Genomic DNA, 72,089 nt, shown 5'->3' with positions numbered 1-72,089 from the left:
ACAATAAAGAAGAAGCTCTTTCATTTGAATTAATTGTTTAGTTTTTCAAACAATTTGGATTTCAAGTTTTGGGATCTTAATTCCCTGTTTGGTTCTCATAAATATTGCAAACAATTTTTTGGGTTTATAATAAAATATTTTTTTCATTATATTGCAATTTATGAGTTGAGCTTCAGTTCTTTATTTTATCTATTACCGATTATTATATTTATTATGTTTGAATGTGTATGTGTTTTTATTATTGATGCAAATTCAAAAGGTATTTAAACTCCTTACAGAGTAATTACTGCATAAACACTAGAAATTATTTCTATGTTTATGAATAATTGTTAGTTCCAAAAACAATTATTTGAGAATTTTTTTAATAAAAAGATATTTTGATCTGATAGGGGTGGAGAAAAGTTAAGAATAATATGCAGTTCAAACGATTTTTTATATCTAATGAACTCTGAATTATATTCAACTCCACAGACTCTCTATCACACTTAGAGATTTACAACCTTTAGGGGTGGACCATAATCTCTATAAACTTAGGGGTGGACTTTATTCTACAGTACCCTTTGTGACACATAATTTTAAACATGGAAATAATATAATAAATTAGCTATTATCAGAATAAATCCTTGATCTTGATTATATGTTCCAGTTTAGATTTACTGTTGTAATAGTTATTGATACCATTAAAGTTCTTTGATAATGTTTCACATTACCTTGGTTGAGTGGGAGAATATTAAAATTCTTTACCCATCTTCGTTTGGTTGATAATTGTGATAGGAACTTAAGAACACCTCTGATAAAAACAAGTCTAACCATTCACATGGATAGAAACAACTTATCCGAATTATGAGAGTAAGATAGAAGAATTCTTGCACAGTCTATTCGAAAGACATGATTCAAGATGTCTATTTCTCATAACATTTTATGGTATCTTGATTTGATTGCTTAAATCTCTAGCAAGTATTTTACACTTCAAATACTAGACTGCTATGTTGTTGACCTAATCTTAAAGAAACTTACAGTTTCAGCTTAAGATAATAAGTCACAATGAGATGTTCCCATAAACAATAGTAAAAGGTTAAAAGTTTTTAACCAGACATCTGCTATTGAGTGGGAGCCATCTGAGATGTAATCAAATGGGGAACATTAGGGGACAATCAAGAAAGATTTACAAAAGTGACGTATATGTTATTAAGGAACTATGCATTAGTGATCCCTATATGCACACTGACTCATTAAAAATTGTGAGATGGTGGTTACTCTGGGGGTGGAGGAATCATTATAGAAGAGTGTTAAAACCCATCTATAATAATTCAAGCTTCATCAGAAAAGATATAACTTTGTAAATTCAAAATTACCAGAAAGTTATTTTACTGAAGAAAATTCTACACTGCATTATCTCAATTCCAAATTTTAAAATTTGAGAGATATGTCTTCTGGTTGTTCAGATGTACTTAATGGGCAGTAAGGATTTCAGTATCCCTTGATGAGTAAAGCATAAGTTAGGGAGGTTTCATGATTCTTATGAACCTGGTTCCAGACATATGGGTGGATTCAAATATACTACACTTGATCACAGGATCAAGACAAAAGATTGATTGTAATGCACAACTCGTTTTATGTTAGTGCAAGTGGGAGTTTGTTGAGTTTTATGCCCTAAATAAAACTCATTACAATCTGATTAGTTATCAATTTAATGAGTTAATAGTGTGTTAAAATTGTCAAGCTGATATTTAGAATTGTTTATAATTGAATTGTTTCTTTGTCAAAATTAATATTAAATATATTTATATGTTTATAGGTTTATCTATTTTCTCTTAGATCAATCATGCTCATATAGCAAAAAAATCATACTCATATAGACATGTTATTTTCATTTTGTAATTTAGATCTTCTTAGTCATTATTTAGATCACTTAAACCTTTTCCGATTATGGTAACTGAATTTTTGTTTCTTTTAGGTACTCCATTACAAAGATCTGTATTACATGTATTATTTATTTTTGACTATGAAGAGGTGGATTTCTTTATTGGGAAACATATAGCGTGACAAATTATTGTTCGTATATTGAATAATTATTTTTGAATAATGGAATTCATATATATAACTGTGTATATTGAATTCTTTATTCAAATAATTATTTTTTATTTTTACGTGATTATTTATTGTTCATATATCTAGAATCCTATTTGATTAAAGTTAAGATTATAAGATTAATTAATTTGTGATTTCTTCCTATACACATAAGAATAATCTCACCTAATAACTAATAATATTTTTTCTTTAATTTTTAATTGTATAACTTTCAAATAATATAAAAAAAAATTAGCATAAAATTTAGTATACGTGTCTCGCACGTAGTTTTTTGCTAGTATATATATATGCATGATTCTTTTTTTTAGGCATTTTTATGGATTTTTTTTTTACATATTTTGTTTTTATTTTTGTTTTTTTTTTTTAAAAAAAATAATGTTGTTTTTATGTTATTATTTCACGTTTTTTTTCATCTAGCAGCAACTTAAAAAAAAAAAACAATCGTTCATATTTTTTGTAAAAAAAATTAAAATTTGTAAAAATATTAAAAAACTATAAATTTGTAGTTTTGTAATTTTTTTTTTATTTAAGATATTTATGAAAAATATATATACTTTTTATTTTTATTATATTGACTGTGCGCTTGATCAACACTAGGAGTTCTTTTGGTACGCAAGACTAGATTGGATTAGACAGACTAATTTATCCAATCTAGTGTTTGGGCATATTAGAAGTCTAAAAAAATAAATAAATAAAATAGTCCAGTCTATTCTTAAACCAAACACAGGATTACTTTCAGCATAATCCAATCTTGTCCAGTTCAGTCCAATCATTTTCAGTCCAATCCTACGTACCAAATGGACCCTAAAAGTATTATGGAAAGGATCTCAAATGGAAAAGAGCTCAAAGTTTTTAAGATGAAATTTTATTTGTACCCCATAAAGTTAAAAGTACACTTTAATATTAAAAAAATTAAAATAAAATATACTTATCTCTCTTATATTAAATATGTCGATTTAACAGAGATTGTTAGTTTAATAATTTTTTTTCTATTAAAATTAATCATTAAAACTAACATCATTAAATCAAGGGTCTCGACACATTTGGTACCCTCTGTTTTATCTAAATACAAGTTTGGTACCCTGTATTTTTAATAATACTTATTTGGTACCTTGTATTTTACAATCATACCTATTTAGTACCTTAAATTCAAATTTTTTTGATAAAATTTAATCAATACAATCAATAGTCTAAAATTTTATGAATTCTGAATTCAAATTTATTTATTTGATTACATATGATTGAGAACTGTTTGGTTAAATTAACAAAATTGTATTGATTAAATTTTATTTTAGGGTACTAAATATGTACAATTTAAAAATATGAGGTACCAATTAAGTATTATTGAAAACATAAGGTACCAAATATGTTTTTTATAAAAACACAAGGTACTAAATGAATATATTCTCTTAAATCAATCAATTAAATATTTTTTATAAAAATAATTTTAAATATTTAAATTTAATTTATAAGTATCTGTTGGAAATTTATTTTACTAGGATCTTAGATCTACTCACAAGTATGTTGTTTAAACACCCTAAATATGAACTTTCTAAAACGATAAATTAAACACATATAAAGTTAAGAAAACCTTACATTGATGCAGCGAAATTAATGTCTCCTTCCACTCAGATCTCTAACCCTTGTATCCTTTTTGTAGCAGAGTATAATCAAGATCTGAGCCCGAATGTCCTTCTTCTTCAAGTTTGATCCTTCACAGTCTTCCAATCTATGATTGAGTTACTGCTTGCTGTGTGTGGGCACTTACTCTTTCACTAGGGTCGAAATTTATGAAGAGAGAAAAGAGGAGAGGGTTTCGGCCAGGTATAGAAACAAGGGAAGACTCAGTTTTTCTGAAGAGAGAAATTTCTGTCAGAAAACTTATTGAAAACTTGTATTTTGACTAAGCCATCACTTTCTATTTATAAGCAACTACTAGGTTTAGGTTAAGAATTATTTGACATTAAAATAATGAAAATATTAATTTGAAATCCCACAATAAGTGGCCAGCCATGGTGTGTTAGTGGGCCCCACTTGATTTTGCAGTTTTAACAAATTTTATCTCTATTTTCTCAAATACGCCAATTTTCTAATTCTAACCTTTTAAATGCCAAAACTATTATTTAATAACTAAAATAGATTATTAAATAATATTGTCATTTAATTTAATTATTAACAAGACATATAAAGTCCATTAATAAATAAATAAACCTAGAATCTCTTTTCTTTACAATTTCACCCCTGCTTAGTGAAAATTCACAAATTAGACATAGTCTAACTTTAGAATTATAATTGATCAATCACGAATCAATTAATGAGTCTTACAAGCAGAATGTTCTCAACTAGAATGGGGACCATGGATCTGTATGCTGAGCTTCCAATAAGTGAACCAAATTTACCAAGTAAATTCCTACTTATTAATTCTTCGTTGAATCCACTCTTAGAACTTAGAATTGCACTCTCAGACTTATATAGATCATATTATATGTTCCACGATATCAATATGCTATCTCATTTAACCATTGTTATAATCTTATTGTGATTTAAAGATCCTCTATATAGATGATCTACATCTAGATGGGATTTCTTTACCGTTCTCACCCCTCAATGTATTTTGCCCCTTAAAACACTTAGCTACCTGTAAATGGTATTTAGTGATCTAATAATTAGTCAGTTAAACAAGAGCTCATCCATTTACTTCTATTTGCTAAGCTCGAAGGGAATCATCACTTGACTTCTATACACCAGCAGAAGCTATAGATTCTATATTTATGTTCAACACTCCCACTCAATCATACTATCATGTTCCCAAAATATACGTATCACCCTGACCCAAAAGTAGGCTTAACTCATAAATTAAAGAACATGAATAGTACTCCTGAGTTGAGCCTAAGCATATCAGGATTTAGATTCTTTTAATCTTAAGATCAACTACTGATATTGACTTGGAAAGATATATATAACGGTAAGTTTGTAATATCTTAAGTTAGTTGCAATATCGGTCCAGTCCAATGTATACTCCATACATTCGAAACTAGTATACTTTACTAATGTCCTGGAAAGAACATAACACTTACTCCAAGTGTAAGTACACATCATCGCTGATTATCACATTAGTGTAAATCCAATAACACTGATGAAACAGGGACCAAGTCTTTTGATTCATATGATCACAATCACATTCCAATGTGTTGACGATACTGTAATTGTGAATAAACATATGATCTGGATTTAACTGATTCTGTGTGTAAACATAATAAACATATTAAACCATAAGCATGTAAAATTCATGCAAACATCAATCACTTCAAATTTCTTATATTGATAACTAATCAGATTGTAAAGAGTTTTATTTAGGGCATAAAACCCAACAATATCAACATTAGATAATTATTTTTTTATATAAATCGTAATTTAAATTTAAATTAGATGTTAATTTAATTAATTAATTATACTTTATGATAAATTTATTAGTTATATTACTTAAAATATTTAAACTTTTATACTTTGTTATTGTAATAAAATTAGTTATATATATTTTTTTATAAATAAATTTAAGGGGCTTTTTCATTTTTACACTTCAAAATATTTTTTTTTTGCATTTTTACGGAATTCTACATAGAAACCCCTATTGTAACTAGCGCTGCAACTTAAATTGTAACAAAAAATTGTATAGAAAGTCCTATTGTAACTAGCGTTGTAACCACTTTAGAAGTCCAAACCGTAAATTTAAAAAAAAATGTTAAAAAAATAGTATATAAGATAATATCTCTAAATTTAAAATTAAATCAAATTTTATATATTTAAGAAATATAATTAAATTGTATTAAATTTAATTTTATTATTACTATTTAAATTAATAATTAAGTAAATATTTTATAAGCTGCAAATGAAACTTTCCTATATTTAGTGAATGGAAAGCCTAGGGGTTGTGTGGTGCCTACAAGGGGATTGAGGCAAGGGTGTCCGCTCTCTCCTTATTTGTTTCTTTTTTGTGCGGAGGCTTTGTCTTCCCTGCTGCGTCAAGCGGAATTTAGTGGTGATTTGATGGGGTTTCGGTGTTCCCGTTCTGGGCCTCGGGTGTCTCATCTTTTCTTCGCTGATGACAGTTTGATATTTGGTAGAGCCAATGGAAGGGAGGCGGAATCTATCCGTCAGATTCTTCAGTGTTATGAGTATGCTTCTGGCCAACAAGTCAATTTCGATAAATCTGCTATCACATTCAGTCCGAATGTTCTACATGCGGATCGTGCAAGTGTATTGGGTATTTTAGGCTTAGGGTCAGTAGCCACTCATGATAAGTATTTGGGTTTACCAACAGTTATTGGAAGGAACAAGAAGCGGACTTTTGCTAGTATTTGTGATAAGGTTCAAAAGCGAGTGCGAGGATGGAAGCGGAGTTTCTTTTCTGCTGGTGGCCGTGAGATTCTAATTAAGGCTATTCTACAAGCTGTCCCAAATTATTTGATGAGTATGTTCCAGCTGCCTGTGGCGACGTGTGATAAGCTTCGTTCAATTATTCTTCAGTTTTGGTGGGGTACGAAGAATGATAAGCAGAAAATTACTTGAGTGAAATGGGAGAATGTGTGCTAGCCGAAATCCAAGGGGGCCTTAGGCTTCAAGGATCTTGTGCTCTTTAATCAAGCTATGGTTGCTAAACAAGTTTGGCGCTTGTTACAATCGCCAAACTCATTGCCTGGCCGTGTTTTGAAGCATAAGTACTTTCCCAACACGTCTATTTTGGAGGCGAAAGATCGACAAGGATCGTCTCACTTGTGGTCAAGTTTGATGTGGGGTTTGGAATTATTGCAAAAGGGAATGAGGAAGGTTGTGGGGGATGGCCTGAGTATTAATGCCTTTCGGGACCCTTGGCTTCCCAGGGCTATAACGTTTCGGCCTATTTCGCCTTCTCCTCCTGATAGTGTGATGGTTAATGATTTGATTGGCGTGGATGGGACGTGGGATGTCCACTCTTTGTCTCAATACTTTTTGGGGATGGATATCAATATTATACTTAGTATCCCGTTGCGGAGTGGTCTCTGTCAGGATCGATGGTGTTGGCATTATACTTCTAATGGTTGTTATACTGTCAAGAGTGGTTATGCAGTTGCTCTTGAAATGTCGAGTGAAAGGAATGGTAGTTCTTCTGTGAATCAAGCTCATTGGTGGAATGGGATGTAGAATTTGAGGGTGCCACAAAAAGTAAAGATTTTTCTTTGGAGAATGTATCATCGCGCTCTTCCGACTAATTCCCAGCTTATCAAGCGTAAGCTTCCTATTCAGCCGACTTGTCAAAGGTGTGGTGAGGAAGGGGAGACTCCGGATCATGCTTTAGTCTTTTGCTCTTCATTGCGACCTTTGTGGTCTAAGCTTCGGATTTGGAATAGGCTAACTCGTGGTAGCACTGGGTCTTTAGCGGAATTGCTGGTGTTTCTATTTGAGGTACTTGATCCGAATACTTTTGCTTTGTTGTCTATGGTTTGATAGGAACTCGGTGTTGTTTGGGAAAAAGCCATCTAGATTGGATGTGCTTGATGAATTAGCTCGGGAAGCTTTTGAGGAGTTTTAGGGGGTGGGTGTGGGGGTTGGAGGCCAGCCGTTGGGTGCTTCTATGGCTTGTGGAGTTTTGATGGGGGTCGGGTATGGTGAGGTGGGGCAGGGAGTGATGAGGAGGGGTAGGTGTGAGGAGAGGCGGGTCCATTGGTGCCCACCCGGGATAGGGGAGTTTGTGTTGTCTGTGGATGCGGCGGTCACCCTGGGGAGGGGGTTCGTGGGGTTTGGGGGAGTTGTTCGAGGTGGTGAGGGGGTGGTGTGGGCGGCCTGGGCTATGGGTGCCGTGGGGGATTTCCAAGTGGCGGTGGCCGAGCTTCTGGCTCTCCGAGCGGGTCTTGTGTGGGCTAACAGGTTGGGGTTCAATTTGGTGCATGTGGAGACGGATTCTTCAGTTGTTAGTTCTTGGATTAACTGTTCGGATAATATTCTTATGTTTAAGCCAATTGTTGAGGAGATTATTTCTCTTTTAGCGGCTGTTGGTGGTGGTTCTTGTTGTGCCATTTCGCGTGATGCGAATGGTGTGGCCCATGCACTAGCTAAGTCTGATACTAGTTCTTTAGGGGTTCATTTGTGGACAGATGCTTGTCCTAGATTTATTGGTCCTTCGGTAACAGCTGATTTACTTTGATTTAATGACATACTTTCTTTCAAAAAAAAAAAAAACTTTCCTATTTTTAAAACGTCATTTTTTCTTGTAGAAAATTTATTTCTTTTCAATTTTCTTTTAACATTGTGGGAGATTGTGAGAGCAAGAGATTAAGACTTAAAACATTTTAAAAATTAGAGCATTGCTATTGGATAAGAGTGTTGTCTAACATTTTTCTTTATAAGTAATACCTTTTGGTTATAATATTTTTTAAAAATTATTTTTTTAAATTCTCTAAAAATTAATGTCAAATTTTGTATTGACCCTCCAACTTGGCCACTTGAAGGGCTGTGACAGGCCACCTGGCTTTCCCTTGTTGGAGGTAGGTTAGGAAGGCTGGTGGTGCTGACTAAAAATCATGTGAGTCATTAGTATATGTTAGAATAGGTAATACTATAGTATATTGTAGGAAATTTAAGATAGAAATTTACTATCTTGTCCCTACACCAACAAAACAAACAAATCAGAATTTCAAGGTCAATTTCGACCTTTCCCTGTTCACTTTGACTTTTCAAAGTTAACCCCAAAACGACCCCGTTTTGTCTTTGAACAAAACCTAGGAATGGATCGAGAACCTTCTCATTTCCTTCCTTTCTCTCTGAAATGCTAGAAACCCTAGCAGAGAGATTCTCAAAGAGAAACTCGAATCCAAACCCTAGAAACCCAGAAATCCCAAACACAAACCCAGCAGAAAGATCAGATCTACAATGATCTGATCTTTATACCCATACACACACAAAAGCAAGAGAGATTTAAGTTAGAAAACACCAAATTTTTTCCCGAAGTTCACCAACGAGTTGGCTACGTCTCTGTTTGAGCTGCTCCTCAAATTTGAGAGCTCGATTCCACTATCAAGATGTTTCAAACATACAACTCTGAAGATTCCAAGTCACAGGTAACTTTTGACTGGGTAATCTTATGTTTAATACAAGTGTTTATGTGTTTATTCTGTGTTTAATCCCTCTCTCTCTCTCTAGATCTAACCCTCTGTTGTTTTCTTTGCATGTACGAGCTTCAATCTCTGGTTCTTCAAGCTTCAAAGTTCTGGATCTTGAAGAACACCCTCAACTTCCTTACTCTGGTTGTTTGCTTGAGGTATATTTATAGATCTAGGGTTTGTATATTTCTGCATGTGTTTTATTTGGTTAGTTACTGATATTAGTTAGGTATGGATTTTCCTAATCCATTCTAACTAATTTCAGTTAGGGAATTAGAGGCCGAAGGCCAACTTAGGGATTTTGTATGTATTTCCTTTTTTGTCCTTTGTATCTAGTTGTATTTAGTCTTAATATCAGTGTAAGTGGAGGTTTATTTTTAACAATTTCCACCTAAACCTTCACTGAGCTGATATTATAGTGGTCGAGTCATTTCTGAGGGTCATAGCTCTGTGATCCAAAGGATCACCTTATCCTTGATCCAACCCTATTAAGTTTAAACAATGTTTAAACTTAGATAGGGTGATCACTTTAGTTCCCATGTCTGCAGGATTCTCTTCAGTAGGCACCTTGTCAATGTTTATGAGTCCTTGTGTCACTTTGTCTCTGATGAAGTGATACTTTATCTCTATGTGTTTAGAGTCATGGAACATAGGGTTTCTGCATAGGTGTACACAACTCTGGCTATCAGAGTAAATTACTGGTTTTGTGTCTAGTAATCTTAGCTCTTCTAGGACTCCTTTAACCCATATGCTTTCTTTAATAGCTTCAGTAGTTGCAATGTATTCTGATTCAGTTGTGGACAATGCCACAACAGGTTGTAATTGGACTTTCCAACTTACACAATTCCCCCTAGTAATAGTATGTAGGCTGATGTAGATTTCCTGCTGTCCCTGTCTCCAGCATAGTCTGCATCACTGAAGCATTCTATTGCTGTGCTTCCTTGCTGCTTTTTGTACTTGAGTCCTAGTTTAGTTGTCCCAATTAAGTACCTTAGTAACCATTTCATAGCAAGCCAGTGTGTCTTACCAGGATTTGTCATGAATCTGCTAAGTACACTAATAGCATAAGCAAGGTCAGGTCTGGTGCTTACCATTAAGTACATAACAGATCCAATAGCATTAGCATAGGGAATTTTACTCATTTCCTCCTTCTCAGCTTTGCTCTCAGGGCATTGCTTCTTAGATAGTGTGAACTGTGTAGTTATAGGTTGGCTAGCAATTTTAGATCCCTTCATTGAGAATTTCTCAATAATCTTGTGTATGTAGTCTTCCTGATTTAGGATAAGTGTCCCTTCTGCTCTGTTTCTCTTAATTGAGATTCCCAAAATCTTAGTAGCTTCCCCTAGGTCTTTCATTTCAAACTCAGTCTTGAGTAGGCCCTTCATTGTGTTTACTCTTGCCCTTTCTTTACTGATTATAAGCATATCATCTACATACAGAAGTAGATATATGACTTTATTAATATCAGTACCTTTGTAGTACAAACAGTGATCATAGTAACTCCTAGAAAACCCCAGTTTTAGCATAAATCCATCAAACCTTTTATTCCATTGCCTAGGAGACTGTTTTAACCCATACAGTGACTTAACTAGCTTGCATACATAGGTTTCCTTCCCTTTTTCAATATATCCTTTAGGTTGTCTCATGTAGATCTCTTCTTCTAGTTCACCATGTAGGAAAGCAGTAGTAACATCCATTTGGTCAATTTCTAGGTTGAATTGAGTAGCTAGACTTAGCATTATCCTTATAGTCTTGTATTTTGCAACTGGTGCAAATACTTCATTAAAATCTATACCCTCTTTCTGTGTAAACCCTTTGGCCACTAACCTGGCCTTGTATCTTATAGGTTCATTCTTAGTTCTGCCTTCTTTCTCCTTGAATAGCCATTTACAGTCCACTATGCTCTTATCTTTAGGTTTAGGCACTACAATCCAGGTTCTGTTCTTCTTAAGAGATTCCATCTCTTCATCCATTGCACCTTTCCATTTCCTGGAATTTGGTCCTTTAATGGCCTCTTCATATGATTGAGGTTCATTATTGGCCATTTCCAATTCACTCATAAAGGCATATGCAATGTCTTCATCCCAAATATTAAAACTATACTTAGGATTAGGTCTTGGTACCCTTCTGCCCCTGTCCCTGACTAATTGATAATCCCCCAAGTCCTCTTGAGTGCCTTCATCAACAATGTCAGTGTTGTCCTCATCAGGTTCCACCTGAACCTGGTTTCCAGGTTCCACCTGAACCTGGTTTCCAGGTTCCACCTGAACCTGATCTCCCTGGTTCTGTTCAGGTGTGTTCACTGTTTGTTCCACCTGAATAGATCCAGTTCCTTCATTTGCAGTGTTACCTGCATTTTCAGTGTCTTTTGTACCTGCACTAGGGTTAGAAGAAATAGGCAAACATGGAAATATATCTTCTTTAAATATTACATCCCTGCTATTAATAGTTTTAAAACCTTTTTGTTCCCAAACCCAAAGCCTATATCCCTTAACTCCTTCTGGATATCCCAGAAAAACACACTTCATAGCCATAGGTTCTAATTTCCCAACACTTTGGTGTGCATATGCTGCACAACCAAACACTCTAAGATTAGAAAGGTTAGGAGGTTTACCAGACCATTTTTCTTCTGGAGTTTTGAATCCATTTGCACTGGATGGACTCCTGTTGATTAAGTATACAGCTGTTAAAGCTGCTTCTCCCCAGAAGCCTTGTGATAGTCCAGATTGCAACAGTAAGCATCTCACTTTGTTGAGAATGGTTCTGTTCATTCTTTCTGCAACTCCATTCTGTTGGGGTGTAATTCTAACTGTTCTGTGTCTCTGTATGCCATTTTCTTTACAATAATTGTTAAACTCTTCATTACAAAATTCTAATCCATTGTCAGTCCTTAGAGTTTTTAATTTTTCATTTGTTAGATTTTCCACAAGTGTTTTCCACTGTGTAAACTTAGAAAAAGCCTCATTTTTATGTTTTAATAGAAAAATCCAAACTTTCCTAGAAAAATCATCAACAATAGATAGGAAATAGACACAGCCACCATGAGTACTTGTTTTTTTCTGGTCCCCACAGATCAGAATGAACATATTCTAGTATTTTCTTAGTGTTGTGTGTGCCAGTGGAAAATTTCAGTCTATGATGTTTTCCAAGCACACAACACTCACAAAAATCAAGTTTGCATACCTTGTCTTTACCTAGTAGGTTCTGTTCACTCATTAGTTGCAGTCCTTTCTCACTTATGTGTCCTAGCCTCTTGTGCCATAGCATTGCATTTGAATCATCATTGTTGCTGTGAGCAGTAAAATTGCAAGGTACAACTGGTTGTCCTTTTAAGTAGTATAAGCCTCCATCTTTGTGTCCTTTCATGATAGTTAGGGCTCCTTTGCTTATTTTCATTTGGCCAGATTCAATCTTGCTAACAATGCCTTGGTCATCTAGAACACTTAGTGAAATTAGGTTCCTGGCTAGGTTAGGAACATATCTAACTTCACTTAGAGTTCTGACCATTCCATCATGCATTTTAAAACTGATAGATCCAGAGCCTTGTATATCACAGGTCTGGTTGTTTCCAAGTATAACTCTGCCCCCATTTGATTTCCTGAAATCAAACATGAAAGATTTATTATTAGTCATGTGGAAAGTGCAACCAGAGTCAAGGATCCATTCATCTTTGATGGATGGTCCAACTTGGTACACTTCACCACTTTCATAACCATCAGTAATATTAGCATCATGCATATCAGATTTAGGTTTAGAGTTAGAATATTTAGAATCTCCCTGTCCATGTGGTTTTTGTTTGTTATTTCTTTTCAAGAAATAACAATCTCTTTTGAAATGACCAGGTTTACCACAGTTGTAACACCCATTAGTTTCATCAGAGTTTCTAGGGTTAGAACTTGATCTGCCTCTTTGAAAACCTCCCTGTTTGTTTGAACCTCTGCCTTGGCTTCTACCTCTATTATTCCAAGGTTTTCTTGGACCTGGTCTGCCCCTACTCAGGTTGACTTCACCATTAGAGTGTCCACCTTTCTCTGTCCTCATTTTTAAGTCTTTAGATTTGAGTGCAGAGATCACCTCCTCTAGGGTTATAGATGTCCTTCCATACTTAATAGCAGTCTTGACTTCTCTGTAGGATTCAGGTAATGAATTTAGGATAATGATAGCCTGGTTTTCATCACTTAGTGCCTCATTTTCCCCAGAATTTGCAAGTTCAATATGCATCCTTAAGAATTCATCCAAATTTTGATCAAGAGATTTGGATGAACTCATTTTAAAACCAAAAATCCTTTCCTTCAAGAAAATCTTGTTGGTTAGGGATTTCTGTTGAAACTGTTCTTCCAGTTTCTTCCAAATCTGGGCAGGGGTTTCTTCCTTGTCTATTAGTCTGATTATGGCATCTGATAAATTGAATATCATGATTCCTGTTGCAGTTTCCAAGTATTCTTCTTGCTGAATCTTGGTAGTTCCTTCTGGCCATTCTATAGGGTCATTAAGTACTCTCAATAGTTTCTGCTGAGCCAAGAGTGACTTAATCTTTCTCCTCCAAATCCTATAATCACCAGAACCATCAAATTTGTCAATGTCAACCTTTAAATTGCTCATAATTAATGAAGTTAAGTAAAATCAAATGAAATAGATAATAATAGGCAATTCAGTTATAATGATTATTAGAAAATGTCCCAGAAATCCTTTGTTAAAGATTTCAGATTGGTTTTGTTGAGTTCTTGAATTTCTTGTTTGTGTTTCTTGATTTCTTGCTTGAGTTTTTCTCCTTCTTGATATGTTTGAATGTTGATCTTTACAGCTTCAACCAAGCTCTGATACCATTGTAGGAAATTTAAGATAGAAATTTACTATCTTGTCCCTACACCAACAAAACAAACAAATCAGAATTTCAAGGTCAATTTCGACCTTTCCCTGTTCACTTTGACTTTTCAAAGTTAACCCCAAAACGACCCCGTTTTGTCTTTGAACAAAACCTAGGAATGGATCGAGAACCTTCTCATTTCCTTCCTTTCTCTCTGAAATGCTAGAAACCCTAGCAGAGAGATTCTCAAAGAGAAACTCGAATCCAAACCCTAGAAACCCAGAAATCCCAAACACAAACCCAGCAGAAAGATCAGATCTACAATGATCTGATCTTTATACCCATACACACACAAAAGCAAGAGAGATTTAAGTTAGAAAACACCAAATTTTTTCCCGAAGTTCACCAACGAGTTGGCTACGTCTCCGTTTGAGCTGCTCCTCAAATTTGAGAGCTCGATTCCACTATCAAGATGTTTCAAACATACAACTCTGAAGATTCCAAGTCACAGGTAACTTTTGACTGGGTAATCTTATGTTTAATACAAGTGTTTATGTGTTTATTCTGTGTTTAATCCCTCTCTCTCTCTAGATCTAACCCTCTGTTGTTTTCTTTGCATGTACGAGCTTCAATCTCTGGTTCTTCAAGCTTCAAAGTTCTGGATCTTGAAGAACACCCTCAACTTCCTTACTCTGGTTGTTTGCTTGAGGTATATTTATAGATCTAGGGTTTGTATATTTCTGCATGTGTTTTATTTGGTTAGTTACTGATATTAGTTAGGTATGGATTTTCCTAATCCATTCTAACTAATTTCAGTTAGGGAATTAGAGGCCGAAGGCCAACTTAGGGATTTTGTATGTATTTCCTTTTTTGTCCTTTGTATCTAGTTGTATTTAGTCTTAATATCAGTGTAAGTGGAGGTTTATTTTTAACATATATCGTTTAAGCCTATGCCTATCACATACTAGGGTCTTTTTAGTTTGTATATCGTGGCATCCTATGTTGTCTGTCTCGAAACGTCTATTCTAGCTTGCATGCCATGTTTGTGTAACCACAGTTTTACTAATTAACAATGAGTCTTTTTTCCTTGAGATAAGATATTAAGTGAGCTCCAGTAACTAATCCAACCAAAAACTCTCATCTGTCTTATATATTTTTATTTAATTTCATCAACTAATTGTGTATAACCCACAAATTTCTATCGGCCAATATAATAAGCCAATAGAATACTGCTTTTGTACACCGTATTGGGGCCTCAAACCTGTAACAACCAAAGTTCACTGTGGGGCTTTTGTGTCCTCCATAGTTTTTTTGAGCATGTGGATGTGGGCTGTGGTAGTAGTTCACCAAAATTTCTGGTTCCCAGTCTATTTTATCATTCTTAAATTTTATGGCTCTGCATTGATCTTATAATGATAAAGCAAGTTAATTTAAATCTGTTTTAGAGTTTTTTCTGACCATTCAAACTCGAGTGGACAGAGGGGGAGCCCTCTTTCTAAATCTGTAAAGCTTATTTTCAGAGCAAATAATACTTAAACTCATCTCTTTCTTTTTTTCCTTTTTAAAATTTAAAGTGGCAAAGTGAGACAATGACCTTCCTTGATGAAATGAGCACTACTTACTAGTGGATAGAGTTTTGGATGCATAAAATGGATTCCTTTGTTATCTTATCTTGAGAAAAGTAAGGCTGATGATAGTTAATCATATGTGTTTAAACATAGTACGTAGTACAAACTCACAGTGAAAATAAACTAGTGTAGGGGTGAACTGAACATAATGTTTCACTATAAATGGAGATCAAAGACCAAAAAGAAAATCATTTTCATCAAGGCTATCTTAGTGTTAAAGAAAAAAAAAAACAGAACAAATAGTCAAAATAATTACTAGTGAATACAGTGCATCTGATAGAACTAATTTAGACCACAATTCAACTATGAATAGCTATGCTAATTTAGAAGACAAAAAGCTTATGACAATGTTTCAACCATGTAGTATTAGCAGGTAACAGCATATGTGATTTACATATCTACTTAGACCACATTTCATTTCTCCTAAACATATTAATTCCACATAAGCCTAATTTTAGCTAGAGTATGTGGCTAAACTTTTGAATCTGGTCTTTTTCATATTCAAATGCATTTCTATATGATGAGTCCCTTTTCTTTTCCATCCCCGACTTTTCTTTTGGTCTCTGCTAAAATACGCCAGAATACCATTGACTATATATGGGCCAAAAGGGGTGTCCCACCTCACATTTGAGAGATGAAAGCTATTTACTTTATAAAGAATCCAAAGCATTTTCAATATATATAACTTTAAAGCAGCACCAAGAGACAGTGCAGAAGACTAATAAGTCTGGTTCATAAGTTCACAGCTCACCCTCCTTTGGAAATGGGTTCGAAGGCTTTAATTTTTAGCCATTTGTAATACCAGACAACTTACTAATGGTTAAACTAACAGCTTCTTCATTTGCTTTATGTCTCTTTGGCTCTGCCCTCTTGGAAATAACCCCTTCAAGTTAAGCTTTCATTTTCATAAAACATTCTCTTTGTAATTAATTGTCTGATATGCCCTTGTGTAAGACTATAGTTTTATACTAGCTAACTCTCTAGTTCCTTTATATTGCAACAAAAGGAAAATGTAAACAGCAAAGCTGTTTATTAAATGATCAACTGTATTTAAGTAATCCAGAGAGTGATTAAAATAAATTTAATATAACTACAAAAAGAGAATGATATTAGAGGTTTTGAATCAAATCAAGTTAATCAACTCCTACAATACTCCAATCAATAGTAATTACAAGGCTGGTCACTTCAATTAACAAGTGCTAAGAAACCAAAACTTGGCAAGTATTTAATGTATTTTAATTATTAGTAACATGAGCGAATAACCAATAGAAACTTTGATGCTACATAATGTAAAACGTGTATCACAACATAGATTAAATAACACCTGATAAAAGAGCACCTGAACATTCTTGGAATGTTTTTTTTTTTGCTCAATACATTAATGTCAAGTAAAATGATTTCCACTGAAACAACTTTTCTACTTTGTTTCTTTTTTGAAAGGAATTATTTCCACCTGATAAAAAAGAGCACCTTTTCTGGCTTTCATGTGTGATGGAAAGGGTATTCTAAGAAAGAAAGTAGCAAAAAGAAGAAAAAGAAAAGAAAAGAGAGGTACAGAGTGGATGCCCTGAGTCGTCTTACCATCAATGGGACTCCGGCCACATGGGAAGGGAGAAAGGAGTGCATATATATTTATATAATTATTTATACTTTCATAAAGCTTACTTACAAAGATTTTATACCAATAATTAATTTTCATTGGCTTTATGATCACTTGTTTCTGAAATTGTTTTGATAAATATACACTTTACGGGTGTGATAGTATGAAGTATGCTCTAAACTAATACAAAAAGTAATGCATTTATGTCTACGTACACAATCGTTTTATAGTAAGCATAGCTATAAGCAGAGTAATAATAAATAATTTTTACATTTATATTTAACAATAAGCATTGACTAATTCATGAGTTAAAAAATTACCAACACATTATTAATCCTAATTCAATACATATAGAAAATTTCGTAGAGAAGTACAAAACCAAACAATCAGAATGTAAGAATTATATGCTGTCTACTCTTGAGAATCGTAGCGTTCTATCCTAAAATTAATTGATGATGAGTAGAGTAGCAATATTTTCCAATATTCTCTTTTAAGATGGTGGTTATTTTTACTCACTAATTTTGAATCACCTTATCATAGACCGTGCGATTTTGCTAGTTTATTTTTGTTCGGATTTCAAGCGTCTTAATACCATTTAGATCTCATGTGGGTGGTTAACTTGGATAAGTGTGAATCGAAAGCTCATTAGAGATATGACTCTGATACCACGTTGATAATTATAGAATTTTATCTCAAAACCAATTAATGATAAGTGGATTAGTCTATGTTCACCCTATATTATTGTTCTCAAATAAAGACAGGGAGATGTGAAATATTCAAGTGGAGTGTGGAGCAGTAGAAGACTGATACATGGGTGTTTGAACTGTTCTAGTTATACAAATACACATAAATGAAATGACTTCCCAAATTATATGTATCATAAAGACTAACTAGCTGCGAGCTTTGAATTATTAATAAGATTCAATCCTCAATACTTAACATTATATGTCTATATACATGCATGAATTTAGCGCAAAGTACATACTTGATATTGATACAACTTTTTCCTCTATATCCAAAATACCAATTAGGCAAAACAGTCTAGTTGTTGTGTATCACTATGAGTGAAGACTGAAGAGTAGTACTTATGATCCACATCATTAAACCACTGTTAAAAGTTTGACTAGAACACCTTTTATAATATTAATATATTATAGAAATTAAAATGGAAGATCTAGTCAGCAGTTGAGTTGTATGATAAATAGGGGGTAATGAAATGAAAACAGGGGGAAATGAGCATATCACTTCAAGAATTTCGACTCATCGAACAAGCCAGAGAGAGAGTTAACACTATTACTCTCCTCAAACACGCCAATAGGCATACAAACCATAAACAAAGCTACACATAATTAGGGCCCCACTCTCTGACTGAGAAGACTCTTGTGTCCCCTTTCTCCCATATTATTTCCCCACTACTTCCTCCTCTCCTACTTCTATTCCCTTCCTCACTTTTTTCTCTGCTTATACTATCATTAATTCTCTCTCTGTTTTGCCAACTTATTCTGGAGAAGAAAAAAAAAACATGAAGGTAATAACAAGGTGATTACATGATGATTTCATAGTATACTTGTCTAATATTTCTTGTTTTTGAATTAATTTCTTCTAAACAAATTTTCCATTCTTCATCATGTCAGTTATTCAATTGGGTTCATAAACGGTTTCATCATGATCCCCTCCCAAAGGGTAAGAACTCTTTCACTGATTCAACTTAATTATAATGCAATAAGTACTAATTACATTTTTATGATCAGATCACGAGTACTTTGCTCGAAAAGTGGAAAAGAGTGGTGATGATGAATTACTTCATCATAGCAATGATAAGGACACTCAAGCATTACTGAAAAAAGTTGTCCTAATCGATGCACTTGATGGTTGGAAAGATGGCATTTTAGCAATAGGGACGTTTGGTTTTGATCCTCGAAAACCATTGAACCAGCAATGTTATTCACAGAAAGAGTATCTGGTTCTGGAAAGCGAGGAGGAAGAAGACAAGGATGAAGAATTTTCAGTTGATGATGTTGAAGACAGTAGTCATGATAGTGATGTTGATGAAGAAGACAGCATGAGCGATGAGACTTGTGCCGAGGATGAAGAAGAAGTAAACCCTTTGATGTTCTCAGCTCTTGGACTTGGACACAGTTTTAATAAAGATAATAATAATAAGGATGTTGTAGCCTCTGATCAGAAAATTGACGAAGACCATCATGATCGTGTTCTTCTGTCATCACTTGATAATGGTAGTGTTTCTGTGGCTTCGAAAGATGAAGAGAAGAAGAAAGTTGGAAGAACAACGCTGGCCGACTTGTTCTTGGCCGATGGTGATGTTAAAATGAAGAATAGTATTGATTCTGGGAAAGTTTTGGCTGACCATCATCATGAAGAGACCATTAATAAGAAAATGAATAATGTTCGAACCAAGAAAAGCCTCTCTTTTGCTAAGAAACTCATTCCTCGAGTCAAGGAAGAGAAAAGTCCAATTAAGAATCTACAACGAGTGAGTAATCATTATAACATCATCATTGCATGTCTCTCCTCCTCTCTTCTCTTAGTATTTTAATTTTATGTTCATATATAAGGAATTTAATTCATTTGCTATAATATATGAATTAATGCCCATGCCAACATATTACAACAAAATATTTAAACATATATATCTATCTATACATGATATGTTTTTAGTAAAACTCACAAAACAATAACTTTATATGTATACACTTACATTTTTTTCTATGCTATATTATTACTGAAGTGAGACAGCATATCATAAGTGTTCACACTGTTTTTGATGTTATATAGTGGTGCTAAACAGCTACCTAAGTGATACTAGCAACGTTGCTATTAGTCACCTTAGTGCCCAATACCACATCTTAAATTATAATGTATGAGACACTATATTAAAATGCAACAATAATAGTATACCACCTTATACTTTGATGTTAACTTATGAAAATAGTACAAGTTAAAATAGCATATAGGTTCACAAGAGAAAATACAAAAATAGAAAAGAGCACCAATTAGCTTATGAAAGTAGCACATAAAATTGATAGCATTTAGATAGAAGTAAGAAACGGGTCAGATTTGAAGAGAAATAAAAAAGGGACAAATATGAGACATGTACTTGAATAATCAGTATACTGTTCAAAAATTGACAACCCGGACACTTTTATCATTTGATTAAGATGGTATAATTGTCATGATTTCTGTAGTAATTACACACAGTATTCTAGCTTAAATATGTATGTATACTGTTAATAATTAATATACTGTATTATTAATTTGATATATAGATGATGCGGAGGATGTTGAAGAGGAAGATCCATCCTGAGGCACTTGATGGGAAGGTCAACAAATCAGAGGGTCAGAAAGGTCAACAACTTGTCGCCAACACGCCAAAGAAAGCCTCCGAATCAGTGTCTTTGCTCGCAATGCAAGGTACATACAAACATATGAATCAACATTGCATGCTATTAGTAACTTTATTTATTAAATTAAAATATGTAGAATCTAATATCAAAATACACTAATAACAGTATGTCATGTTCTTGTATTGTAGTATTATAGTAATCTGGCGTTTCTCATATATGTAGACAAGTCAATAAATACATGCCATGCCAATCATGTGTTACAACAACAGCCTTAAATCACATATTCAAATATGTGTATATCATTCATTATCCTGTTCATTAATTAGTGAATCTGAAAATTGATGGTAATATTTAGGCATGACAAAATGTAAAAGGTTCTAGCTTTATAACGATAAAAAAGTTTGCCCCAAAAAGTTAGTGTAAGGCCAAAAAAATTTGGTCGACATACTTTACATATATATCACAGACAATTAATACTCTTCCTTTTTCTTGACAGTATCACACTTGTGATATATTATGCCACTATGATTAGTGTGTTAGTGTGTCAGATCCATCTTCTTGATCTCTATAAAATATATAAAGGAAGGGGTTTCAAGTCAATGATTAATTAGTAGATACAGTCCATGTGAAAGAATAAAATTCATGTCCTTTGGTAATGGGCCCTTTTCTTATCCACACTAATAAACTCAACAGATAACTCTGCAAAGAAAGTGTCAAATATTAGGCTCCAAACCTATATATCTATTTATATAATATATGTAATGTAAGTATAGTGTGTCTCATAAGAATGAATTAAACTGGAATTTGGTGATCCTCCAATACGTTTTCTTCACCTACATCTCTTTATATATTACACTTTTCTTTAACATTTATCATTACCAAAACAATGGTTTAGTAGTTACTTTGTCTAATATAAATCTTACAAATTATTTACACAAATAATGTAAGACAAACATACACAAAATTTTCTTTTTGATCATAATAAAATATAACAAATATCAAATTACCAAAAGTACTCTATCAGAAAATTATTAATTGTTAATATTATATAAAGTAATTTACAACGTAAATACTTAAGTATACCAGGTACAAATAAATATTTAAGAAATATTTAAGTTTAATTTTTTTTATAGTAATAATACTTAAGTTATATTTATAGAACTTCTATAGGTATCTAGCCATTAAATGTCAAGTCAATATATCTACGTCTTAAAAAAAATAAAAATTTAATGACCTGAACCAATCAGGGACGATTATGTGCCTATTGACTTGACACTTAATGATCATGTACCAATAAAAGTTATAGAAATATAGATTAAATATTAATACCGTCAAAAATAAATTTAAATATTTATTTGTAATTAACCGAAAGTTAAACTTAATTACTTACACTACAAATTACTCTATTATATATTAGGCTAATTATGATTTTTACCTCATGAACTTTGACATGTACCAAATCATGCCCCCTGAACTTTTAAGGTCGTTAAAAATGCCTCCTGAACTATTGAGATTGTTGGATTTAAGAACTTTTTTCCAATTTTAGTAAAAAAGTCTAACATGGATGAAAGTTCAGGGGCCATAATTTAGTATATGTCAAAGTTTGAGAGGCATGATTTGGTAGATATCAAAGTCTGGGGAGCATGGTTTTGTACATAAACAATAACTGAAATAGTAAAATTGAATGAAATTAGACAAAAGTCCTTAAATTCAACAATCTCAATAGTTCAGGGGACATTTTTAACGACCTGAAAAGTTCAGGGGGCATTTTTAACGACCTGAAAAGTTTAGGGGGCAAAAATCCTAATTAGTCTATATATTATACATTGAGAAATGCCAAAAATACCAATGATGCTCAGCACCCTCCTATATATAAAGTCTCGTATAGTTTCTAATAAAATTTTTAAAAATATTACTAGCCAATTGCAATACCACATCAAATGTGTAGACTTATTAGTTGTCTCATGGAATTGGTACGTATACATACGTAATGGCCTTTTGTCAAATAATTAGCTGGTGTATGCTGAACACTTATTCTTCAAAATACATAAGCAAATTTTTATCTTCTTTTTATTTTACTTGCATTTGTTTCTATTTTTTTTTCTTTTCTATATCATATTTTCTTTATATTTTTTTTATTCCAAATATAAAATAATAGAGAAAGATAACAAAAACAGAAGAGATATTATTAAAAAAAGTATATGAAAGAATGAATATAGTATAATTTGTAAATGTGGAGAAGAGACTGGAACATGAGGTAAATTTTTTAATTCTACCTTCTAAATTTTGAAAATTACTGTATTTTACATCATATGTGATTTGTTCTAAAGGGCCATTTTCATGACCGGCTGGCCTCTTATGTGTATACTAGTAAAAAGTTACATGCGAGGCACGTATACTAAATTTTATGTTAATTTTTTTTTTATGTTATTTGAAAGTGATACAATTAAAAATTATAGAAAAAAAATATTATTAGTTATTAGGTGAGATTATTATTATGTGTATAGGAAGAAATCACAAACTAATTAATCTTATAATCTTTAACTTTAATCAAATAGGGTTCTAGATATATGAACAATAAATAATCACATAAAAATAAAAAAATAATTATTTGAATAAAGAATTCAATATACACAGTTATATATATGAATCTCATTAATCAAAAATAATTATTCAATATATGAACAATAATTTGTCACCCTATATGTTTTCCAATAAAGAAATCCACCTCCTCATAGTCAAAAATAAATAATACATGTAATATAGATCTTTGTAATAGAGTACCTAAAAGAAACAAAACTTCAGTTACCATAATCGGAAAAGGTTGAACTAAATAATGACTAAGAAGATCTAAATTACAAAATGAAAATAACATGTCTATATGAGTATGATTTTTTTGCTATATGAGCATGATTGATCTAAGATAAAATAGATAAACCTATATAAACATATAAATATACTTAATATTAATTTTGACAAAGAAACAATTCAATTATAAATAATTCTAAATATCAGCTTGACAATTTCAACACACTAATTACTCATTAAATAACCATAATGTATACATCATGATAATTTTATTTTATTTGATATCAAATGATAGAGATTATTGAGGTTTTCAGCCATGGAAAACACACTATGATAAAAAAGTAATGCTCATTAATTGTATATTTCAAAGAAATCCAAATTTCTATGAATATCCCTAACAAGATATAAACAATAAAGTTGTAAATTAAAAAAAAAAAGTAGCAAAATTTCAGTTAATATAAGAAATAGAACAAATTGAAGATTTATACAATACTAGAATTTGAACTTTTAGAGGCTATTAGCGAAGGGGCGAAACTCGTTAGATCCCTTAGTAGAACACTACCTTAATGGTCTGAACACAAAAATTGTAGAAATCAAAATATGAATAAATTAGCATCATCAACAAAAGAAAAATTAAAGGGAAAAGACTTAATAATTATGTGACAAATAATTATTAATTGAATTAAAAAGTTAAGATTATAAGATTAATTCAAATTATTGTTCATATATTGATTAGATTAACCAATATATGAAAAATAATTTGAATTAATCTTATAATCTTAACTTTAATCAAATAGGATTTATATAAAAGAGGCATAAATAATTAAATAGGATTAGAAATACGGTAATTAAAGAAAATCTAGAACCCTATTTTTTTTTTTTTTGAATTTAGTGGGATTTATTTTATTATATATAAATAAAAAGTGACTCATGAATTTCTCATAAATCATTTTATTTTTAATAATAAGGGTTAGAAATACGGTAATTAAAGAAAATCTATAACCCTATTTTTTTGTTGGATTTAATGGAATTTAGAAAATCTAGAACCCTAATTTTTTTTGTTGGATTTAATGGAATTTATTTTATTTTTATTTTATTATATATAAATAAAAAGTGACTTTTTAATAATAAACTATCTTATTTTTAATATAAATAAAAAGTCACCTATAAATTTCTCAAAAATTAAAAATTCTTTTATTTTTGATAATAAACTATCTTATTTTTAATATAAATAAAAAGTCACCCATAAATTTTTCAAAAACCAAAAATTCTGTTATATAGGCACGCTTTATATAGAATAGATATATCAGCCATAAGAGTTCATATTATTCACTAGGATAAAAACTGCTTTCATCTTAAATAAATAATGTAAATGTAAAATCCAACCTTTAAAAAAGAAAGAAAGTTGAGAATATATATGTATATATTTATATTGATCCTGATTTGTTGAGATGTACTTTAATTATTCATAATATTTCTCTCTTGTGCCCATGCATGCAGGTTTAACAATCTGAGCTGTGAGAGATTACTGCATGGATTTCTTGCTAGCATAATTGATCATGGATTAACTATTGTCGTTGCTATTAAGTAACTCATCTACAGTGGGGGGCGATTATAACTAGGCTTTAATATAAATGTATATTTATATATGAAACCGTACTTTGGAAGCATGTGTGATTAATTATATATGATATTATGTTTTTTTTTGGAACATAATTGTGATATTATGTTTATTTGTAATAATTTTTCTGAATGTTTTTGGCATTTTGAAATTTATCATATTTATTGTTGATTATTATGATTGCAATTAAAGTTGTGTCGTTTTTGACAGCTAATTGTCGTGTGTGTATATAGAACTGTGCTATTTACTGCGAGCAAAGCATGATAATAATGGTTGTTCCAAAAAAAAAAAGCATGATAGTAATGGCATAAGAAAAGATTATTACAACATACATATAACCAATTAGTTATATGTCCATCCCTTAAAAAAAAAAAATAGTTATATGCCGATCATTTCAGATTACAAAAGCAAACCAACACATATATATTGTCCTATAGTTTGTTTAATTAATATGAAGATTGGATTTATTGCTAAGCCACTTTGATTCTTGAACATAATCAATCACTTTTATCTTTGGGATTAATGAAAGGTACTTGTATTATTTATTACAGTATAATGTTGTTAATTATCATTTATTATTATTAGCTTTTGGTGTCATTGGTGAACTTTATTTTAAGAAAAAGTTTCCGGTGAGGACGGGTTTTCTCCTGCTTCTTCACGACACCACACCAGCAACAACAGTATATATAAATAATAATTTGTAACTGTATGTTGTTATAGAGTTCTTGAGCAGGTGGACAATCTCAGTATATTGATTATTAAAAAATGTAATGCACAAGAAGTATAATCAGTAACCGCCTCTAACTAACCGACTCTCGAACTCACTAGCTATGAGCTGTCAAGACTAACAGAAATAGTAGAAAGACTAATTGACTAAACTAGTACAACCTAAGACTAAACATTTTGAGCAGGTTTCACCTGGATCAAAGTTGGCACTAAGCTAAGGTAGGCTAGACCTAGAGCTTAAACAATATATATTTTTTTTAATAATTTTTAAAAATACCATTTCAACTCAAGATTGGCGCTAACTAGACCTGATTAGGTCAACCCGCAAATATTTTTTTAAAAAATTGTTCGGGGGTTGGGTCCCAACCCGGTATACTCCATTAGACGAATTTTTGCGGGTTAATTAGGTTTTAATGTTCACCGGATTTCGGGTTGGACCCAAACCCACCCGCCAACCCACTAAATAATATATATAATTCTATTTTTTTTATTACATTTATTTACATATTAATTAAAATATATATAAAAAAATCCTACCTAATTATTACTAACCTAAACCAATAATACCTATTACCTCAGCTTAAGGTTAATTTTAGCTCAATGGAAACACACTCACTCAAGAAAGTTTGAGCCACTACTGGCTCCCTCTGAAACTTTTGATAGTGGCAAGCGTTGGACGAAACCTGCTGCTCACAAGCTGAAGATTAATGTCGATAGTGTTGTATTAGAGGCTGCAAATGCATACAATTCTAGTGTTGTTATTAGAGATGATAGTAGTTCTTTGATCAAAGCTTTCTCGGTGTATAATTCTGGGGGTGTTCAACTCGAGCTTGCTAAGATGGTTGGCATCAAGGAAGCCTTAAGTTGAATCAAGAGAAAGGTTGTTCAAGATGTTATTGTATAGATTGTCTATTAGCTCTTCAAGCTTTGGATAGCTCTGTTCGTATGTATTCTTTGTTTGGTTAATTAGTTTATGACTGTCAATTACTTTTATCTTCTTTTCATAATGTTAAGATTTGTTTTGTTAAATAATCTGCTAACTGAGTTGCACACTGTTTAGCTTGAAACTCTTGTTATTGGTCAGATTGTATTTTTGTGGAAGGATCAGCTCCTGCTGTTCTTCAAACATTGATTAGTGCTCATTTGGCTGTTTAAAAAATTTGAAACCATTTTAAAAAAAAAATAATAATAATTATACCTATTACCTACCAGTTACAACCAGCACCTATACTTTAAACCACTACCATCCGCACGCACCAGACAGGCAGGGACCACCCTATTATTCAATTTTTTGGTTTGTTAAAAAATGTGAATATGTAAAAAAAAAAATAATATATTTTTTATATATAATTTTTTATTAAAAAATTTATATATATTATATAATAATAATATATTTATATTCTGTAATATATATTTAAACATAATTTTATACATTATATAACTATTTATTTTGTATAATGTATATATACAATTACACAACTTTTTTTAATTTTATATAACTATTTGACCAAATAAAATTTAATTTTTTCAAACAGTTGATCGGGTCAACTCGGTTAACCCGTGACCTGCCAACCCGACCTTATTTTGGGCCAAGGTTTATTTTTTTGGATCCAAAACCCGCAAACTCAAAATCCGTGAACCCAAAACCCGACCAACCTGCCTGATGTTCATAACTTAATAACCTCTCAAACTAAGTGAAGTTCTAAGAAATAATACTTAGTTTTTCACGCAACATAGGAAATTTAGAGCTCGAGATAGGACCATAGATCACCGTCCTCAAAGGCACACGGCTCAGGTGTTGGGTTTTATGCCCTAAATAAATCTTTACAATCTGATTAGTTATCAATATGAGAAATTTGAAGTGATTGATGTTTGCATGAATTTTACATGCTAATGGTTTAAATATGTTTATTACATTCACACACACAGAATCAGTTAAATCCAGATCATATGTTTATTCACAATTACAGTATCGTCAACACAGTGGAATGTGATTGTGATCATATGAATCAAAAGACTTGGTCCCTGTTTCATCAGTGTTATTGGATTTACACTAATGTGATAATCAGCGATGATGTATACTTACACTTGGAGTAAGTGTTATGTTCTTTCCAGGACATTAGTAAAGTATACTAGTTTCGAATGTATGGAGTATACATTGGACTGGACCGATATTGCAACTAAGTTAAGATATTACAAACTTACCGTTATATATATCTTTCCAAGTCAATATCAGTAGTTGATCTTAAGATTAAAAGAATCTAAATCCTGATATCCTTAGGCTCAACTCAGGAGTGCTATTCATGTTCTTTGATTTATTAGTTAAGCCTACTTTTAGATCAGGGTGATACGTATATTTTGGGAACATGATAGTATGATTGAGTGGGAGTGCTGAACATAAATATGGAATCTACAGCTTCTACTGGTGTATAGAAGTCAAGTGATGATTCCCTTCGAGCTTAGCAAATAGAAGTAAATGGATGAGCTCTTGTTTAACTGACTAATTATTAGATCACTAAACACCATTTACAGGTAGCTAAGTGTTTTAAGGGGCAAAATACATTGAGGGGTGAGAACAGTAAAGAAATCCCATCTCGATGTAGATCATCTATATAGAGGATCTTTAAATCACAATAAGATTATAACAATAGTTAAATGAGATAGCATATTGATATCGTGAAACATATAATATGCTCTATATAAGTCTGAGAGTGCAATTCTAAGTTCTAAAAGTGGATTTAACGAAGAATTAATAAGTAGGAATTTACTTGGTAAATTTGGTTCACTTATTGGAAGCTCAGCATATAGATCCATGGTCCCCATTCTAGTTGAGAATATTCTGCTTGTAAGACTCATTAATTGATTCGTGATTGATCAATTATAATTCTAAAGTTAGACTATGTCTAATTTTATGAATTTTCACTAAGCAGGGGTGAAATTGTAAAGAAAAGAGTTTCTAGGTTTATTTATTTATTAATGGACTTTATATGTCTAATTAATAATTAAATTAAATGACAATATTATTTAATAATCTATTTTAGTTATTAAATAATTAGTTTTGACATTTAAAAGGTTAGAATTGGAAAATTGGCGTTTTTGAGAAAATAGAAATAAAATTTGATAAAACTGCAAAATCAAGTGGGGCCCATTAACACACCATGGTCGGCCACTATTTGTGGAGTTTCAAATTGATTTTTTCATTATTTTAATGCCAAATAATTCCTAACCTAAACCTAGTAGTTGCCTATAAATAGAAAGTGATGGCTCAGTCAATTAACATGCTTTTCATTAGCTTTCTGACAGAAATTTCTCTCTTCAGAAAAACTTAGCCTTCCCCGCTTTCTATACCTGGCCAAAATCCCTCTTCTCTTTTCTTCTTCATAAATTTCGAACCCTAGTGAGAGAGTAAGTGCCCACACACAGCAAGCAGTAACTCAATCATAGATTGGAAGACTGTGAAGGATCAAACTTGAAGAAGAAGGACATTCGGGCTCAGATCTTGATTATACTCTGCTACAGAAAGGATACAAGGGTTAGAGATCTGAGCGGAAGGAGACATTAATTCCGCTGCATCAATGTAAGGTTTTCTTAACTTTATATGTGTTTAATTTATCGTTTTAGAAAGTTCATATTTAGGGTGTTTAAACAAAATACTTGTGAGTAGATCTAAGATCCTGCTAAAATAAATTCCAACAACTGGTATCAGAGCCATGGTAATTGATTTACTTGCAAGAAATTTGGACTTTAAAACGATTGTTTGTTTGTTTTTGGATGGTTTCATGTTGTATTGAGTGTTATATGATGATTGATTAATGTTTGTTAATTTTCGTAAAAAATAATTGAAATTTTGTTTCTGGAATTATTTTTATTGGATAGTATGGAAAAAATTAAGCAAGTTACTTTTTTACAGAACTCAATTTCGATTTAATTTGAATTAGTTATGATTTTTTGAAGATTCGGAAAAATCGGAGTTGTGCTGAAATTTTCCTGCGCGCGAAAACTGTCCGTACAGCTCGCAATTTTTTTGTTTTTCTTCGTTTTTTCATGCTTTTTCATGGAATTAACTTCCGATTTTTTGTGTAGTTTTGTTTTTATATATTTACTATTCCTAATTCAACTCTAATTATCATAATGAACTAATTTAATATTTTTTTAAATTTAATTCATGATATTATTGTAATTTGAATTTGAAATTAGTAAATATCTATCTTTTTGCTTAATTATTTATCTTATTTTTAAATTTGATTATATCTTATCTTATTTTTAAATTTAAGGTCAGATATTTAATTTTTTAAATTAAATTTTTTTTAATATTTTGACCTTATTTAAATTTAAAATAAGATAACTATAATCATGTAATTTTAAATAGATGTAAGATATTTTGCTAACTTTTAAATTTTGTTATTTTATGTATTTAAATTAAATTTAAAATCTGAAAAAGATATTTAATTTATCTTTTCTAATTTTTATTTAATTTTTATTCATAAAATAACATTTAATTTTTTAAAAGTAGATAGCAAATTTTGAAATGATATTTAGGTTAGTTGAAACCTAATTTTTCAAAAATAGTAGGTTTAATTTAATTTTTTTTTTAATAATTTCGAAAAATTAAATTTTAATTTATTTTATTTTTCGAAAAATAAATTAATATTATTATTTATTTTATTTTTTCAAAATAAAATATTTATTTTATTTATTTATTTAATTTAATTATTTTCGAAATCTATTTATTTAAAATTAAATAAATCTTACTTCCAACTATCCAGCTAACCTTGTTGCAGGAGTATGTGGTTTTAGCTTGTGTGTAAGTTTTCAAAACTTATTATTACTTGATTGCAAATAGTCATGGTTAACTTGTTGACAGATCCAATGATCTGATTTTAACTCATGGCTCCCTTGGTCAAGTTAATAATTTGTAACAGGTAAATTTTACAATCTTCTTTCATCTGTGTATGACCTAGCAACATGATAGGATCCATCCAAATGTGTACCTGTGTGAGCCTATGTGTTTATTTTATTATATAGATGCATATAGGTTGTTGCTAAATAAAATGTCACATTATGATAGATTTTATTTAGGTCCATTTAGTTATTGGACCTATTCAATTAATAACAGTTATTTATTTTAAGGTTAAATTCCTCTCTTTTGGGCCTTGTGTGAGAGTTGGGAGCCATAGAAGTGGGTACGACATACTGAACCTAGCACCCCCTGACATGAACTACCCCAATTGTGAAGGCCCATTTGCCTGATTTGAATAACTGTACTATGTTAATTATATTAGTTTGACCTAATAAAATTTAATTAGCAACATAATTAACTTTTAAAATATATGAAAATTTATTTTTATTTAATATTTTAAAGTTAATTTTAAGAAAAACACTTTTAGTTTTAGATATTATTTCTAGACAAACTATTTTTATTTTTCTTGTATTTAATTAAATATAGAATTTTAACTAACTAGATTCTTTCTGAAGCTTATTTAATTAAATATTCCTATTTAAGTTATAAATTAGTTGTTCCAACTGATTTTTCTTATCTAACTTAAATTTGAATATTTTATTTAAATTTTAAACTAAGTTGAGGAATCCTAGGCATTAGTTATTAAAGATTCTTAAGATATTTTTTAAATTAATATCTTTTCGAATATTAACTTAAAATGGAATATTTTAGATATTTTTTAGGTTAATATCTTTTCGAATATTAACTTAAAAAGATATCTTCAAATTAAGTGGTTATAACTTAATTTTTGATATTTAATTAAATCTAAATTTGAAATTATTTAAGTTTTAGATTTTTTCTATATAACTTAAATTAGATATTTTTCAAATTTTTGTTGAAAAGATACTTAGTCAAATAAGATATTTTCTAGATAATAATTTCTAGACAACTTATTATTTCTAATATTTAAATAGGAAAATATTATACTTTGTGAAATTAATTATTTAAATAATTAATTTTGGTACAATTTTATCTAAGTATATTTTTCCTAGTATTAAACTAGAAATTAAATAATTAAGCCTTCTCTACACTTAATTATTTATTTCTTGAATTTAATACATTTAATTAACTTGAAAAATTTAAATATCTAAGTTGATTTTCATCATGATACTTAAATATTTATTTATTTTTCATGACACTTAATTAAATAGAAAATTATTTTTAAGTTGAAATTTAATTTTTCAACCTAAATTTAAATAATTTTCAATATATATATATATATTTCCTTTATTTTATTAATCAATTTCGAAAAATGGCATTTTATTTATGCAATATTTTCGAATTTTTATTTTGAAAAATAGATTGAGTTGTAAATTAATTATTTATTTTAATTAACTCTTGGGCCAACTTCAATCAATGATTTTTTCATTTAATTGATTAATTTAAAATAAATGAATTTAAAATATATAATATTAGAAACTGAATTAATTAGTCAAAAGAAAATCTAGATAGGTGATATTTTTGCTTGAAGTATTTCTTTTCTATCTTTTTATTATTTTTCGAAAAATTGTATAGTTTTTATACTTTAAATTTTCGAACTCAATAAATATATTTTCAAGGAAATTTTTAAGCTGCAAATTAATCTAATTAATTCAACTTAAATTAATTTCTTTAATATTTATATTTAAGATTATTACTAAGATGGAAATAATTAATTTTATTTCAATCACCATCTAAGTATAATTTTATAAATATTTTATTAAATTCTTAATTTTGAATTTCAATTCTAAATTTCGAATTTAATGAGAATTTATTTATTAGAATAATAAAGAAAATACATTTTAAAGAATGAGCTTTATTATTATTAAGATATTCGATCTCCATTGTGGGTTTTACATCGCGTTTGTTTTAGTGAGTAATCCTCCCTAATGGAGGAACGTTCATTAGCAATTTCGCCCCGTTTAATCTCGAAAGATAAGTAGTTTGTAAGTGTTTTATATGGTATAGATCACCCTAATGGTGGCGACCATATTTGACTTGCAAATTGCGAAACAATGGTAGTAGCTCATAAGATAGAATAGCCTTGACTCTCGCCTAAACTGGACAACGCTGGATTCCAATCTTGATCGAATAAAAGGTTGCTAGAATGTTTAACATTTTAGATGAGCTGACAACTCTATTCAATGGATGGTAGCTTTGACTCTCGCCTAAATGGGACACTGATATCAGTTTGTTGAAAAACCTTGGAAATTATTTAGGATTGAATTTTTTAAGTATTTTCTCATATCATTCCTACTTGCTATGTGCTTATAATTTCTGAATTGATTTTGTGTTAAACCATTATTAATTTCTATTTGTTGATTTCTATTATTTTGTAGTATCCTGTATTATCAAAATGAATCACATGTTATCATTGTTGACTGAAAACAAGCTGAATGGATCTAACTTTAATAAATGGAATGAGAACATTAATATTGCTCTCATAGGAGAAAGTGCCTTGTTTGTTTTAACTGAGCCGTCACCTGAAGTGCCTGGGGACAATGCATCCAAAGCTGTGAAAGAAAAGTATGAGTGTTGGCAGAAAGCAAATGACAAAGTTGTATACTTTATGCTTTCTAGCATGGTTGATACCCTCAAAACTCGGTTTTCTAAAACCGAGAAGGCTGCTGAAGTTATGACGAAGTTAAATGAGCTATTCGGTAAGACATCACTTCAGTCACGCTTTGACGCGACTAAGAAGTACATTAATGCACAGATGGAACCTCATCAAAACGTGCGTGACCATGTTCTCCTAATGTCAAGTTATTTCCAAGAAGCCCAGGATCATGGTGCTGAAATGGATAGTGCTACTCAAGTAAGTCTTATCTTGAATAGCCTAACTCCAGCATTTCTACCATACACTTCAAATTATGTCATGAATAAGAAGGAAATTGACTTTCATGAATTAGTCAATGACCTTCAAACTTATGAAAATTTGATTGGAGGACCCAAGAAGAAAGGGAGTAAACCTCACAATCCTGGGAATGGTAATGGGACGATGAAACCTGAAGCAAATGTTGCCTCTGCTTCGAAGCCCAAATTAAAGAAGAAGTGGAAGAACACCAAGAAGCGAACAAAAGCCATGAAGAATAAAAAGGTTGTTCCTTCTGGTGATGCTACACTTAAAGGAAAGTGTTTCTACTGCAATGAAAAAGGTCATTGGAAACCCCAATGTCCTAAACTTCTTGCAAAGAAACAAGGTATTTCTATTTATAAACTTTAAGAGTTTTAGTGAATTGTTATCCAATTGGATTTATGATTCTGGACTAACTTTGTTTATTTGTTTTCTTCTTCTTATAGGCCAAGCTACTTGAACTCAGATGAGTTGGATCAGAAAGCTGGACCAAAGGGTGAAATCGTCCAGATGAAGATGAAGCTCTTCAATTTATTTTTGAATTAATTGTTTTAGTTTAAAGACAATTTGGGTTTCAAATTTTAGTTAGGGATATTTATCCCTGTTTTTCTCATATTGTTGCAATACATTTTTTATTTTATTATTAATAAAGTTTCTTTATTTTTGAAATTCAACTATTGCAATTTATGAGAATGAGCTTCATTTAATTTATCTTCATCAATTATTACCACATTATATTTGTATGTTTGTATGTGTAAGTGTTTTTATTATTGATGCAAATTCTATTATATTTACAACTCTTCACAGAGTTATAATACATAAACACTAGAAACTATTTCTATGTTTATTAATAATTGTTAATTCTAATACAATTATTAAGAATTTGTTTAATAAAAAGATCTTTTGATCTGATAGGGGTGGAAAAAAAAGTTAAGAAAACTATGCAGTTCAATGATCTTTTATATCTAATGAACTCTGGATAGTATTCAACTCCACATAAACTCTATCACACTAAGAGAATCATGATCTTTACAACCTTTAGGGGTGGATCATAATCTCTATATACTTAGGGGTGGAGGTTATCCACAAGTACCCTATATGTATATACTTAGGGGTGGAGTCTATTCCACAATTCCCTATGTAACACATATCTTCTTTAAACACGAAAATAATATAATGAGTCAGCTATTGTCAATATAAATTCTTGATCTTGATTGTATGTTCCATTTCGATTTTACTGTTGTAAGTAGAAGTTTGCTACTTTTGAAAAGTTCTTTGTTAAAGTTTCACACTACCTTAATTGAGTGGGAGAATTTTAAAATTCTATACCCATCTTCATTAGGTTGATACTTGTGATAGGTACTTAAGAACACTACTGAAAAGCAAATCTATCCATTCACATGGATAGGAATAGCTTATCAGAATTATGAGAATAAGATAAAGAACTCTAGTTCAGTCCATTCGAATGACTTGAACCTAGAATTCTTAATCCTCATAAAATTTTATGGTATCTTAATTCTGATAACTTTATCTCTGGCATGTATTTTTCACTTCAAATACTAGTCTGCTATGTTGATGACTTAGTCTTAACTTAAAGTTTTAAGACTAATACAAAAGTCACAACTAGGTAACTCTCTAAACAATCAGAGGTTAAAAGTTTTATTTAACCAGACATCTGCTATTGAGTGGGAGCTATCTGAGATGTAATCAAATAGGGAACATTAGAAGATATTCAAGAAAGATTTATGAAAGTGATATATATGTTAGATATTAAGGAACTGCGTATCAGTTGTCCTTATATCTCACCATCTAATTTCGAGATCCATGAGATGGTGCTTACTTTGGGGGTGGAGGAATTGTTCTATAATAATTCAAGCTCTACCAGAGAATAACTATAACTTTGTCCATTCGAAAATACCAGAAAGTTATATCACTGAAGAAAAGTCTACACTGTATTATCTCAATTACATATTTTTAAAATATGAGAGATATGTCTTCTGTTAATTAAGATGTACTTTTAAAACAGTAAAGATTTCAGTATCCCTTGATGTTTCATAAGTATTTATGAACTAGTTCCAGAAGTTTGGGTGGATTCAAATATACTACACTTGATCTGAAGATCAAGATATCAGATTGACCTATTTGCACAGTTTGTTTTATATTAGTGCAAGTGGGAGTTTGTTGGGTTTTATGCCCTAAATAAATCTTTACAATCTGATTAGTTATCAATATGAGAAATTTGAAGTGATTGATGTTTGCATGAATTTTACATGCTAATGGTTTAAATATGTTTATTACATTCACACACACAGAATCAGTTAAATCCAGATCATATGTTTATTCACAATTACAGTATCGTCAACACAGTGGAATGTGATTGTGATCATATGAATCAAAAGAATTGGTCCCTGTTTCATCAGTGTTATTAGATTTACACTAATGTGATAATCAGCGATGATGTATACTTACACTTGGAGTAAGTGTTATGTTCTTTCCAGGACATTAGTAAAGTATACTAGTTTCGAATGTATGGAGTATACATTGGACTGGACCGATATTGCAACTAAGTTAAGATATTACAAACTTACCGTTATATATATCTTTCCAAGTCAATATCAGTAGTTGATCTTAAGATTAAAAGAATCTAAATCCTGATATCCTTAGGCTCAACTCAGGAGTGCTATTCATGTTCTTTGATTTATTAAGCCTTCTTTTAGATCAGGGTGATACGTATATTTTGGGAACATGATAGTATGATTGAGTGGGAGTGCTGAACATAAATATGGAATCTATAGCTTCTACTGGTGTATAGAAGTCAAGTGATGATTCCCTTCGAGCTTAGCAAATAGAAGTAAATGGATGAGCTCTTGTTTAACTGACTAATTATTAGATCACTAAATACCATTTACAGGTAGCTAAGTGTTTTAAGGGGCAAAATACATTGAGGGGTGAGAACGGTAAAGAAATCCCATCTCGATGTAGATCATCTATATAGAGGATCTTTAAATCACAATAAGATTATAACAATGGTTAAATGAGATAGCATATTGATATCGTGAAACATATAATATGCTCTATATAAGTCTGAGAGTGCAATTCTATGTTCTAAGAGTGGATTCAACGAAGAATTAATAAGTAGGAATTTACTTGGTAAATTTGGTTCACTTATTGGAAGCTCAGCATATAGATCCATGGTCCCCATTCTAGTTGAGAATATTCTGCTTGTAAGACTCATTAATTGATTCGTGATTGATCAATTATAATTCTAAAGTTAGACTATGTCTAATTTTATGAATTTTCACTAAGCAGGGGTGAAATTGTAAAGAAAAGAGTTTCTAGGTTTATTTATTTATTAATGGACTTTATATGTCTAATTAATAATTAAATTAAATGACAATATTATTTAATAATCTATTTTAGTTATTAAATAATTAGTTTTGACATTTAAAAGGTTAGAATTGGAAAATTGGCGTTTTTGAGAAAATAGAAATAAAATTTGATAAAACTGCAAAATCAAGTGGGGCCCATTAACACACCATGGCCGGCCACTATTTGTGGAGTTTCAAATTGATTTTTTCATTATTTTAATGCCAAATAATTCCTAACCTAAACCTAGTAGTTGCCTATAAATAGAAAGTGATGGCTCAGTCAATTAACATGCTTTTCATTAGCTTTCTGACAGAAATTTCTCTCTTCAGAAAAACTGAGCCTTCCCCACTTTCTATACCTGGCCGAAATCCCTCTCTCTTTTCTCCTTCATCTTTTTCGTGACCCTAGTGAAAGAGTAAGTGCCCACACACAGCAAGCAGTAACTCAATCATAGATTGGAAGACTGTGAAGGATCAAACTTGAAGAAGAAGGACATTCGGGCTCAGATCTTGATTATACTCTGCTACAGAAAGGATACAAGAGTTAGAGATCTGAGCGGAAGGAGACATTAATTCCGCTGCATCAATGTAAGGTTTTCTTAACTTTATATGTGTTTAATTCATCGTTTGAGAAAGTTCATATTTAGGGTGTTTAAACAACATACTTGTGAGTAGATCTAAGATCCTGGTTAAATAAATTCCAACATCAGGATCACGGGGTTAAGGCCTCCAGGTGATGGTGAAGCCATTCATGGCTTCCACTTTTTCTATCGATGGCTGGAGACACCCTCTGATGTTGGGCCGAGTTCGACACGATGAGAGAGAAAGGGTGTGAGAGCGAAAAAGGGATCATGGAACATGAGTTCCTGGGGTTTCGTGACTCGTGGAGGTCATCCATGGCCTCTGTTTAGCCCTTCACTGGAGGAGGGTGGCTCCACCGAGAAAATCGAGAGAGACGGAGAGAAAGAGAGTTTGAGTGAGGGTGCAACCGGCGAGAAAGGGAGAGAGATAACGAGGTTTCTAGTTTTTTTTAAGAGTTGCAATGGAGGTGTCATCCGTTTAGACTATCGGTGCCTTCGAGGGCTGGTTTGTGGTCTAGTTGTCGCAAGTAGAAGAAAGGGAGATAGAGATGAGTTAGGGTTTTCTAATTTTTGTTTTATACTATTTCTTTTCTTTTCTATTTTATTAAATTAAAATTTTGATGTTAAAATAAAATGCCAATTCATATTTTAGAACCCGAGATATTTTCTAATATCAATTTAGAGTAATAAAATAATTTTTCTCATTCAAAATAAACTTTTAGCAAAAATAATTATTTTTCCCAAATTCATTCCATTTATCTTTCACCCTAATTATTTTTCAATAAAAAGATAACTTATAATCTCTTTAATTTATTTTTAATTTAAAATTATCAAAAACCATATATATTTTTTTATTAACATTTTTTTTTAATTTTTTAAATAATGTTTTACGTGTACCTATAAAATTGTGCCATGTGTATACCGCGTTCACGTAGATGTACACATGGACAGTCCAACATGACATTTAACACCTAAAATAGATCGACACTGTAAATGGCTAAAAGTTTCCTAATTTTAGGAGTTTAACCGCCAAAATTTTAACTTTGAGGATTAAGTGTAATAAAAGTGAAAATATTGGAGGGTTATGCCGCAATTAACTCTTTAAAAAAATAATATAACAAAATTTTGTGAGAGAGTAAGAGCGTGTTAGAGAGAGAGAGAGAGAGAGAGAGATTAAATGACTACATTTATATACATAAAGAAAAAGAAGAAGAAGAAAAAAGGGTCCAAATCAGTGTTACAGTATAAATGTAAAGTTTCAAAGAAAAATAGTATTTCATGTAAAAATCTCAAAAGTATGCCCAGATGTTAGGTTATTTTTAGTAGTAATTTTAGATTAAGTTTAGTATATTTTTAATTGAGTTTTAATCATGTTTGGAGCATTTTTACGCTTGTTATCTTTTATTTTTGCAGATTTAAAATAGAAGAAGATTAGAAAAATATCAGAGAAAAAAATGGGAAAAAGATAAAAATATCATGATATTTAAAATAGAGAAAATTGTGCAAGGAAATAAAGCCGAAACTTCAAGCCTGAATTCGACGATGTTCTGATTAGATTTTGGAAAAAGTCAAAACATGAAAGTTCTAGATCTCTCTTTTATCTTTCCGGAACATCTTGAATCGTCTAATTCCGAGCAATATCGAGAGAGTTATGACAAAAATACTATCAGTCAACGCAGCAGAAAAAATATCTCGTTTGAGGTTTCCTAAAAATTTAAATTCGAATTGGAATTTAAACATGTGCGTTTTTTCCATCTTTTTAGGCCTTCAATGCCTATATAAAGGGAAGAAGGGAGTTGATTTCAGCAAGCAATTTTAAAGAGAAAAATAGAGAGAATACAGATGCAAAGTGGAGAGATCAACTGCAATATTGGAGGCATTCTTCAGAGGGTTTTCAGCATTCTTCTCTTCTCTATTTTCATCTCTTTTCTTAAAGTTAATATGTGTGATTGTGCTCTCATGAACATGTGTAGCTAAACACTTTAATTAGGGTTAGATGGATATTGTTTAACATTGTTTATGGTTTTAATATGATTTATTTTCCCCCTAATTTCTATGTATTCTATTTTATTTGTGCTTAATTACTTTTAATTGCCTGATCACCAATTATCTGTCTATGAGTTTGATGCGAGATCTGAGAAGTGAGTGTCGAATATGCTATAGTAAAATAGAACTGAATTTCGATATAGGACGAGAGTACCTATATGGTTTAGATAGCTTATAGGGTTTCTGTGTTTAATGCCTGTTGCATGTTAAATTTATCACGAGAGTAGAAAGTTTGCATGTAATTGAGATTTATATATCTGAGAAGACTATAAATTACCTTAGTAAACCTGCTATTGCATAGAAATTAATATTAGGAAAATAATCATATTAGGCCATAATCAATAGAAACAATTGAAATCGAAGCCCTAGTTTTTATTAACTTTCAATTTTCTTGTATAATTGTTTCTTACTAGTTTCTTATTCTTAATTCTTTCTTTATTTTTTATTTAACCAAATAGAAGTAAAAGTTTAATTTTAACGTACTTAACTACACTCCCTGTGGGATCGACCTCACTCCTAGTGAGTCTACTACTTTAAACGATACGTACACTTGCGTGTGCAAAAAATATCGCAACAAGTTTTTGGCGCCGTTGCCGGGGAGTGATAGTTAATATTATTAAAAATTAAATTTTGTTCTAATTTGGTTTTCTTTTTAGTTTTAGTATTAATTTTTTCTTTGTTTCAAATTTTTATCTTTTTAGTACTAATTTAGTTTTATTTTATTTTACTAATGTTTTATTGATGAGCTTGACCTGCAAGATAAATTCAGATGCTATATCTTGACGATTTTGCCCAACAACACAATAAACCATTCTATTCTGCTTGGAGGAGATTTAAAGAGTATGGAGAGAGATGTTATCCCACTTTCTCAAGTGGGTGTTTTACGTGGCTCTTTTATAATGGACTTAAAAATGAAACAAGAAGCTGGGTTGATTATGGAGCAGACGCAACTGGAGCACCTCTATTAATGAGAGGCTATGATGTAATAAATCTGTTAAATAACATGGCAGATTTTGATTACGACTGGCATTGGGATCCATCACTTCAGGGTTGGAGTCACTAATACCCACCCTATTGCCGAAATTCATCCCAACAATCTGAAAAAGAGGAGCAACTACTAGCACTTATGCAATCACTTCCAAGAGAGATTAATCGCTTAACTGACATGGTTAGATCCTTATGTGATAATTCAGTGGCTCATGATTCAGAATGTAATAACTCCAATAATGAAAGTTATGAGAGTTATCGCTACAATGAAGAAGGGTCATTAGTTGAATACAAGGAAGATAATGAGCCTACAATTGAAGATCAAGATCCTTGTGAAGAGGAACTCATTGAACATGAAATCACAAGCAAGGTTATAGATAGCCAAGTGGAGAGTGAGCAACAAGAAGAAGGGTTGTTAGATGAAAGTGTAGATACTGTGACATTGAAGGATGAGGAAGCACATGACATCATTGATTGGACTTCATCAATGATATTGACTAATAAACCACCAATGAATCCATATATTTCATCAACACCATATTATATCCTCTGCAAGCTACGAAAGGCTTCTCCCCAAGCTCATCATCCAAAGTCTTATGTTGTTGGTGCTGACTTTGGTTCAAACTCATCGCTTGCCAAGCTTGAAGGCAAGTACAATAACAATTTTCAAGTTGTCTTGCATGACGCTTATTACGGGCGTCAACCGCTTATTGATGTGGCGCTCAGGTAAGTTTCCTTTCCTTTTTCTTTAATGTCACATTGGGGACAATGTGTCACTTTAGTTTGGGGGGTGACTTAGTTTTTATTTTTATTTTGAGTTTTTTTTTCTTTTTTTGAGTTTTATGACTTTTAATTTTTAGTTTTTAGTTTTTATTGTTTTGAGTCAATTTTCTTAATATGAGTCAATCTGAAAGTAGGTAGATAGCATGATTTGAAAAGTTTATTTATTTTTTCGAAAAATCCGTGTGCTTGGTGATGTTATACTCTTGACTAATTTTAATTTTGTGCTTTAAAAGAACATGGAATCATATTAAGTAATTTTTCTAGTAATTGAATTGATTTATGTATGCTAATTTGACATGTGGAAAGTTGTTTGGAAAATTCTAGAACTTGCTTGCTTGCTATTTGAGGCGAAATAATAAATTATGCATGACTAGGAAAGTGATTTAGGCAATTTTTTTGGATCGATTGTGCTTGTAAAGCCATCCTTATAATTTTACACTAGTTACCCTTTTCGAGCCTTAACTTATTTTTTTCTACACATATTGAGCCTAAAAAGATAAACCCATAAATACCCAAAATTTCAATTCTAATCATACCATAAGTAGATCTTTAGTTTGGGGGAATTTGGATGGAAATTTGTTGTATGTGAGTGGAAAAAAGTGTGAAAATTGAGAGAATATAAAAAGAAAAAAATTGATTGACAACAACTTGAAAAAAAGGAGAAAAGAAAGAAAAATCTGACAACCAGTGTCAAATCCAAAAAAAAAAAAAAGATAAATATAAAGTTGTTGCACCCTTGTTGAAGAATATATCTCTCATGTAATTAGAAAAAAGGGTATTGGGATTGTGTGAAAAATATTGTGGGTGACATGATTTGAGAAGCTTATGGTATAGGAAAGCCTAAATGACCATTTCAACTACCTTTACCCTAAACTTAACATTACAAGCCTAGAAAGACCTTCTGATTCTTAGTTGTGCATTAATCTATATTAGTGGAGAATAGTAAGTATTGCAAGCATATGGAATTTTGGGTTAGTGGATTGATGATTATAATTGGCATGCATAAAGTGGTTTAATTGTTAGTTAATTGCATTCTATGGTTTCTTGAGCTAAATGAAAATAAATTGATATCTGTCAAGGGTGTAATTGAACTGAAATTCTGGATTATATGCATAAGTGAATTTTTTTCATAATCATGTTATTGAAGCTACTTGAAAATTACCCATGTTTTGAAGATTGACTTGTTTAATGTTTATTTAGTGTCTTACTCGAGGACGAGTAAAAGCTTAGTTTGGGGGAATTTGTTAGATTATTTTTAGTAGTAATTTTAGATTAAGTTTAGTATATTTTTAGTTGAGTTTTAATCATGTTTGGAGCATTTTTACGCTTGTTATCTTTTATTTTTGCAGATTTAAAATAGAAGAAGATTAGAAAAATATCAGAGAAAAAAATGGGAAAAAGATAAAAATATCATGATATTTAAAATAGAGAAAATTGTGCAATGAAATAAAGCCGAAACTTCAAGCCTGAATTCGACGATGTTCTGATTAGATTTTGTAAAAACATAAAAGTTCTAGATCTCTCTTTTATCTTTCCGGAACATCTTGAATCGTCTAATTCCGAGCAATATCGAGAGAGTTATGATAAAAATACTATCAGTCAACGCAGCAGAAAAAATATCTCGTTTGAGGTTTCCTAAAAATTTAAATTCGAATTGGAATTTAAACATGTGCGTTTTTTCCATCTTTTTAGGCCTTCAATGCCTATATAAAGGGAAGAAGGGAGTTGATTTCAGCAAGCAATTTTAAAGAGAAAAATAGAGAGAATACAGATGCAAAGTGGAGAGATCAACTGCAATATTGGAGGCATTCTTCAGAGGGTTTTCAGCATTCTTCTCTTCTCTATTTTCATCTCTTTTCTTAAAGTTAATATGTGTGATTGTGCTCTCATGAACATGTGTAGCTAAACACTTTAATTAGGGTTAGATGGATATTGTTTAACATTGTTTATGGTTTTAATATGATTTATTTTCCCCCTAATTTCTATGTATTCTATTTTATTTGTGCTTAATTACTTTTAATTGCCTGATCACCAATTATCTGTCTATGAGTTTGATGCGAGATCTGAGAAGTGAGTGTCGAATATGCTATAGTAAAATAGAACTGAATTTCGATATAGGACGAGAGTACCTATATGGTTTAGATAGCTTATAGGGTTTCTGTGTTTAATGCCTGTTGCATGTTAAATTTATCACGAGAGTAGAAAGTTTGCATGTAATTGAGATTTATATATCTGAGAAGACTATAAATTACCTTAGTAAACCTGCTATTGCATAGAAATTAATATTAGGAAAATAATCATATTAGGCCATAATCAATAGAAACAATTGAAATCGAAGCCCTAGTTTTTATTAACTTTCAATTTTCTTGTATAATTGTTTCTTACTAGTTTCTTATTCTTAATTCTTTCTTTATTTTTTATTTAACCAAATAGAAGTAAAAGTTTAATTTTAACGTACTTAACTACACTCCCTGTGGGATCGACCTCACTCCTAGTGAGTCTACTACTTTAAACGATACGTACACTTGCGTGTGCAAAAAATATCGCAACACCAGACAACTAGAGACCACTAGGCATGAATGAGAGGAAGAAAGCATTCTAATTCAAAAAGAGATTAGTTGTATTCCTAATCTTTGACAAAAAAAAAAAAAATTCCAGAACCCTTTTTTGTGTCGAAATAATAATCATTCTTGATCATGTTCGTTAAAGATTCCTATTCGTCTCACATCCACCAAATTTTAGAATGGTACGGAAAAGAGACTCTTGGTGCAAACCTATTATAGCAATTTGGTTTTCATTTTCGAGAGTTTTAACTACAGCTTAAAAACTTATAAATCTACCCTTCAATAATTTTTAATTTGCATAAAATATGTATTTTTAATTATATTTGTTTTAAATTTTTTTTTTCTTAATTTGTGGCATATATACTTAAGTTTAATTTTTAGTTACAAATAAATATCTAAGTTTAATTTTTTGTGGTAATAATACGTAAATTATAATTTTGAAATTTCTGTAGGTACTTGACTGTTAAGTGTTAAGTAAATTATTGTCAATTCTTGATTGATCCAGGTCATTAAATTTATTTTTATTTTTATAAAAGAAATTAATTTAAATGTACCAGTAAGAAAATGACACGTGGATAATGACTTAATATTTAACCATCAAGTACCTACAGAGTTCTAAAAATATAACTTAGGTATTATTACAATAAAAAATTAAATTTAGATATTTATTTGGAACTTTGAGTTAAATTTAGATATTTATGCCCCAAATTACTCTAAAAAAATATGCCTATCAAATAAAAATAAATTATATTCATTTATGCTTTGCTGATGATGTGATTCTTTTTTGCCATGGAGATTATGTATCGATTTATAGAATGCTTCAAGGCCTAAAATTGTTCTTTAATACTTCAGGTTTATAGCCGAGTGTAACCAAGTCATCAATTTATTGTTGCCAAATGAATGAACATGAAGTTAATAGAGTGGTTGCGGTTTCTGGTTTCAGCAAGAGTAGTTTGACTTTCAAATATCTGGGGATTCCGGTATGTGCAAGGCGAATTCCATCTTCGAAATGTGAGATCATTATTGAAAAGATCGTGCAGAGAATAAGAGTTTGGAGCTCTCGAAATCTATCGTATGCAGGTCGAGCAGTGCTAATTAACTCAATGCTTATGTCCATCCATTCGTATTGGGCTCAATTGATGATTATTCCAAAGAAAGTTCTTCAGAGAGTCAATACAATCTATAGAAGCTTTCTTTGGAAAGGTTTAGCCGAGGCTAATGGTCCAGGACTAGTGGCATGAGATGAAATTTGCAGACCAAAAAAAGCTAGGGGTTTGGGTTTCAGGAGAGTTCAAGAGTGGAATGAAGCTGCGATAGGGAAATATGTCTGGGCAATTGAAACAAAACAAGATTCCTTATGGGTCAAATGGGTACATACAGTTTACTTAGAACAAAAGAAGTGGAAGGATTACGAAGCACCTACAACAAGTAGCTAGTATTGGAAACAAGTGGTGAAAGTGAAAGAGAAACTCAAGGCAATCCCCACTATTGATTACTCCAAGCAGAGCTATCGGATCAAAGAAGTTTATGAGATATTATGCCCAACTATTCAGATACAACCTTAGCAAGGAGGTGTTTGGAACAGGCTTTCAATTCCGAAACACAGGTACATTTTGTGGCTTACTGTCATTGATAGATTGAGGCTAAAGAAAGACTATTTAGATTCAAGATGGTCCAGGATGAAAATTGTGTCATGTGTGGCTCACACAGAGAAAGTAAAGACCATGTGTTTTTTGATTGCCATGTGAGTGATGGATGTTTAAAAGCAATCAAATAGTGGTTGGAATGGGGAGCAAAAAATACAACGGTGGATAGGCTAATGAAAAGGCTAACCAAAGGAGAAAGCAAATTCCGACGACAAGTATATGCGGCTAGTTGCTGCAACATTATATTAGATTTGGCTATGCAGAAATGAGGTTCTCTGGAATCTAAAAGTGTACACAATAGAAGCAATGGTCAAAAAAATTAAAAGGGATGTAAAGTATAGGATTAGGGGAATATTGCCTAATAAAATTTCAAAGATAGACAGGGATTGGTTTGAGAAGTTGTAAATATTCAGGCTAACCTTAGGTGCTGTGAATTGTAATATGTTGTTTGTGGAATATATATACTTACTCTGATTCAAAAAAAAAAAAATTATATTTCAAATATTATAACAAAAAAAATTAAAATAAAAATTATGTGAAATTTAATTAGAATGATTTAAAAAAATATGAAAATAAAATTAAAATAAGTTTTAAAATTAATACAAAAAATTATGAGATTTTTTTTTAAAAAAAAAAATTAAAATTAATTTTTAAAAATTATTTAAACTTAATTTTCTTTTTTAGTTTTAGCAAAATAAGTTGATCCTAATTCCTAAAAAAACAATGGCACAATACCTTACATAATTTTTTTTGAGGAATTACTCCATATACAGTATATACTATTTTTATTTATTTATTTTTTTTTTCAAATTTACCTTTGAGTTTCTAAGTGGTTGCAGCGCTAGTTGCAATATGGGTTTCTATACGATTTTTTGTTGCAATTTAAGTTGCAGCGCCAGTTGCAATAAAGTTTCAGTGTATAATTTCGTTAAAAAAAAAAAAAAAATTGTTTTGAAGTGTAAATGAAAAAGTTTTTTTTTTTTCTTTGTATAGGTGGACCGTTCAACCTACCTACCAATTAATGATCCTAAATTTTAACACAATTATAAATAGTTCTTTTTGCAATTTAATTAGAAGATAAAGCTTTCTAGAAGAGAAGTTGGTTAATCACATTTTAGTCTCGTCTTATTAATTACTCTTGCCTTTGGCAAAATTTCAAGGTGGCACCCAGGTTTGGACTTCTTTGAAAGGAGAGTAGTTGAAATTGGGTACTACTTAATTCATTATAATAATAATTAAAAAAAATATATTAAAAAGAATGGTCATAATAAATTAATAATAATCCCTCAATATTTTATTCTAATTGTAGTCCTACAGTTCTGGGGTCATCATCATCACTTCACTTCTAAAATACAATGGTTATAAATAAAAAAAAATTAAAAAGAAAAAAGGAGATTAATTAATGATCAGAGTCCAAATGGTCAATTAAGAGTTTGAAGGGAACTCTTGCCAGTTGCCTCTGCCAAAGGGTCATCTCATCTTCATATAAATTTCTGGTTTTTCTTTGGTTTTAGGGTAATTTTTTTGTTATGTGACTTTGAGTTTTTGTGACAGAATTTGGTCCAAGATGACTTCATCAGATTCTAAGAAGCTTACCTTTGAGGAGGTGGCCCAGCATAACCATAAGAAAGATTGTTGGATTATAATTTCTGGAAAGGTCAGATCACAATTTGTTTCTTTAATTTCTTATGAATTGATATTGTTTCTGGGCACAATTGATCGATTGCTTTCTGATTGTCTCTATTCATTTTTATATAGAATTCTTTTTTAAGTCCTTTTGCTGGTAACATGTGCTATAACTCTTTCTTTTTATGTGTAGTTTTTGTTGCTTTAGCTTAAAGTCGAAATCTTGTACACAAAAACAAAATAAATTTTGTGTATATGTATAGTGGATGTGATAGAGACTTGGATTATTAGTAAAGGTATTGTAAATGAGAAAAGATATCAAAGCTATAGTGATTTTTTTTTTTATTTTCTGCATAGCTAGTAGTGTCAAAAGTTATTACAGAAGATTATTTGATGTGTATGATGCTATTTTCTGATTCTTGGAGACATGTGGCCTAATTGGCTCTAAGGACCACCAAGCTTGACATCTATGTTCACAAAATTATACAAGGATCGCCATTTTTACAGTTTGTAATTATAGTCCACTCCAATTTATGAATCAAAATTTTGGTTTGGATACCATTTTAAAGCATCACCATTATTTATCTAAAAACATTATTCTAATGTACTCTTATTCCTGATGTATGAACTTTAGTAAAAACAACAGAGAAATGCGTGTTTCTGGTTTCTCTTCAAACTAATCAACCCCTCTTATGCCCTTATTTATTTATTTCTTTCATATTTCATTAACATTAACTCTTTGCTTCAATTTGATAGTTTACACAAATCATGCACTGCCCTTCAAGTTACTCATTTTTTCGTATTAATGTATGTTGAACAACTAAACTATTTCAGGCCTATGATGTGACTCCATTTTTGGAAGAACATCCTGGTGGTGATGAAATCTTACAACAAGCAACGGGTATGAACTAATGCCCATCAATCTCTTTTCAACTTTGTTCATTTCACTTCCAATAAATCTGTGGAATGAAATTATGCTCCAACTTGTTGCAGAGAAGGATGCAACTGATGATTTCGAAGATGTAGGCCACAGTGACAGTGCAAAGGAACTGATGGAAAAGTATTATGTGGGAGAGGTTGACATTTCTACTCTTCCAAAGAAGCAAAACTACAAGCCACCACAACCAATTCCTCATCAATCAGACCAATCTTCTGGGGTTGTAGTAAAGATGTTGCAGTTTTTGTTGCCTTTGTTGATCTTGGCCATAGCTTTTGCTTTCCAATTCTATAGTAAAGAGAAATAGCTCAAAATTTTCTAACTCCTTTCCAAACAATGTCGATCTTAGTTAACAATTGGCTAAGTGATAAATAATGGAATTCTAGTTGATCCCTTGTAGTGTTGAAATGTTTTTGTATTATTAAAATCCTATGTGTATGTGAACTTAAAATAATCCATTCCAATATCCAATATACTTGTTTTCTTGTCAAGTGCCTCAAAATAAATGTTGCTCCTACACCCCATGGAATGATAGAACGACATGTGGCTGAGAATGATAATAACCTATGAAGGATAGGTAGGAGAGGGTTTGCTCTTGCTAATTAATTAGGCAACCGTGTTTAGCGGTTGGATATTGTATTACTGTCGGTTCCCAAGACCAATGTTTATGCCACAAATGCAAAATGAGATAGTATAGGCATTTAAACAGTTAGTATTGAGTATTTCCGACTGTTTGTAACTAACGACAATAAGAGAGAATAAGTGATTATAAGGGTCAGGTTGGCACAACTGTGCTGTAGAAAAAAGCAAAAGAAAACAGCTGTAGCTATGTTGTAAGGAAAAACAACTGTAGCAAAACTGTGAAAAAAAGCTGAGCTTAGTGTTTGGTAAATTATAATTTTTAAAGTGCTGCAACTTGTTAAGATTCTATTATAATAATGATAATATTTTAATCTAATTCATTATAATCACAAATATATGTATAAAAATATGTGTTATTTAAATTTTTTATGTATAATCACAAATATATATATAAAAATATATGTTATTTAAATTTTTTATTTTTTATATATTTTTAATTATTTTTTTCTATAGTATAAATTTATATACATTTGATAAAAATAATTTTTAATATTTTTAAATTATATTTTTATCACTTGTAAAAGATAAAATTGTAGTTTATAAGAAACATAAATTGATATTGTTTGTTAATAATAAAATATAAATATAAAATATTTTTTAAAATAAAATAAAAATAAAAAATTTAAATATTATTTAGTTTTAAATATTTTTTCATTTAAAAAATATTTTAATTTTTTATAATATATAATAAATAATTAAATAAATTTTTAGTAAAAATAATTTATTATAGAGTATTTTAATCAAAACAGCTTTTTCTAAAAGTTGGATTGTACCAGCTTTAGCTTTTAGTTATAACTTTTCCATAAATTCTTCAATAAGCTGTTTTTTAACTGCTTACCAAACATTTTTTTGTCATAGCTTTTTTGAAAAACAGCTTTTAGCTTTTCTAAAAGCTGTGCCCTACGGGCCCTAACACTTTCGCCCGTCAATTTTAAACCAACACACCAAAATAAATAAATAAATAAATAAAATAAAAAATATCCACATCTCAAATATATATCTTATATCAACCATTATACAATAACAAATCTCGCCACCAAACATATCTATATTACAATATCTCAATCTCCATATCATTTTGCACTCTCGGTAGATACCTCTACCATTGATGCTTATTGTATTTTAACTTCATTATTTAATATAATAGAATTTGTTCTAAAAAAAAAAATTAGATATCATTTATTAAAAAAATTATTACTTTTATATTAACTCGGGTTCTTTATGCATGCAAATAGTGAACTTTTTTTTATTGAACTTCCTCATCTGTGTTACCTTACACTATGTTTGGTAAGAAGAAGGGATATTTGGATGAAGAGGGAAATTCAGTGTTTGGTAGGATAGAGAAGGGAGGGAAAGAAGATCAGTTGGAGGCATATATCAACTCCCCAGTCTAACAAATGCATGCTCACCACAAAATCTTACTTTCAATACATAATTGACCAACACAACACCCAAATCATATATTTACACTAAAAATGATGTCACTGTAATTTTAAGAAAAATTTACATAGATAAAAAATTTTTAAAAAATTATAAAAATACGTTAACACAGAAAAAAAATTATTTTTACGCTTTGAATTTATTTTATTTACAGAAATACTTTTGCAGTAAAAACAATAAATTATTTTTTGTTGTTATTTTATAGTTGTATTATAGTTGTCTGAGGTTGTTTTTGGTTGTTTTATAATTTATTTTATTGTTGATTTTAAGTTGTCATGATTCTTAGTTATTTTCTTATTTTTTGCTGAACAAAATGTATTTTTATAATTTTAAAACATTACAAGTGTATTTTTGTAACTAAAAATTTTAGATTGTAAAATTATAAATAAAACATAAAAATATAGTATTTTTTTTAAAAATCAGTCCTCCAAGTTTACTCATAATACCAAACAACACAAAGTAGAGTTACTATCATCTCCATTCATTATACTCTCCCTCCTCACAAGTCTTAGTCTAAATTAAATAGAATAATTATATAAGACACCATTTTTTATTAAAAAAATTACATTTTTACGTTTAAGTTTTTTTTTTTTTTTTTTTTTTTTTTTTTTTTACATTTTTAAGATTTTTCATAAAAATAATACGAAAAAAAACAAGAAAACTACATTATTTTGAAAATAACATCAAAGCAACAACAAAAAATATCATACAGATAACAAAAAATCAACAACAAATTAACAAGAGTACAACATAAAAATACTATATTTTCTGTAATTACAATTAAAAAATCGTAAAAATATTTAAAATTTCGTGAAATCATATTTTGTAAATTTTTTGTTGTTTTCGTGTATTTGTAAAATAATTCCAAATTAAATTGACCATTTTCAATATATAATGGATGTAATTAAAATGGTAGGCCATGAAATCCAAATGGATCAAGGCAAAAATAAAGGCTTTTCGGTTTGGTTGGTACTGGGCCTGGTATCTACCAACAGGACAAATGTGAGTGAGACTAAGATAAGGATGTCATGTGCCAAGTCCATTTCATGCCCAAATTAGTGAGGTTGCTTTTGCTACAAGAATGAGAGAATTCTTAAGAAAACTATACCAGACATTAATCAATAACATAACACATCACATTTTATCTTATAGCATATGCCTTTCCCAATATTGGCCTATGCATTTCATCTTTTCTGCTATGTTTTGCTGTACTGGTTTTAGGCAAATAGTAATAATATTAATAATAATAATAATGGTTTGAATATGAAGGGTGGAAAAAAAACAGTAATTTTCTAAAAGAAAAAAGAAAAGAAAAGAGGGGAATGGATAAAGATCATGAAAAGAGGGCCCATGAAAACAGCTTATCGTAATCTCTCGTCTCTATTGCTGTTATTTCATTTTCAGTCCGACAATGTAAGGTAGCAGAATCTCTTTACAAATTATTTCTGCTCTTCTTTCTTTATCACCATAAAAACCTTGAGACTCCATACTATAATTTCTCAAACAGTCTTCTAACAAGTACAACTGTGTACAGTTACATACATATTTATATGTATATATATAATTAATGTTTTTGATATCATATCTCAAAATCATACGTAAGCTTTATAATTAACATCTCATCAAATATTTTAACGGCTCACAACACAACCATTTATTGAACATGTTAACAAAATCACATGTAGTCTTGTACTATTTATGAAAATTGTCGGGACTCAAAACCCATTTAGTTTAAAGGTACAATTTTTTGTGTGATTTGGCAAGATTTGTGGGATCTCCTATGTACTGAGTCACTTCACCTAAATTGAACAGCTAGCTAGGAAAAAAACTTAAAAGATGATAACACTAAGTAATGGGACAAATTATACATTTTTACCGTTCCAATCATGTCTTGGAAAAATTTCATGGTGGAGAAAAAAAATATATATATATATATTCATTTTTGACACGTAACTTATGATAAGGGCCAAGTGATGAGGTTGTCCTTACTCTCACAAACATAATAATACAAACTATCATGTGCATATTCTCAGCTTATGAAACTCCCAATATATATGTATACCTCTCTTAATTATTGGCAAAGTGGGCATTTCTCAATGATGAATATATAATAGGAAAAAAAAAAGCAAGTAAATCTTCTGAAATATTAATAGATGAAGTCTATAAATTCACAAATTTTTTGAAGAAAACAAGTACTTTAATGTTTCAACTAAACACACTTTAAAAAAAAAAAGGTTACATCGCGAAGAATCCTTCAACTTAATATTATTTTTTCACTAAACAAATAGTAACAAACAAGACATAATGTTTATAAGTTGCATATGAGGTATGAAATTAAATGCTAGAAAAAAAATAATATATATATATATATGTATGTATGTATAATGCCAGAAACATTCAGTATATATATATATAATTGGGTATCGATTAGTGTTCCTTATCCATAATTAGGATATGCCATATAATTTTTGTTCGTTATGTTTAGATTTTGTTTTGATGTCACAATCTTTGTGTGGAGTTTAGCTCATGAGTCATAGCAAACATTTTTTGGGACGTATATTGTGGCTATATCCATGAATACTACTATACCTCCTTCAGAGCTAGCCTAATTGATTAAACCTTAATTGAATAGGGTAAAGAGTCTTAATCAAATAATTATAATTTTATTATATTTACAAGGAAAATTAAATGCTGCTAATAGTTGTTTGACATTAGATCCTTGCCGATATGCTTCCACATATAAAGTTCCTCACTCCAAATATAGACAACAACAACTCTTTTCATTGTATACGTAAGATTTTCTGTTGAATTTTCTTCTTTTCTTGTCACTATATATATCATTTTCCTGGTTTTTGGGTCCTAATAATAATTGTATAAACTATTCAGCCAATTTAGTAACTTTTTTTTTTGTCTTAAAAATTAATGCCCCCCATTATTAATTCAATGCCATTGCCTATAGCTGGAACCAAATCTATTTCTCATAATTAATTGAGGACTAGCAAATAGATAAAAAAAGAAAAACTAATCAAGTTGAGATATTTAATTATGATAATGAAGCAATATTTTTCCTTGTTAATTAGTCGAGAGTAAATCATTCATATTATATATTTTAGCTAATTAAAATATTATGATTGCCTCTATACAAGAATACATTAACATAGATAAATCGTCAGGTTGCTTCCCTTAATGGCTACATTAATATTTATATAAAGAATGTCTTAATTCTATGTCTGTCTTAATTAATTAGAAGATGAAGGAAGTAATGGGAATGATGTGATGCAGGCAATAACGTACGCCATAGACTTTATTTATACAAAATAATAATCTAATTATTATTAGTTGATTTTTATAAAGATATATGTTTATTCAGTCCCTAATTAAATAGCTCAAAAGCTGATATATCATAATGATATGTGTTGTGATTAAGAGCTGTACATGATCATAGCACAAAACATGTCTTCCTATGAAATTTTCATTCTCACATTTTAAAAAGAAGGATATATTTATAGTCCATTATTATTGATAGTACAAAAGACCTTTTCAACGTTCTCTACATAAAATGGTCAACTCCTTAGTGTGAATGCATACTTATAAATCTCTTTATATGTATAAGCCTACCTATGGCTATAGCTAGCTATATTATTTATTTATTTTTATTTTTGAAAAATGCTAGCTATATTATTATTCTTTTATAATAAAGTTTTTTATTTAGTGTTGTTCATATGTGGTCTTCTGTTTCTAATACTAGTTACGAGTTTAATACTATTTTATATACGCAATTAACCGTATAAGTTATAAGAATTATTTATAGTAGATCTCTTAAAAAGGTTGAACAAGTGGACACCCTAATAGAAATATTTTATTGGTGTTTATTTCTTAATTGGTCTTTCTAATCATGATCCTACGCAACAGAAAAACTATCCCTGTAACTGACTAGACCATTTGATCCCTCCCTCTCAAGAGAAAATACCTCTATGAGCGAATCCAAACATGAATTAATGAATAGTAATTTTTATAAACAATCTTCAAACCTCTAAATTAACTAAATTAAACCATTGAAGATTGAACCATGCAGTACTCACACAGAACCAAATAAAGGAAAAATAAAAATAAAAAAGAAGACATCAAAAGCAGTAATCACTTACATATTGAATTAACTGCACTAACTGAAACAATTTAATTCGAAACTAATTTCATCTTCAATCTCAGTGATAATATTTTCTAAGGTAACACAAAATCTATTTATGGAAATATCATGATTTAGTTAAGAATAATATTCTGTGAGAAACTTTCGAATTTACTTTGTCTCTTTGAAAAAAAAAAATTATTTTTTTCTTCTTTCTAGAAAATGGGTTGTTATTTTGTTTAACACTTGTTATGAAATAATATTACCTAGCCTTTGGCTTGTCAACAGCAGTAATAAAACAACAACAAGAAGAAACCCCCATTCAAATGGATACTTTGTTTATGAGTTTCTTGAAGAAAGATGGAGTTAATTTCTTCCACATTTTCTCAAAATTACAATAATTACTTTTTATTTATTTAAGTATTTTGTACAAGAAGTATATATTAAAAACATGGAATTTTGTTGGAGGAAGTCTAAGCCTAGATGCAATAAATCATAGAATAAGCTATTTTAAGTTTTTAAATCAAATTATTGAAAAAAAAAAGATAAGGTAAAGTTTGGAAATATTTTTATTTTTTAATTTTTTTAATCATAAAAATAGAAGTGTTTTTTTTTTTAACTTATGCTTTTGAAAAACAAAAATGTGTTCTATAACTACTTTTAATTTTCAATTTTAAAAATAAAAAATAAATGTCTGTTTTGTAAATTTTGTTTTTATTTTTATTTGTTAATTTCATTAAAGTCGGATCTAGGTTCGATAAGCCCAGTCTAGGTTCGGGGTCCTTGGTTCGTGGTCCGGGGTTTGAGGTCGGGGCCCAGTTTAGGGTCTAAGGTCAGGGTTCAAGTGCGAGTTTGGGGTCAAGTCTAGGTCTAATTAGTTCAGGGTCTGGGTCCGGGCCCTAATCTGGGGTTCGGAGTCAGGTCTGGGTCTGGGTGGGCTGGATTCCAATCGAGGTCTGGGTTGGGGTCAGGGTATTGGCCAAGGTTAGGGTTTGCATCCTAAGGTCGAGGTTGGGGTAGGAGTCTAAAATATTAATTAAGAAAAAAATTGTTTAAAATTTTTTTGAAAGTGGTTTTATTTTGTTTTCTCAAATAAAAAATTAAAAAGTGAAAATAATTTTATAGAACATATGTTTTTGAAAAATATTTTTACTTTTCTAATAAAAACAATTAATTAAAATAGTATTACCAAACACTCTTAATTAAATATAAAGTTTGTGACACCCCACCATTTGTAATGTGTACTACTTTTTCAACCAATAACAATAGAGTATCCACCATATATACTAACCCTTATAGGGTGTTCACTACTATAGAACTACCTTAAACTATATATCTAGTGATATAATAAAACCAATATATGACACTGCCCTCTCTACACTTTTTTAATCATAATTGTAAGACGATTGAAGATTGGCTAGCTAGTATTCAAAGCCGATAGCAATTAACAGAATATTTTAGATTAAATTTTTTTTTTCTTCCAAAATTTTCTCTGTTCTATTTTACTTTTGAGCATGTTTTTGATTTCATACATATTAAAAGTTGAATTAAAAATCCAATTAAAAATCGATCTAATTTAATTACATTTATATATATTTAAAGTTATTTATATTCTGTTTTCAAAAAAAAAATATTTATATTCCAAGATCAATCGTGTGTTAGCTAATCAATCTTGGATATGGATCTATTTACAAGGGCTGGAGCTATTTTTCTCAATGAGGGAGCCTTTGATCATACCCCAGCAATATTAAATATCTATCCTGATTTTTCTTGTGGGAAAAAACCATTTAAATACTTTCGCATGTGGACTTCGCACCCAAGTTATCATCATGAAGTTAAGATAATCTGAGAGCAAAAGGTGTTAGGAACAAAAATATTTTAAGTTGTCTTGAAGCTAAAGGCATTGAAAGTTTTCTTTAGAGAACTAAATAAAGTTAACTACTTTGATATTCAGGCAGCAGAGAGGAAGGCTAAGCAGGATTTAGAAGTTATACAAGGGATTCTTCACCAAAACCCGTTAGATATGGATTTGCAGAATAGAGAACAGGAGGCAAGGGAACGGTATGTTAAAATCCATAAAGATTATTGTTCTTTCTTACAACAGAAGTCTAGAATAAATTGGTAATTGATGGTGATGAAAACTTGGCTCTGTTTCATTCAAGTATCCGAGAGAGACGGTGTCACAATAGAATTCTATCCATTTTAGATGCTACTGGTAACAAATTAGAAGATCCTGAGGGCATAACTAAGGCATTTCTAGAGTTCTATCAGAATTTGCTGGGTTCTAAGATGATGAACAGAAGGGCTGTAGACTCCAAACTAATTAGAAATGGGGCATGTATCACATATCAGCATGTTCGGATACTCACTGCTCATTACACAATGGATGAAGTAAAAGAAGCTATTTTTCAGCATTCCACCAGCAAAGGCACCTGGGCCAGATGGGTATAGCAATTCTTTTTATCAAGATAGTTGGGACTTGATCAGGCATGATGTGTTTGAAGCTGTCACCTCTTTCCTCCAAATAGGGCCAGCTGCTCAAGTAGTTAAATTCGATAATTATCACACTTGTACCTAAGAGTAAGTGTCCAAATGTTGTAAGTGACTATAGACCCATTGCTTAAGTTACAATGTCCTTTACAAAGTTGCAACTAAAATAATTTGTAGTAGATTGAAACTTATTCTCCCAAACATTGTAGCTCAAAATCAGGGGGGCTTCATAAAATTAAGGAAGATTCATTGCCCATACTATCATAATTTGCCAAGACTTGATAAGGCACTATGGGAGGAAGAATGCTAAGGCTAATTGTATGATTAAACTTGACCTACAAAAGGCATATGATACAATAGAATGGAGCTTTTAAGAAGAGATGTTATATGCTTTTCAATTTCCAGCATCTTTCATCAAACTCGTTATGATCTGCATCACCACTCCTAAATTCTCTTTGATTTTCAATGGATCATTACATGGTTTTTTTGAAGCTAAGAGGGGTCTTTGACAGGGAGACCCAATGTCACCTCTTCTCTTTGTGTTGGGAATGGAGTATCTCAGCAGAATATTGAAGAAAATAGGTGATAAAGAAGAAATTCATTTACATAAAATGTGTGGGGGATTAAAGATTAACCACTTGAGTTTTACAGACGATATTCTTCTTTTTTGCAGGGGTATCTATTTGATGCTAAAAGGCCTTAAGTTATTTTCAATGACTTCAAATCTTTACCCTAATAAATAAAAGACTGCAATTTACTGCAGTGGGATGAGAGAAGATGAAATAAGAAGGATTATGGCTGCTTCTGGATTCCAAAGGAGCAGTATCACATTCAAATATCTTGGAGTCCCTATTTGTGCCAAAAGTGTATCATCAGCTGAATGTTCACTCCTAGATGAGAAGATGACATCAAAAATTAAAGTGTGGAGCTCAAGGAATTTATCTTTTACTGGTAGAAATGTACTAATTAACTCAGTTCTATTGACAATACATGTTTATTGGAGCCAAATCCTTATCCTTCCAAAGAAAATAATAAAGGAAATAGAGAGTATATGCAGAAGCTTTCTATGGACATGGAGAAACAACATGAATGGGCCTGGTTTCTTGGGAGAGTTTATGCAAGTAAAAAAAAAAGCTGGAGGAATTGGTTTTCAGGAAATTGCAAAGTGGAACCAAGCTGCTGTAGCAAAACATGTTTGGGCAATTGCTATAAAGAAGGATAATATATGGGTGAAGTGGGTGCATAGTGTGTATATTAATCATGAAGATTGGTGGGGGTATAAGGCCCCTACCCACACCAGCTGGTATTAGAGAAGAATTGTGAGCACAAAGGAAGTTGTGAAGCTGATCATGCCACCTGATCAGTTTACAGCTTTAGATTTTAAAATTGCTTCCTTATATAAGCTGCTTAATCAGGAACATATAGATTTTCATGTCAGTAAACAAGTCTGGAGCAGGCTTAATATTCCAAAGCACAGCTTTGTGCTATGGATTGCAGTGCAGAACAAGATGAGAACATGAGATAGATTTCTGCAGTTTCATATCATTGATGATATTGTCTGTCTGCTGTGTAATAATGCAGTAGAGAATGTTCAACATCTATTTTTTAATTGCTAATTTGCTCAGCCATGTTTGCAGCAATTGAAAGACTAGTTGGGCTGGAGGGCCAAATCTAACTCACTGCAGGGTACACTCAGGTGGATCAATAGAGAAAACCAGAGCAAGTTTAAAAGGAGCTGTTATATAGCTTGCATTGCTGCTCTGGTTTATAAGGTCTGACAGGCAAGAAATAAGTTTTTCTGGTGCAAGGAGAGCACTGATCCGAAGGTGCTGGTTCAAGAAACTAAATGGCTAGTGAAAAATAGGATTACATGTGTAATATGCCTAATTGCATAGATCAAAATGACATGGATTGGTTTAGAGAGTTATAAGGAGATTGTTACAAAACGATATATGTATAAAGCCATAGCTTGTAAACAAAATATGTTGGTTGTGCAATAAAATTCACGATTCATCAAAAAAAATTATTTATATTTATTTATATATATTAAAAATATTAAAAAATAGAGATTTTTTTCATTTTAATACTTCAAAACAAGGTTTTTTTTTTTTTTTTAAAGAATTTCACATAAAAACCCCTATAGCAACTACAGAGTTAACCTAAATCTATATAAACAAATAATATATGAGATAATTTACCAAAAATATCATATATATATATTTAGTGGTTATTTATTTTTTGGTGTTAAATTTGTAAGAGTGGGTTGTTTTGTACATTTGTTTTCATGTATTTTGTTATATTTTATTAATTGGAAGTATTATCGTTTTAGTTATTTCAAAAAATTTTAAATTTTTAGTTGTATTAAACTTATATTGATGATATTTTTATGGGTTATTAAACTTATATATATAAAAAGTGTTATTTAGTTTTTAAGTATTTTTTTTCTTCATATTTTTAAGTTAATATTAAAAATTAGGTATGTAATTGAATATATCCAATTAAAAAATTAATCTAATCCAATTAGTAATTAGATTGGATTTTTGAGGTAGATTGGATCGGATAATAATTTTTTGAATCTAATTACTAATTAGATTGGATCGGATGCATGCCTAGTACTCTTACATTTTCAGAGTATTCCCAACAGCTTTTCTAATTTATCATTCAAAATATCTTATTAAAATTTCATTTTATCTATTTTATTTCAATTTTTTTATATTATATCATACATTATTTTTTTCTACATTATTAAATATTATATTCTTAATATTTTATTAATTTATAAAATATAATAATATTGCACATGCACATATTTATAAAAAAATTAAATAATAATAATAAAATAATTTAGCTCAATGAATAGTTATTTTTATATTTAATAAGTATTATTCATTAATGTAAAAAATATATATGTAAAATAAGTAAAGCTAGCTCACTTGGAAGCTCAATTTTATTAAATTTTCTCTATAATTTAAAGAATCAATGAGCTGTTTTAGCTCATTGGGAGTGCCTTAGTAATTAAATTATGATATATTTTTTATAAATAAATAAATATATATTTGAATCCTGCAAATAGTATATTTGGTCACATATATTATCATACAAACTTGTTTATATTTGAACTAAAAGATTTAATTAAATGTGTGTACGTTTTGTTTATTTTATTGTATAAAATTTAAAAGTGGAGTACGTGTCAAATCATTTACAACATTTTAATTTGTCATAGAAAGAATATTCTGTTTATATACAACTTTTAATCTTACATAAGCCCATGACCTTTCAAGGAAATAAACAAAAATAAAAAGTTTGACTGGCTCAAATATTATCTATCTTTATAAGATGACGAAAGTACAACATAATTCTTGTATAATTTCCTTTTCTCTATCTTTTAATTATACAATATAGTGATGAGAATTACTAAAAATATTAGTGTGTTTAATTAATCGAGAGACGTCACTTATAAAAAAATGTTAGATAATACTAGTATCTAATTATAATGGAGTGATCTCAACAAATTATATAAATTAATATTATAAGAATCAATTAGGATTCTGTGTAAATGATGAGTCTAAGGTTATAGTCTTTTTTTAAGCTTAAATAAAGTTGTATTATTTTCCTTTTTAATTTGTGTCTACTTGAATTTCATTTCTAAGTTTTGTTAATGAATTAAATAGTAATTAATGTAATATTCTTGTAAAAGATTATGTAATAAGATTGCATTTTTTATCTGGATGAGCTCCAACTGAGCACTAAGGTCTTATCAAATTCATCCGCATTTTCTTGCCTCATAATGACTTTAATAAATAATAATTGCTCGTCAGTCAACACATCTGTAGTCTCCTATGTATTGTTTACTGGATGGTTCAAATTGTACTCAACATTTGGTATGAGGATTTTTACGATAAAGTTTAGGACTAATGCTAAAATATTGATTTACAATTGGTTATGTTGTTGGATGGGCAATTAGTAATTTTTTATAATATTTATTAAAATAAATAAGTAAAATTTAATATTGAATTGAATTAATAGTAATATTACATCTCATAAAGATGCTAAGTATTTATAGGTGTTAGGCAATCTTTCAGCTACAAATTTTTCAGGATAATTTTATCAACTAGTTATAGAATTTTTGAAGACTTTAATTTGTCATGTTGCGATAATTTGTTGGTCTCTTTAGAAAGCAAGCAATGAGCTTGTTTGGCAAAGTTAAAATATTGTTGCAAATAGTGTGGTGGCTCATGCGTTGTCTTACTTTAATCAATGGAAGATTGCTCACGAAAATTCTGCAAACACAATGAATTCTAGTCCTTCTGTTCATGTAGAGCATTGGTCGGTTCCTAGTATTGATATGATTAAAGTTAATAATAGATGCTTTTGTCACTTTTGGGGTTTTGTATTTCGAGATTAGAGGGTTGGCCCGTGATCATTATGGAACAAATTGATACAAACAAAACAATTGTTTGGCCGCGTTTCTCCTCTTTTAGCGGAGGTAATTGGGTTGAAGGAAGCTTTGAGCAGGATCAAAAAACGGGGCCTAGATCAAGTTATTATTGAGTCGGATTGTAAAAGCATCATTAATGCTATGTATAGTTCGGCTTCTTTATTATCTCATTTTGATTTAATTACTTTTGATTGTCGTACTTTAATGTTTACTTTTAATATTATTTCTTGTGTTTTTGTCAAATGATTTGCTAAGAAAATTGCTAATTATTTGTCCAATATGATGAACTGCAAAGTGACAATAATATAGATTTATAAAGGGTTATTTGCGACATAACCTCTTTAAGTGGTGAGGTATTTACAAATAACCCCCAATTCTAAAATTTTGGTGGTAAAACCTTCTAAACCCAGCTTCTGTTAGCAGTTAGCCCTTTCCGTCCATTTTTTGGTGTTAAGTGACAGGTTGGAATGTCTACGTGTACACAATGTATACGTGGCACAATTTAATTAGTCTACGTAATAAATACTTAAAATTAAAATATAAAAATTAATTATTTTAAAAATATAAATAAAAAAAATATTTTTATTTAAAAATAAAAAATTTTAAAAATTAATTTTTTTTTTCTTTTTCTTTTCTTTCTCTTTTCTTTATTCACGCTTTTTTCTTCTCTCTCTAACCCCAGCCAACTCCCCATCATCATCTTCTTCATCTTTGAAACCCTAGCCCCCAAAATCAGCCCCATCAAACCCCATCTTTCCCTAATCCTCGCTTCCCTCAGCAAACCTCTATAGACAACCTTCCTCAACTCGCCATGCGGACAAATATCAGCAGCCACCATGGCTCTCAAGACCTTCAAAGCCTTAAGAACCATCCCACTCCTGCAAAACTCATCAACCAAAATCCCACAAAACTTTTCCACAAGCTTGAATGGGGAACCCGACCTCAACATCCAATTAAAAACCTTGATGGCCTCTTTGAGCTGGCCCTTTCTGAAGTAGGCAGCGACGAGCGTGTTGTTGATGGGCGCCACATGGTGTTGGAACATTGGGCTGCGTCTAAGGCGGGTGAGGAGGGACATGGGCATGGTGATGTCCGACTGGGAGGCAAGGGAGTCGAGGAGGGCAGAAAGAGAGATGGCATCGAGAGGTGGATTTGTAAGGAGGGCGGTGATGGCGAGGTGGGTCGCAGTGTTGAGTTGGTTCGAGAGGCAGAGACGAGGGAGGAGGAGGTTGATCTCAGTGACTGGTTTTGAAGAAGAAGATGATGATGATGGGGAGTCGGCTGGGGTTAGAGAGAGAAGAAGAAGGAGGCGTGAGGCGTGAAGAAAGAAAAGAGAAAGAAAAGAATAAAAATAGAAAAAGAAAAAGAAAAAAAAATTAATTTTAAAATTTTTTATTTTTATTTTTAAAATAATTAATTTTTATATTTTAATTTTAAGTATTTATTACGTGGACTAATTAAATTGTACCACGTGTACATTGTGTACACGTAGACATTCGAACCTATCACTTAACACCCAAAAATGGACGGAAAGGGCTAACTGCTAACAGAAGTTGGGTTTAGGAGGTTTTACTACCAAAATTTTAAAATTGGAGGTTAGTTGCAAATACCTGACCACTTAAGGGGGTTATGCCGCAAATAACACATTTATAAATTTATATGCATGATACGAGTCACTACTTCATAAGTTGGAAGAACAGAGCACAATAGATTAGAAACTTGTATTATTGATCACCTCACCACTATATTTACATTAAGTACTTTATATAACATCTTCATTTATATACTATAGGCTTATAGCTATCAAAATACAAGTGGAGAGATCCATGATAGTGATAGCCCAAGTCCCCTCACACAAAACATATACCTAAATAGAAATTTATAATTCTTTCACATTAATTAATTATACATAATATTACTTTATTATTTTTCTCAAAGCACCTTCTTCTAGCTTAATAGGACGATTAAAAGGTTCACTAACCATCCTAAGCTCGCCTGGGGCGCACCTTAACGGTGAGTGGATTAGCCATCTCACAAGACAATTTTAGGATCTCAGATAGATCAACACCACTTTGACCATTTGGGAGCCATTCAAATTCGTGCAACAGTGATGCCACCCAAAAGCAAACTGTGGTCAAACCCAAGGCCTTACCGGGGCAGGTCCTTCTACCCGACCCGAATGGGGCGAGCCTGAGATCTGACCCGAATACAGAGAACTCTGCCTCGTCTTCCCCTGTCACAAATCTCTGCGGCTTAAACTCAAGCGGGTCAGCCCAAAACTCCTGGTCCCTGGATATGGCCCACATGTTGACCATGGCGGTAGTCCCCTTTGGCACGTGATACCCATCAATAGTGGTATCGGTTATGGCCAGGCGGGCCCACGAGAGGAGTGGGCCCGGAGGGTGTAGCCTTAGAACTTCCTTCACCACAGCCGTAAGATACACTAATTTGGACATGTCGGATTCGGCAACGGATCTTGATCTGCCCACTACCTTGTCTAGCTCATCGTGGACCGTTGATTGAATATCATGATGAATCACCATTCTCGCTAGGATCCACTCTATCAGTACGGCAACAGTATCAGTCCCTCTAAATATCATTTCCTGCCAAAATTAACCCAAAAAAAAACATATTATACTATCAGCACAAACAAACCACGCACGTACGGAACTATACAAAAACAAACAAGTGCAACTTTTTTAATTGTAATGAATGTATAATTAGTTTAATCAAACATCTCTAACTAATTTATTTTAGCCAAGTGATTTGTATTGTACTGATAGTACGTACTTGCATCGCAATGATATATATATATTAAATAACAAATTAACTGTAATTAGTACTCACCCAGAGAACAGCGATCATATCAGAGTCGGATAACTTATCGGGTCCTTGCAAGGAAAGTAAAACGTCCACAAAATCTCGGGTTATTGGGTAGGTTCGGGAGCGGTGCTCCGACACGATTTGGCTGACGAAACGGTTCACTTTGGGGACGAGTTTGGAGCATCTGAATCTGATTCTCTGGGCATCAAATTCAGCCAACCAAGGAAGATGATCGGACCAATTCAACAAACCCAATAGATCGTATCCTTCGTCGACGAGTTCACGCAGTTCCTGCAACTCATTGTTGGCCGAGTCAAGATCGTAAACTCTTCCAAAAACGGAACACATCATGTTGTTAAGGGAGGCTCGCTTCAACACTTCACGTACTCGCAAGCCCTGTTCTCCAGCGTCCTCTTTCGACATTACCCCCACCATTTGATCGGCAATTACTCGCCTCTGAAACTCGGAGGACTTAATCTGTTTGGGGCAGAAAAGATGGGTGGCAGCGATTCTCCTAAGAGTTCGCCAGTAAACTCCGTAGGGAGCGAACCCAATCGCACGGTTGAACATCAAGCCGTAGGCGGATTCCTTGATCGGACGGTCAGCGAAAACAGGGCTGTTGAGTATTTCCTTGGCCACGTCAGGGTGACACGTCACCATAAGAGGAGTGTCCCCAAGAGAAAAGGCCATGAGACGTTTGGCGTTGCATGCTGTAGCCATGGCGGCTAAGCGGCGGTGAGCCAGAGAAGCCATAAGGCCCATGCTGCCGAAGAGGGGAAGGCCTCTTGGGCCTGGAATTGCAGCTGCAGTCTTAAGCTGTTTTAATGGGTTTTTCATCCATTTTTGCTTGCCCCAGGCTGGGCCTCCCGGATGTGCCCAATAAACTAAGGACCTAGCGAGCCAGGTGAGGCCCACGATGAGAAGCAACCATGCAAAGGTTTCTTGGGAGAAGGCTCTGCATGTTTTGGAGGCCAGGGCGAAGAGCCAGAGGTTTTCAATGTCTGATTTCATGGCAGAAAAGAGATAAGATATTGAAGAAGATGAAAAGAGGTAGGAAGTGGTATGAGTTTCAGAGTGAGTGAGTGTTATAATTACGATGGTATTTATAGCAGGGGAATGGGATAGATATTTGAGAGTAATAAAAATGAACATAAACTGACGTGGCTTCTATTTTAGAATGGATCCCCACACGTTTGTTTTATTTTAAATAAAAAGATGTATATAGTTTATCAATTTATCTCATGTTCTTTTCAACTTCTTCGTAAAGTTTCTCTATAATTGGTTTTCCTTGAAAAGAACGTGAGGAAACAAATCATGAACATATTTATTTTCCTTACAAAATATGGAAAACTTATTTCTTATTTATATATATATATATATATATACTAGCAAAAAGTTACGTATACTAAATTTTATGTTAGTTTTTTTTTACGTTATTAAAAAGTGATACAATTAAAAATAAAAAATATATATATTATTAGTTATTAGGTTCAACATCATTACCCTGTGTTTATTTTTAAGAAAAAAAATATATATTTATGAAATAATAATTTGTTGCAACGGGTGTACAGGAAAAATTCTGAAAATATAGCATTTATTAGTAGAGTATTGACAATTTCAACAGTAAATTAACTGATTGTATACTTTTTTGTCTGCTAACATTAAATATTTGATATTTGAGTGGTGTACTCTTATTTGTCCGCTTTTCAAATTTTTCTAACACTCTCATTTTATTCTTCCAACTTTCTGTAGTTGGAGTGATGTCCTTAATTGTTGTATATAGTGTAGTTATTTATTCACCTGTTTTCAAATAAAACAATAGATATACAAAATAAAATATATAATTAAGCTCATATTAAAATCAATCTCACCTTTCAATATAGTGAAAGGATTTTAAATTGATTCATTCTAATAATTGTGACAGACCTAACGAATAATAATATTATGTTACCTAATAACAAAATAGGAATCTACCAAACAACATTATCAAAATTTATTCCAAGTATAATTATAAATCTATTACTCATTGAAGTCTATTAGAAACTGTGAAAAGCTCACAATACAAAATTTCACATCAAAAATCTAAAAATGATCAACTATGTAGCAGCAATAATAATACAATAACCAAAATTGCCTAGTCATATACAGTCTTAAAACTTAAAAGAGTGGCATTATTCATTCAAGTTTCGACTATGTGTTTATGAGTTTGAGTTATAATATTGTGTCCTGTGTTTATGTCCAAATAATATTGTGTGTGTCTGGCTAATCTAGTGGAGAAGATTGAAGTTTTGATTCTCAATAAATAGAATGAATATAAGTGTATACTTTGTAGTAGGTCATTATTGTGTCATTTTTAAGTTAATGTGTCAACTTGAAAACAATTCATTTAATAAATGGAATAGAGGAGTCAATCTAAAAATATTTATCAACCTTAATAAGTAGAGCTATAGAAAACAAACTTGGTAACTTTTTGAGTGTTAAAAAATTGTAAATGGTTATAAATTTAGAGTAAGTAACTTGTGTGTGGCAGCTGGTTAAAGAAGCCAAAATTGAGGTTATGTATATGCTGACAACTCAGGTTCACATTTCAAGTTTTGTAAGACTATACTCTCTTCCCTGGCCTATTAACAAAAATTTAACGTACACATAACACATGAATATGACTTTCTGCCCGAAACCAAGAGATGATTAGAAAGTAAAAGCACCGCTAGAACTTTCCTTTGTTTGAAGTAATAATATAATAGCTAATATCTTTTATTACATATTAATAATTAATTCAAGATGAACTTTCAAAAGTATTTTTGAAACATCGTGCGATATATAAATGCAATACTTTTGTATAATAGCATGTAGCATGTTGTCTTCATTAGTATTTTTTAAATTTTAATATGAAAATTAAAATTATAAAATATAGCTTAAGAAATTATAACTAAGGTTATAAACTGGTAAAGGTTATGTTGGAGGCTGGGATTTTTGCTTTAGAGAGAGAAATTTGTTAGATTAAATTTTGGTAGGATTATTTATCTAAAATTAATCAATTATAATTAACGTTTTCTAATCAGAATATTCTGTCAAATATTAGAATATTGTGTTAATATTTTGACAGAAAAATAAATAATAATATTAAACCAAGAATTCTGTTACATAGCCACATTTTATATAAAAAGAGATAATATTTTTAAAAAAAGTCATTCAATAATTTCTCATAAACCAAGAATTCGTTTATATAGCCACATTTTATATATTCAGATTTAGATGTGGAGGCAAACAATTATAACCTGATCAAGCCAAAAAAATAAATAGAAAAATTATTTAGCAATATATATATATAATATATAAAGCAAAAACCCAATTGTATTTTTTTAGATTTAATGAGATTTATTTTATTTATTTCATTATATAAAGTAACCCATGAATTTCTCATAAACTATATTATTTTTATTAATAAACTATTTTATTTTTAATATAAATAAAAAGTCATCCATGAATTTCTCATAAACTAAGAATTCTGTTATATAGGCACACTTTATATAGAAAATAGATATAACAATCAATTTTATATATTATAATAATTATTATTGATATTTATTTTAAAATCTATAGAATAATTGTTTTAATAATATTCTACATATATAACCATACCTATTATTTAACGTAGTTAATTTTATTAATAATAATATGCTATATTAATTAATTTAAAAACTTAGTCATACATATATAATGTGAAAATATATACATATTCTAAAATAATTCTTAAGATAATTTGAAAAAAAATAAAAGTTATATATTTTTTGAAAAATATCTTAAGTATAGTTTACATTTAAATTTAATTTAACATTTTATTATCATAATTTTTTAGTTGAATTATTGTTTTAATTTGAAAAATAAGAATTGATTATTATTGTTTCAAAAAATATCTTAGCAGTATATGTTTTGAATTTTCATAGCTTCACTAAATTCATGCTCAAACTTTTTTTTTCTTCATTTTGAATTTTGTTGCTAAACTTGAAAATAAGATTTTACTTAAATTGTATTGAGCTTTGTTGTCAAAATCTTCATAACTAAGTATAAATTTCAGAGGTTAAGGTAATTATTTTACCTTACTCAATGAGTAACTTAAAGTATAATAATTAGTTTAATAAGACAAAAAATTACGAAAAAAAAAGAACCAGATAGTACCAACAATTAGCCAATATATGAAATTGAATATAAACTCTACCTTAAGAAAATACGAGATATATATATTACCACTTTATAATTGGCACATAAAAAATATAAAATAAAATTAGCACAAAATTATAGAAACCAATAAACTATGTATTGCTTAGGGAGAATGGAGATTTCATGAATAGTACTAAATATAATCATTATAAATATAAGGATTAGATTAATGAAGAATAACTATACATAGAAAGAAAGTATATATATAACTCAAAATTTGAGATTTCCACACAAATTATAATTGATTCACTAAATAAATGTCTTCTTTATAACATTTGTAACAATTTTTCTTATTCTTTATTGTATTTTCAACAAAATACAACCTCAAGCATCTCGAACCCAATGTTATCATCACTGAAATTTGCAATAAATTAATAAAAATTATAAATACAAATATAATTCAAAGAGATAGGAGATGAAGAGATAAAGAGAAAAGAAAGAATACCTATACTATTTGTACTCGCTCTTTACTCACACATTGATCATCTATCGACCTCAAGTACATTGTTGCAAGAAAGCCACTACCACACTATCACTGAGATTAGTCAAGTCAAATACAAATTCAATATGTAACGACAACAATTTATAATAATAATAAAAAAGAATGCACACTATTATATTTATGGGAAACAATAAAAGATTAATCAGTGAGAATAAAATATATGTCATTATATAATATATATATACTTGAGACATTTAAATTCAGTTAAAAGTATAAGATTAAAGAAAACAAACATCAGAATCTTAAATATCAGTTCAAATATTAATGAGATTGGTTTTATTATTATTTTATTATATATAAATAATATTTTATTATTTTATTAAATAAAAATAAAAAGTCACCCATAAATTTCTCATAAACCAAGAATTTTAGTTATATAGGCACACTTTATATAGAATAGATATAGAAGAAAAGTTCTTTTTGATTGTAAGTTAATTAGCTACTACAACCATGTAAAATATTTTTAAAAAAGAAAGAACAAAAATTAATACCTCCTAATCTTCTCCCTCCTTAAGCTTTCTATCTCTCACTAGCTTATCAACAAACACGTGGGTGGATAATACATACTCCCGTTGCACACTAAAGTAAAAACTCATGTTATTAATACAATTGAATAGATTTAATACAATTTGATTTAATAAATAATATGATATTTGTTATTTTAAGGTGTCTAATAATAATAATGTTAGTATGCGCTCATGAGGCGTTATCTTATACTTAATTAATAATTTTTTATAATTTTTATTAAAATAAAATAAATTAGACTCGATATTAAATTGTACTAACAATATTACACATCACAAAAAAAAAAAACCATATAGATGCCTTTTAGCTTTCGTTATAAAAAAGGATTTGAATGGTAATGTAAATAAGTAAAAACAAAATATAAAATATAGCTTATTTTGTTAAAAGTCTATTTTAATTATATGCCAGATTGTGATGGAAATATATCACATAACAAAAAATGATCTAAATTTAAATCACAATATAGCATGATGTAAAATTTGTATCACAATAAATGTTATGCGTTTATATTTATTATTATGCCATGTTTGATATTTTGTTATTAAATTTTAATTAACATGCTCTTTTTGTATTAAATAACTTGTATTATTATTATTATTAAATTTTATATTTACTCTTATATTATTATTTTTTATATTTTTTAATAGATTATTAAGTGAACATTAAATGACATATTAAATTTTACATTAAGATTTATAATTATGTAATAGAGCACAATAGTAAAAATTTATATTAAGTGTCACAAGACTACATTTTATACCAAATATAGCTCAACTTTTACATCTTCTATTGGAGATGGTCTAAGAAGTAAGAACTTTCCTTTAAAAGAAAAATACTTTGTTAAGAAAATATTACTATTACAATATGGGTCTTTAAAAGCTGTTTTTTCAACCCATTTTAATAAAAGGGAAGCTAAAGGGTGTGATAATACCCGCTTAATTTGAAATTGACATTTAAAGACAGTTTTTTTTTGTAAAAACCATAGGTATAAAAATTAACTATACCCTTTAGAGTTGGCTGTGAGTTGGAAAATTTTTAGCATTATTTATTAACCCTATGGCGTCAGTTATTAGGAAATAACCGATGGCATAGGTGCACAAACTTTATTGACACGTGTATCCTATGCCGTCGGTTATTTCCTAATAACTAACGTCATAAGGTTATACAAATATAACTCTCAGACTTCATCTTCCTCACTTCGTCTTCTTCTTCAACATGATAACCAATACCACCCCCATAGCAGAACCTAAAATCCCACAAGAAACCCTCGTCAACCACCTCTTCAAACTCCCCTATCTCACTCATTTTTGCACCATTATACCCTATTTTTCTTTTAAAATCTTCTATTTTCAATACCTAAATCTATACACTAAAAAGTTTAGTTTTTTTCTCCTATATCACTGTAACCGAACCCATTAAAAAAAGTGGTGGTATAACTTCGGCTACCGATTTTGGTGGAGAAAACGTTGAATCTCAATGTCGATTAAGGTATAAATATGATTTTTATTCATTTTATTAATGTACATTGCTTTATTTTCGATTTTATTATTTTTTTGGGAATTTTTCATTTTATTAACATTATGTTGTTTTGTGTGCATGGTGGCCAAATTTTTGTTGCAATTGGTCGTCGGATTGCGCTTATAAGGTAAATATTTATTAACTTGATATATATATAATATGTATGTATATATTTTGTGTTTTATTAAATATGTGTTAATATGTATTATGTATATATATATTGTGTATATTATTTATGCAAGTTTTGTAATTGTATTGTATATATTTTAAGTAATATATATGTATGTATATATATTTATTGTGAATGAGAATGAGGTAGGAGAAATTTAATTAGTTAAGAAATAAAATTTTTAAAATGATGTTAGTGTGAGATATGAATTATTATTTACATATGTATTTATGTAATTTTTTTTCAAAAGTTAATAATGTATAAAATTTAGTAACTAGTAACTTGTTACTTTTTTTTCATAACTAGTAAGTAATTAAATAATTAAAATTCTAATTTTATTGTATTTCATTATATTAATGCATGCTTAGTTGAGTTTGAATATCTTAAATATTCATCCATAGTAAAGTATCATCTGTGATATATTGTACTGCAGTCGGATGAGTGTAATAGTATGCATGTTATTTGAGTTTGAATATCTTTAATATTCAACCATAGTGAAGTAGATTCTGCAATCGAATACATGTACTACAGTCGGATAGGTGGATAAATTTTGTATTGTTAATGTTATTTTGTTTGTTTTACAGTCGGATGGGTGGATAAATTTTGTATTGTTAATGTTATTTTGTTTGTTTTATATGTTATTTTAAGGATTTTTAAAAAATTTGAGAACGTCCAATTACAGCCGTTATGTTGCTGAAATTTCAATAGAATTATGATAAATTTACTAAAAATGCATAAATATTGAAGGACAAATACCTAACACAAATAATTAGTTCATTACTAGCTAGTTATAAAAAATTAGGTGACATAACACAAATAATTATATAAACATTTATATAAATTTTTCTATTATAAATGACAAACCAAACAAATGAATGGAGTCACTTTAGGAAAAGTCATTCAATTCTAGAATCCATTCCAATCAATTAAATACTACACTAGTTAGTTAATTACAACTTATACAACTTAATAACATGAACTAAAGTAAACAAGAATTATAATAATATATAAATTAATATGAATTAATTGTGAGAAATCTAGTT

General features: G+C 30.5%; 4 protein-coding genes across 5 annotated transcripts; 2 read left to right on the top strand and 2 right to left on the bottom strand.

The window, feature by feature from the left end:
• Positions 1-18,480: 18,480 nt before the first annotated feature.
• LOC115704264 (protein TILLER ANGLE CONTROL 1) lies at positions 18,481-25,267 on the top strand. The gene is made up of 5 exons (XM_061106342.1): positions 18,481-18,790; positions 18,897-18,945; positions 19,014-19,756; positions 20,550-20,694; positions 24,936-25,267. Exons 1-5 carry the CDS (start codon positions 18,785-18,787, stop codon positions 24,947-24,949), a joined length of 957 nt encoding a protein of 318 aa, XP_060962325.1. The 5' UTR covers positions 18,481-18,784; the 3' UTR covers positions 24,950-25,267.
• A 21,484-nt stretch (positions 25,268-46,751) lies between these two features.
• Positions 46,752-48,637, top strand: LOC115708188 (cytochrome b5). 2 transcript variants are annotated; one of them, XM_061106352.1, is made up of 4 exons: positions 46,752-46,797; positions 47,144-47,246; positions 48,050-48,116; positions 48,209-48,637. In XM_061106352.1, exons 2-4 carry the CDS (start codon positions 47,157-47,159, stop codon positions 48,457-48,459), a joined length of 408 nt encoding a protein of 135 aa, XP_060962335.1. In that variant the 5' UTR covers positions 46,752-46,797; positions 47,144-47,156; the 3' UTR covers positions 48,460-48,637. The 2 variants fall into 2 exon arrangements, with proteins under 2 accessions (XP_060962335.1, XP_030492254.1); XM_030636394.2 differs by having other exon boundaries at positions 46,778-47,058.
• Positions 48,638-61,857: 13,220 nt separating this feature from the next.
• On the bottom strand, positions 61,858-62,675 carry LOC115720510 (pentatricopeptide repeat-containing protein At5g64320, mitochondrial-like; the record flags this gene model as incomplete). The annotated part of the gene is made up of 1 exon (XM_061106346.1): positions 61,858-62,675. A coding segment is annotated over one exon (801 nt), but the record flags the coding sequence as incomplete, so codon positions are not given.
• Positions 62,676-62,995: 320 nt separating this feature from the next.
• On the bottom strand, positions 62,996-65,311 carry LOC115706225 (cytochrome P450 78A3). The gene is made up of 2 exons (XM_030633803.2): positions 64,136-65,311; positions 62,996-63,891 (listed from the first exon to the last, which is right to left on the bottom strand). The coding sequence occupies exons 1-2, from the start codon at positions 65,261-65,263 to the stop codon at positions 63,274-63,276; spliced, it is 1,746 nt and encodes a 581-aa protein (XP_030489663.2). The 5' UTR covers positions 65,264-65,311; the 3' UTR covers positions 62,996-63,273.
• Between the last annotated feature and the right edge of the window lie 6,778 nt (positions 65,312-72,089).

The sequence above is a fragment of the Cannabis sativa genome, chromosome 1 (assembly GCF_029168945.1).
Source record: "Cannabis sativa cultivar Pink pepper isolate KNU-18-1 chromosome 1, ASM2916894v1, whole genome shotgun sequence".
Lineage (NCBI taxonomy): Eukaryota > Viridiplantae > Streptophyta > Magnoliopsida > Rosales > Cannabaceae > Cannabis > Cannabis sativa.
Note: the sequence above shows the minus strand (reverse complement) of the source record. Positions and strands in the feature narration are given on the sequence as shown.

Excerpts from the sequence above, each read along its gene's own strand:
- LOC115704264 (XM_061106342.1), top strand. Across the intron at positions 18,946-19,013 it reads TCATGATCCCCTCCCAAAGG|ATCACGAGTACTTTGCTCGA; the intron begins GTAAGAACTCTT and ends TTTTATGATCAG. Across the intron at positions 19,757-20,549 it reads CAATTAAGAATCTACAACGA|ATGATGCGGAGGATGTTGAA; the intron begins GTGAGTAATCAT and ends TTTGATATATAG.
- LOC115708188 (XM_061106352.1), top strand. The coding sequence starts at position 47,157 with ATGACTTCATCAGATTCTAAGAAGCTTACCTTTGAGGAGGTGGCCCAG. Across the intron at positions 47,247-48,049 it reads GGATTATAATTTCTGGAAAG|GCCTATGATGTGACTCCATT; the intron begins GTCAGATCACAA and ends AAACTATTTCAG. Across the intron at positions 48,117-48,208 it reads AATCTTACAACAAGCAACGG|AGAAGGATGCAACTGATGAT; the intron begins GTATGAACTAAT and ends AACTTGTTGCAG.
- LOC115706225 (XM_030633803.2), bottom strand. The coding sequence starts at position 65,263 with ATGTTCATTTTTATTACTCTCAAATATCTATCCCATTCCCCTGCTATA. Across the intron at positions 63,892-64,135 it reads ATATGATCGCTGTTCTCTGG|GAAATGATATTTAGAGGGAC; the intron begins GTGAGTACTAAT and ends TAATTTTGGCAG.